A 72089-nucleotide genomic window follows, 5' to 3' on the forward strand; every position below is an offset into this window, starting at 1 on the left:
GTTGTGCTCATCAGTCAAGGTAAGCCATCTGTAAAAAGAACAATTTATTGACATCATTTCTAATCACAGATGTGTTGTTTATTTTCATATAACTGCTCATAGGAACTGTAGAACACTGTGATTCATATGTGACAGCTGAACATTCAGCGCCCAATTATTCCACGCCAAGAGAAGGTTCTTTTTTCCTAGAACTACCTACAGTATAGTCTTCATATGTGAATTACCTAAATTATGGTGAATTTGTTACTTAGGAGTATACATGCATGATTATTTCACAGAGCATTTTTTGTCTGTGTTAGCAGAAACAATGTTTGATTTCAGTGTTTAATTACTGTTCTGATGTTCTCTTTCTCATTTTAGGTTTCACAACCAAACTTGTCCCTACTACACCGGACACAAACAGCACATCAGACAATAAAGGGATTCTAGAAAATATGAAACAATTCTTCAATCCTCAAAGTATGCTTTATTTTAATTGAGTTATAGTATAGCAAAGATAAACTATTGGGTTATTTATTCTTTAAAATTGCATTGGATATTATTTCATTTATTTTAATAGATTACCTTGTAACAGATTCATGTCCAGGAACAACTTGTTGTTGTTAACAATGAGGTAGATCTCACTAGATAGGTCACCTCTGTAACGAAAGAAAATGTTTTGTTCTTGCGTTTTGGTCGTATTTTTGACCATCATTAATGGTCCTACTTTCTCAGAGCTCCATATAGAGAAGGCGCTAGGATTACCCTATGTAATTCATATTTTGTCACATCAAACTATGCATTATGCAGGACACTTTCTACAGGAAATATTACAACAGGTTCTTTATCTTTCTATACGGTTAAGTCAATGTGATGCTATGTTTGCTTTACATCTGTAGATAATAACATTTATTGAACAATATCAATGTAACTATACAATGTTTATTCTCCTTTCATAAGCCTGCAGATTGAAAGGGCAGAATGTCATCCTTTGCGCCAACGGACACCTGCTAGATAAAGAGACGTGTTTGAGCGTTGGCTGTTGTCCATCACCTGGGGCATGTTACAAAACTGTTAGAGATGGTACGTATTTTAGAACATGCATACATGCAATCGTTTTCAGTGTTCATATGTAATAGAGACCACTACAGTTGATGATAGGAAAGATTGTTTCTGGCAATATATGCCTCTCCATATATTGTATTTTATCTAAATTGTATTGGTTGCATTGTAAGTACCAAAGAACATTAGGGCTTGCCCCTTGATTATAGTTTAGTTGTAGAAACGAATGGTTAGTACAGGGATCAGATCATAACATCCCGTTCCAATAGTGAGGTTCCGCAGTGCATATTGACACTGCTGCCATCTGATCTGTGATGATCGAGACAGAATGAAAACACACAGTAGAAAGATAGCACTGTAAGTCATTATATATATATATTTGTAGCAATTGTCTTTGGATGTAGCCTGTATAAACTTACTCCTAATATAAGTAAAGTTTCATAATGAATTTTATTGAGAGTAGAAACAAACTTAACTGTCTCTACAAATGGCTTTATAGCTAGATGGACAGTGATGCTGGAGAGAAATGGGTGATCAATCAATATCATCCACTCATTCAGATGTATTAAATGCGTACAAACTTTAGTGTGTCATTTACCTCGGTTACCAAAACCTGCTCATAGAAGGATACTTTCCATGTTATATGATTGTAGCACACCAGCCTTTACATAGAATAACATTCTTTCAAAATACATCATTTGTTTTTTTACAGATGTCCAATTATCACTTCGTATAACAGCTATAGTGATGGCAGCCCTTTTCTTGCTCTGCTGTGTACCACTTTTTGCTTGTTGCTGCCTTAGATGCTGGTAAGGCAAAGTTTCACTTTGTTTTATATATGGGTGTGTATGTATAAAGTTACCTGAGAAAACCTCTCATTTTGGTATGGTTGTGGGCACCACAAAAATGTACAGCTTAAACAATAATAGAAGACGCGAGCCAATGTCAAAGTCATAAGTTGTAAAATGAAATTAACATAATATAGACATAGCATAAACATGGGTAGAGTTGAGTGAGACTAATGGATTATTAATGTTGCAGCCAGTGTCTTCCTTGCTTGAGAAGACAACCAAAAGAGTTGGCAGAAATTAAAAAGAAGCAAAAAGAACACGAAGAAACCCTAGACGAACTGGGTGAACTGTTAGAGGTGGATCTAGAAAGAGGAGAACTAGATGGTAAGATCTGTTGGCTTTTAACTACTGATAATAGCCATGCAATGTGGCTAACCACATTCAAACAAATACATATTGTTTGTTGGCAATCAATGTTTATTTTCAAATATTAATTCAACACTTTCTTCTTCATAGAACTCCTGAAGGAGGTTACAGCTGAGCTGGCGAGTGAAAAGAAAAAGAAGAGAAGAATGAAACACCGATAAGAAGTTGCTACTGCCGTGTTCCATCCACAGTAGCATAACCGATGCGTACTCCCCAGGGCCAGCACATGGTGAGTCCTGCATCTAGCCATCTGGCTAATGCTCCATAGTATGCCATACCTCAGATGTCCAACTCCAGCACTGGCGGGGGACCCCCTGTTAAACACAGTTCCATAAACACTCACCGAAAGCTCTACCACTTAGAACAAGATTTCTTGTTTGAATGTAGAAAATATGTTTTATTATTGTGAACAAAAGAATCAAACATTTATTTCACCTTTAACATTTCTTTATTTTTTTGTTTCAGCTTTACATCCAGCATGTTCAACCTCATGCAGCAAGTTCCTCTAACACCAAGGCATTGTGACTAAATGAATATTGTACTATAGTTGTTTATAACAGTGACCATTATGGTCAAAATAAAACAAACTTCACCAAACGTTGGTATCGGTTGTTTGCCTCTTAAGACACTTCCATACTAACGATAGAGTATGGATTAGACATTTGTTGAAAACAAGATCTATAAGGGAAGCGATTCCATTTAATGAGTTAAGAGCAATAACATCAGGACAGAAAATAATATCTAGAATCACTAAGATTTGGAAACAAAAAAGTTATATTACAAAGCTTACCGTATTTGCTCGATTATAAGACGACCCTGATTATAAGACGACCCCCCAAAATCTGAATATTAACTTAGGAAAAAAAGAAAAAGCCTGAATATAAGACGACCCTAAAGGAAAAAAGTTTTACCAGTAAATGTTAATTCATGTAAACTATTTTTTTTAATAAAAGCTATGATTGAGAAAAATATTTTTTTTTTGTTTTTATTTCTTGTATTTTCCAACCTGTCCCCCAGTTACGCACATCTGCCCCCAGGCTTGCCACACCAATATGGCACTGTGGCCCATGATATGCCTTTTAACCCTCTATATGCCACTGTGCCCCATGGTATGCCTTTTGACCCCCTATGTGCCACTCTGCCTCCAGAAATGCCTTATACCCCTATATCCCATTCTGGCATTTAGGGGGTTAAAATGCATATTATGGGGCAGAGTGGCATATAGGGAGGTATAAGGCATTCCAGGAGGCAGAGTGGCATTAAGGGAGTTAAAAGGCATTATATAGAGCACTCTGCCTCCAGAAATGCCTTATACCCCTATATGCCACTCTGGCATTTAGGGGGTTAAAAGGCATATTATGGGGCAGAGTGGCATATAGGGAGGTATAAGGCATTTCAGGAGGCAGAGTGCACTATTAAATGCCCCCTTAACGCCACTCTGCCTCCTGAAATGCCTTATACCTCCCTATATGCCACTCTGCCCCATAATATGCCTTTTAACCCCCTAAGTGCCAGAGTGGCATATAGGGGTGTAAGGCATTCCAGAAATGCCCTACACACACACACACACACACACACACACACACACACACACACACTTACTTACCGGTGCTTCCAATTTCCTGCTGTATTGCCGGGGCAGCGGGTTGACGTCTCATTCCGCGGCAGCCGGAAGGAGGTGGAGTTGGCAGCGGGGGTTTGTATGCGTCCGTCGCAAATACCTTCCCCGGCTGTCAGAGATCAGGAACTCTGGAACTCTGACCTCTGACAGTCGGGGAAGGTATTTGCGACGGACGCATACAAACCCCCGCTGCCAACTTCACCTCCGGAAGCACCGGTAAGTGTGTAGGGAGGGGAGGGGGGGGGGCGACGACAGGAGGATCCAGGTCCCCTGCAGCGGTGCGGGGGATCTGGATCTTAGTCTCCTAATCAGACTTCTATTTGAGGTCTGATTAGAAGACGACCCCGATTATAAGACGAGGGGTATTTTTCAGAGCATTTGCTCTGAAAAAAACCTCGTCTTATAATCGAGCAAATACGGTAATTTGATTCTTAAATGGGAAAATGAGATGCGTATATATTTTCCATATCACAGATAAAGCAATTCATGGCATTACTATTTTAGAAACCTATCTAAAGGTCATACATAGATGGTACTTATATCCAACTAGGATCAATAAATTCCAAAACTTCACTAATTGCTGGAGATGTAATGATTGCCCGGGTACACTAATCCACATATGGTGAAATTGCCACAAATTAGCACCTTTAAGAACAAAATGAGATCTAATGTTAAGCTATTTGCAGAATACAACCACAATTACTACCAACCAAACATTTTTATTTTATATAGATTTTCCTAAAGGTAAAATATGCCGGAGATATTGAATAGTCCATATTCTAATGGCATTCAAATTATGCAGAGCCAGATACTGGGAAAAAGATCTATGTCCCAGTTGGAATGAAATTCCAATTTCATAATATAAAGTAAATTATCATATATATATGGATTTAATGTTGATTATTATCAAGGATGTAAAATCGGATTTAATGATTATAAAACAAGAAATATCTGAGCGTGAGATACAACAGACAGCAATATTAACATTGTCAGAGGGTATAGCTACTGCCCTAAAAATAACAGAAGAAGCTGCACGCTATAAAAGCGAATTAGTTAAATTTAAGAGACAAAAGATGGAAAAAGTCAAGGCAGATTAGCAAGAACATAGAGTCTATAAATGGTTATCGGAGAGAGAGGAAGACCATTTAGACCGCGTAGGAGAATTATAAAACCAAAAATATCCACAATTGACATTACATCGGCAGAATCGGCATCAGAAACAGAGTTAATTACTCCATATAAAAATAATTTTTTAGAGACATCGACAACAGGGACTTTGGAAGGTATACAGACCAGGAGTCAAAGAAAAGAAGACGACGTACGAGGAGAAGTCAGAGGTCATCTAAACATCAGGGGCAAGCATTGGCGACTCTTGAAACAAGACATAGGGGGGGCACTCAAGATACCACAGTCAAACTGGGGGGGCATTCATAATTTCCAAAAGTAATGTTCTATGGAATTATACTTTTGTTATTGGGCTAAAATAATACTTGATCATTCAACATGGGAAGCCTGAAGCCACAATTGAGTGCGACTAATCCTTGAAATAAATATTATAACACAAAATGATTTCCACTAAATGATTTCAGGCCCTTGAACGTTTTGTCCCCTGAAGTCCCTACAACTTCAGGAGGGCATTTTATCTCTGGATAAATATAAATTAAATAATTCCTACTGTAAATTAAGTGCCAGGATTGTTAGCAATCACACTCCTATCATGCCAAGTCAGCCAGCACATGCTGGTACAGGGTGGCTGTAAGTGATGTGCAGACCCCATACTGCTGGCAGCATCAATACACATCCAACCAGTAAATGCTGGAACCTAGGCATAATGGGACTGTGATTGCTGTTAGCAATCACACTCCTATCATGACAGGTCAGCCAGTACATGCTGGTACAGGATGGCTATAAGTGATGTGCAGACCCCATACCGCTGGCAGCATCAATACACAAGGGGGGCAGCTAGCTAGGTGTCAGCATGTACTGGCTGACTTGGCATGATAGGAGTGTGATTGCTAACAGCAATCACAGTCCCCTCATGCCTAGGTTCCAGCACTTACACATCCATGCTATCACACACATTCATTCATTCATATACTCATTCATTCACAGATTCATTCCCTCAATCACGCATACTCATTCAAACACCCTCTCCACCCCCTTACCTGCACAGCAGCTCCCCGATGCCGCTCCCAGACTTCAGCAGAGGGCGCGGCCTCCCTCTGCGTTCTCTGCTAGCTTCCGCTTCCTCTACGCAGTACAGAAGACCCTCCCACAGGTAAGTAGCAGGGCTCGAGGTGCAGCCCGCGTAAGATCGGTTGCCCTGGCTGCCGATCTTACGCGGGCCGCACCTTTTCTCTCCTCCGTATTAAAAAAAAAATAATAAAAAAAAAAGACGGGATTTAAAGTTGCATTGCGACTTTATTCCAAATTCGGCAGGGGGGCAACAGGGGTGGCAACGATTAACCTAGGGGGGTCAAGGGATGCCCTCCACGCAGGAGATAATGCCTATATATAATCTCTCTAGTCGTGTCTTGGATAAGGAGGAACAAAACCTGTTGGCTAAGGGTCTTTCATTTGTTCCGACTCGGAATATGAATACATTTGATCTTCAAGTGGATTTATACCAATATGGCCGGACTATGAGATTAAAAGAATTTTTTTATACGAATAAAGAATGTAATCAACATCAAGCTGAAACTACAGGAACAAGGTTTAAACCTAAGAGTATATTTGATCCACCTCCGATACAATCTACAATCAAAACATTCCTAAATACAGTGAAAGAGGAAGTAATTGAAAAAATACACACAACAAAATCATTCCAACAGAATTTAACAAGAAAGGAACGATCAGCACTAGATAATTTGAGAAAAGATATTACTATAGTAATTCGTCCAGCGGATAAAGGAGGAGGCATCGTAATTCAAAATTATATAGATTATGCAACAGAAATAAGATCTCAGCTATCAGATAAAACAACATATAAACTAATTCATGAGGATCCTACTAATACCATAAGATACAAATTAGAAGAAACATTGAAACAAGGACTGTATAAGAGATATATTACAATGGAAGAATATAATTTTTTGCTGACTACCCATCCGAGAATACCAGTGCTATATACACTATATATTCATAAAGAATCATAAAGATTCATAAGATTCATAAAAATGCACAGCAACCATCGGGGAGACCAATAGTTTCGGCTATTGGGGGGATTTTAGAACCCGTGGCAAAATGGTTGGACTTTCAATTTAAAGAACCAGTAGAAGCTATACCTACAATTTTGAAGGATACCAATACTTTGATTAAACATTTGGAAAAAATGGATATAGATCTGGAAGACATGATCCTAATATCTATGGACATTAGTAGCTTATATACAATAATTCCCCATGAAGAAGGAGTTGAAGCAATGAGAAATCCACTGTCGCAATCACCATATTATAAAGGACCTCCGCTGGAATTTGTTTTAGAATTATTAACATTAACCTTGCAACTGAATTATTTTAGGTTCGAATCTGATTGGTTTATGCGATTATCAGGCACATCCATGGGATGCTATGGCTCCTATGTATGCTAATGCCTATATTTTTGGGGTGGAAAAACTCTTGGTTGGACATATATAAGGACAATATCGTCAAATACTTTCGGTATATTGACGACATTCTCATTATATGGAAAGGTACAGAAGATGAAGCTAAAATATTCGTGCAATATATTAATGAACTACCTACACCAATTAAAGTCACTTCTCAGATAAATAAATCAAGGATTCAATTCTTAGATCTAGAAATGTATGTTGCAAACAATAAATTGAACTACACACTAAACACTAAACCTACGGATCGTAACACGATCTTACACGCCAAAAGTGCACACCCCAAACATTTAATTAGGTCATTACCATATTCACAATTTTTGCGTGTGTTACGAAACAATTCAGATGTTATTAATACAGAGAAACAATTAGAGTGTATGCAACATCAATTTCTGGCAAGGGGATATACACAGGATCTGCTACAAGAAGCATTGAGGATGGCTAGATTAGGCCCTAAAGAGAAGGCGACAACAGAGGATTCTAAATTATACTGTATGACTACATATAACATAAATAGTCACGAGCTCACCAATAGTATACATAGAAACTGGAATATGGTAGCTAAAGACAACACACTCCCCACTATGTTTCGGCATAGACCAGTGATCAGCTACAGACGTAATAAAAATTTAAGGGATCTACTGGTAAAAGTTGATCCGGTAGATAGCAATAGCAAGGAAAACAAACAATATAGGAATTATAGCAGTGTAAGATGCTTGGGTTGTGTCACATGCAGCCATATGATAAAGAGTAAAACGTTCTCCCATCCACACACAGGAAAGATATTTAATATTAGACATAGGATTACATGTAAAACAACACACGTAATATATAAAATACAATGCCCATGTGGATTGTCATACATTGGTAAAACAGAAAATACATTAGGAGAACGGATTAGGGCACATCGCTCAAGCATCAGAGTTGCGTATAGAGATGGAGCATCAGACAAACCAGTAGCTAAACATTTTTTAGAAAAACAACATGCCCTGTCATCTTTGCGTTTTATAGCAATAGATCATATTCCTGAATCTCGACGTGGGGGGATAGATTATATTACAGCGAGAGACGTTTTTGGATAGTCCAGTTAAAAACTATGGCGCCAGGTGGGTTAAACGAGAAACTATCATTTGTTTCATACCTTTAATATTAAACATCAGACCAAGAATAATTAGGTTGATTAACTTTGCTCTCAGAATAAGGGGTTTGAGAGATTAATTTTATGCAATTGGTATATATGTTGAAGTTTAGAAAATATGTTAGTATATAACTATTTAATATGCTTCTAATAATTCTACAATGTGTTATGTAGTGCATTATTTTAATGGGTAATGATTATTAAGTGTTCTAATCGATAGATGAACAATATCAGACAATAAGAAGATTTTACACACATTCACACTAATTCATTTATTATTTGGAATTATTAATCAATCATTCCCTCCAAAGTATGAATGAAGTATGAATGAGTGTGTCGTCCGAGTATAAAAAGTTGTATGTAAAGAGAACTAGTTTTACATTAGTAAATATGATGAATGATAAACAGCCTTTGGCCCAAAGTGTATGACAAGTAAAACACAGTCTTGTCATTAAGGGGTTAGTAGTGCCAAACACTGGCATAATATATATATATATATATGTTGTTTATACATGGTTAATGTAATAAAAGTTATATAAAGAATATGCCATAAATCAACTGGTAGATCAGTGATATGCAAAATACCAACTCAGAACATGGTACATACATTTATAGATACATGAAAAGTATATGCAGTGGACCGACCATTGTGTAAACAAAATACAGAGTAGTTACCCAGCTAAGAAAGTAGCAAAATGACATAGAGATATATATCCCCATCCATACTGAGTCAGAGTATAGGTGAGTATGGGTGAGTATAGGTGAGGTGAGTATGGGGCGTTGTGGACCAGTGGCCTGTGTGCCAGATGGCCAGTCTGAGCCTGCTTGGCATTATCTCTCCGATTACCCTAGGATTTAAACAGGCACATATAAACACTGAACATAAGAAGACTGCAAACACAGTTTATTGACTTTGGATCTTTTGAAGTCCGTTCTGATTTTGTTTTTAATCTACCATGTAAACTGTATTGGATCTGCTGATGCTACAATAAAACCCAAATAGGAGCAGCCATTGTTTACAGAAATGTCTTTGGATGCCCATCAAACCCACAAGTTGTGTTATTGTTGATGATCTTATATTTACTGTATTCTGCGCCTTTAACTAAAAACTGTGATTTGGCATCTAAATCTGAATATCTCTTTATATAATAAAGTTCCTCTGTTGAGGGTGCTTGGGGAATTAGAATGCTCGTTTAAAAGTACATCAGCGGCGTGGACGGATGTCAACAAGGTGGGAGAAATGTTTTATACAAAAAACACGTATTATATGTGATATTGAATTCCAATGGATTAAAAGTTAAGTGTCTCTAATGGCAAACATCAGACGAGCAATGCACAGACACCTGACCAAAATGGGTTTGAATGCTGTATTTTTTTTAACCCACTTCAAATATGATTTTTAACTTATTGCTTAATGTTTATTTTAATGTTCTTTATTTCTTAACTGTATGGATTGTAGTCACATATATTTTCCTAATTTTGTGTTAGCAAGAAATTGAATAGTTGGCTGTCATTGTTCAACAAAAAAATTAACAAGGCCATTAGGCCAAGCAATATGAAACTGGGATCTTGTTGTGAATTTAAATGCACTTCCATTTGGGATTTTATCAGTAAAAATCAACAACTATATTGTTCATTCCTCCATACAGCAAATCTCTGTAACATTACTGCAACTTGAATCAGTAAGAAATCACTGTTTAGAATGTAAACATTTGTTTCCACGACAACCAGGTAACAATGCTGCTCACTGTCATTCTATGATGTCACAATGGGCAGCCAGTTACTTACACCGAGACAGGGGATATTGAAACATTCACTGCTGATACTCGAGGGCAGAGGTTTGTATGGTTACTTCTCCTTTTGAACACATACAATTCATGTTAATCAGAATTTGATGGCCAAAGGCAGCAAACATCAAGGTCACAGGGTTTCTAATTTGTAACAATAAGCAATTTAAGCTGTCAAAAGGGAAAAGAAGATCTATGGAATTTTATTAAAAGGGATGAGTGCAAATAGAGGAGCAAGTAGTAATCGGGGATGAGAACAAGAATAGAATAGTAATGCACCAAGGAACAGATAATGGGGGGAAAGTGGTCCCAAGATGGCAACACTTTATCTTGACATCTAAGTCAAAGAGAGGCAAACTTATAAAGTTGCTTCATTAACAATGTCAGTTGTGCAGATCACTTTATCACTTGCTCAACTAGAAGAGCTCAGGAACAACACTTCATACTCATTAAGACGATTAAGTCCTGTAAATTACTAAACCTTAAATTCATTCTTTTTTTTTTTAACAGAAAGACTTCTTTCGTTGAATATTTGAAATATTTTATATTTCGAAAAATGAAAACTGGAATAATTCTTATATTTGTTGTGCTCATCAGTCAAGGTAAGCCATCTGTAAAAAGAACAATTTATTGACATCATTTCTAATCACAGATGTGTTGTTTATTTTCATATAACTGCTCGTAGGAACTGTAGAACACTGTGATTCATATGTAACAGCTGAACATTCAGCGCCCAATTATTCCATGCCAAGAGAAGGTTCTTTTTTCCTAGAACTACCTACAGTATAGTCTTCATATGTGAATTACCTAAATTATGGTGAATTTGTTACTTAGGAGTGTACATGCATGATTATTTCACAGAGCATTTTTTGTCTGTGTTAGCAGAAACAATGTTTGATTTCAGTGTTTAATTACTGTTCTGATGTTCTCTTTCTCATTTTAGGTTTCACAACCAAACTTGTCCCTACTACACCGGACACAAACAGCACATCAGACAATAAAGGGATTCTAGAAAATATGAAACAATTCTTCAATCCTCAAAGTATGCTTTATTTTAATTGAGTTATAGTATAGAAAAGATAAACTATTGGGTTATTTATTCTTTAAAATTGCATTGGATATTATTTCATTTATTTTAATAGAATACCTTGTAACAGATTCATGTCCAGGAACAACTTGTTGTTCCTGGACATGAGGTAGATGTCACTAGATAGGTCACCTCTGTAACGAAAGAAAATGTTTTGTTCTTGCGTTTTGGTCGTATTTTTGACCATCATTAATGGTCCTACTTTCTCAGAGCTCCATATAGAGAAGGTGCTAGGATTACCCTATGTAATTCATATTTTGTCACATCAAACTATGCATTATGCAGGACACTTTCTACAGGAAATATTCTTGTAGAAAGAGGTTCTTTATCTTTCTATACGGTTAAGTCAATGTGATGCTATGTTTGCTTTACATCTGTAGATAATAACATTTATTGAACAATATCAATGTAACTATACAATGTTTATTCTCCTTTCATAAGCCTGCAGATTGAAAGGGCAGAATGTCATCCTTTGCCCCAACGGACACCTGCTAGATAAAGAGACGTGTTTGAGCGTTGGCTGTTGTCCATCACCTGGGGCATGTTACAAAACTGTTACAGATGGTACGTATTTTAGAACATGCATACATGCAATCGTTTTGAGGGTTCATATGTAATAGAGACCACTACAGTTGATGATAGGAAAGATTGTTTCTGGCAATATATGCCTCTCCATATATTGTATTATATCTAAATTGTATTGGTTGCATTGTAAGTACCAAAGAATCTTAGTGCTTGCCCCTAGATTATAGTTTAGTTGTAGAAACGAATGGTTAGTACAGGGATCAGATCATAACATCCCGTTCCAATAGTGAGGTTCCGCAGTGCATATTGACACTGCTGCCATCTGATCTGTGATGATCGAGACAGAATGAAAACACACAGTAGAAAGATAGCACTGTAAGTCATTATATATATATTTGTAGCAATTGTCTTTGGATGTAGCCTGTATAAACTTACTCCTAATATAAGTAAAGTTTCATAATGAATTTTATTGAGAATAGAAACAAACTTAACTGTCTCTACAAATAGCTTTATAGCTAGATGGACAGTGATGCTGGAGAGAAATGGGTGATCAATCAATATCATACACTCATTCAGATGTATTAAATGTGTGCAAACTTTAGTGTGTCATTTACCTCGGTTACTAAAACCTGCTCATAGAAGGTTACTTTCCATGTTATATCATTGTAGCACACGAGCCTTTACATAGAATAACATTCTTTCAAAATACATCATTTGTTTTCTCTACAGATGTCCAATTATCACTTCGTATAACAGCTATAGTGATGGCAGCCCTTTTCTTGCTCTGCTGTGTACCACTTTTTGCTTGTTGCTGCCTTAGATGCTGGTAAGGCAAAGTTTCACTTTGTTTTATATATGGGTGTGTATGTATAAAGTTATCTGAGAAAACCTCTCATTTTGGTATGGTTGTGGGCACCACAAAAATGTACAGCTTAAATAATAATAGAAGACGCGAGCCAATGTCAAAGTCATAAGTTGTAAGGTAAAATTAACATAATATAGACATAGCATAAACATGGGTAGAGTTGAGTGAGACTAATGGTTTATTAATGTTGCAGCCAGTGTCTTCCTTGCTTGAGAAGACAACCAAAAGAGTTGGCAGAAATTAAAAAGAAGCAAAAAGAACACGAAGAAACCCTAGACGAACTGGGTGAACTGTTAGAGGTGGATCTAGAAAGAGGAGAACTAGATGGTAAGATCTGTTGGCTTTTAACTACTGATAATAGCCATGCAATGTGGCTAACCACATTCAAACAAATACATATTGTTTGTTGGCAATCAATGTTTATTTTCAAATATTAATTCAACACTTTCTTCTTCATAGAACTCCTGAAGGAGGTTACAGCTGAGCTGGCGAGTGAAAAGAAAAAGAAGAGAAGAATGGAACACCGATAAGAAGTTGCTACTGCCGTGTTCCATCCACAGTAGCATAACCGATGCGTACTCCCCAGGGCCAGCACATGGTGAGTCCTGCATCTAGCCATCTGGCTAATGCTCCATAGTTGGCCATACCTCAGATATCCAACTCCAGCACTGGCCCCCTGTTAAACACAGTTCCATAAACACTCACCGAAAGCTCTACCACTTAGAACAAGTTTTCTTGTTTGAATGTAGAAAATATGTTTTATTATTGTGAACAAAAGAATCAAACATTTATTTCACCTTTAATATTTCTTTATTTTTTGTTTCAGCTTTACATCCAGCATGTACAACCTCATGCAGCAAGTTCCTCTAACACCAAGGCATTGTGACTAAATGAATATTGTATTATAGTTGTTTATAATAGTGACCATTAGGGTCAAAATAAAACAAACTTCACCAAACGTTGGTATCAGTTGTTTGCCTCTGAAGACACTTCCATACTAACGATATAGTATGGATCAGACATTTGTTGAAAACAAGATCTATAAGGGAAGCGATTCCATTTAATGAGTTAAGAGCAATAACATCAGGACAGAAAATAATATCTAGAATCACTAATGTTTGGAAACAAAAAAGGAAGATTACAAAGCTGAATTTGATTCTTAAATGGGAACATGAGATGAGTATATATTTTCCATATCACAGATAAAGCAATTCATGGCATTAATATCTTAGAAACATATCTAAAGGTCATACATAGATGGTACTTATATCCAACTAGGATCAATAAATTCCAAAACACAACTAATTGCTGGAGATGTAATGATTGCCAGGGTACACTAATCCACATATGGTGAAAATGCCACAAATTAGCACCTTTAAGAACAAAATGAGATCTAATGTTAAGCTATTTGCAGAATACAACCACAATTACTACCAACCAAACATTTTTATTTTATATAGATCTTCCTAAAGGTAAAATATGCCGGAGATATTGAATAGTCCATATTCTAATGGCATTCAAATTATGCAGAGCCAGATACTGGGAAAAAGATCTATGTCCCAGTTGGAATGAAATTCCAATTTCATAATATAAAGTTAATTATCATATATATATGGATTTAATGTTGATTATTATCAAGGATGTAAAATCGGATTTAATGATTATAAAACAAGAAATATCTGAGCGTGAGATACAACAGACAGCAATATTAACATCGTCAGCGGGTATAGCTACTGCCCTAAAAATAACAGAAGAAGCTGCACGCTATAAAAGCGAATTAGTTAAATTTAAGAGACAAAAGATGGAAAAAGTCAAGGCAGATTATCAAGAACATAGAGTCTATAAATGGTTATCGGGAGAGAGAGGAAGACCATTTACACCGCGTAGGAGAATTATAAAACCAAAAATATCCACAATTAACATTACGGCAGAATCGGCATCAGAAACAGAGTTAATTACTCCATATAAAAATAATTTTTTAGAGACATCGACAACAGGGACTTTGGAAGGTATACAGACCAGGAGTCAAAGAAAAGAAGACGACGTACGAGGAGAAGTCAGAGGTCATCTAAATATAAGGGGCAAGGGATGCCCCCCACGCAGGAGATAATGCCTATATATAATCTCTCTAGTCGTGTCTTGGATAAGGAGGAACAAAACCTGTTGGCTAAGGGTCTTTCATTTGTTCCGACTCAGAATATGAATACATTTGATCTTCAAGTGGAATTATACCAATTTGGCCGGACCATGGAGATTAAAATAATTTTTTTATACGAATAAAGAATGTAATTAACATCAAGCTGAAACTACAGGAACAAGGTTCAAACCTAAGAGTATATTTGATCCACCTCCGATACAATCTACAATCAAAACGTTCCTAAATACAGTGAAAGAGGAAGTAATTGAAAAAATACACACAACAAAATCATTCCAACAGAATTTAACAAGAAAGGAACGATCAGGACTAGATAATTTGAGAAAAGATATTACTATAGTAATTCGTCCAGCGGATAAAGGAGGAGGCATCGTAATTCAAAATTATATAGATTATGCTACAGAAATAAGATCTCAGATATCAGATAAAACAACATATAAACTAATTCATGAGGATCCTACTAATCCCATAAGATACAAATTAGAAGAAACATTGAAACAAGGACTGTGTAAGAGATACATTACAATGGAAGAATATAATTTTTTGCTGACTACCCATCCGAGAATACCAGTGCTATATACACTACCTAAGATTCATAAAAATGCACAGCAACCATCGGGGAGACCAATAGTTTCGGCTATTGGGGGGATTTTAGAACCCGTGGCGAAATGGTTGGACTTTCAATTTAAAGAACCAGTAGAAGCTATACCTACAATTTTGAAGGATACCAATACTTTGGTTAAACATTTGGAAAAAATGGATATAGATCTGGAAGACATGGTCCTAATACCTATGGACATTAGTAGCTTATATACAATAATTCTCCATGAAGAAGGAGTTGAAGCAATGAGAAATCTACTGTCGCAATCACCATATTATAAAGGACCTACGCTGGAATTTGTTTTAGAATTATTAACATTAACCTTGCAACTGAATTATTTTAGGTTTGAATCTGATTGGTTTATGCAATTATCAGGCACATCCATGGGATGCTATGGCTCCTATGTATGCTAATGTCTATGTTTTTGGGGTGGAAAAACTCTGTTGGTTGGACATATATAAGGAGAATATCGTCAAATACTTTCGGTATATTGATGACATTCTCATTATATGGAAAGGTACAGAAGATGAAGCTAAAATATTCGTGCAGTATATTAATGAACTACCTAGACCAATTAAAGTCACTTCTCAGATAAATAAATCAAGGATTCAATTCTTAGATCTAGAAATTTATGTTGCAAACAATAAATTGATCTACACACTATACACTAAACCTACGGATCGTAACACGATTTTACACGCCAAAAGTGCACACCCCAAACATTTAATTAGGTCATTACCATATTCACAATTTCTGCATGTGTTACGAAACAATTCAAATGTTATTAATACAGAGAAACATAAATTTCTGGCAAGGGGATATACACAGGATCTGCTACAAGAAGCATTGAGGATGGCTAGATTAGGCCCTAAAGAGAAGGTGACAACAGAGGATTCTAAATTATACTGTATGACTACATATAACATAAATAGTCACAAGCTCACCAATAGTATACATAGAAACTGGAATATGGTTGCTAAAGACAACACACTCCCCACTATGTTTCGGCATAGACCAGTGATCAGCTACAGACGTAATAAAAATTTAAGGGATCTACTGGTAAAAGTTGATCCGGTAGATAGCAATAGCAAGGAAAACAAACAATATAGGAATTATAGCAGTGTAAGATGCTTGGGTTGTGTCACATGCAGCCATATGATACCGAGTAAAACGTTCTCCCATCCACACACAGGAAAGATATTTAATATTAGACATAGGATTACATGTAAAACAACACACGTAATATATAAAATACAACGCCCATGTGGATTGTCATACATTGGTAAAACAGAAAATACATTAGGAGAACGGATTAGGGCACATCGCTCAAGCATCAGAGTTGCGTATAGAGATGGAGCATCAGACAAACCAGTAGCTACACATTTTTTAGAAAAACAACATGCCCTGTCATCTTTGCGTTTTATAGCAATAGATCATATTCCTGAATCTCGACGTGGAGGATAGAGGAAAAATTATATTGCAGCGTGAGACGTTTTTGGATAGTCCAATTAAAAACTATGGTGCCAGGTGGGTTAAACAAGAAACTATCATTTGTTTCATACCTATAATATTAAACATCAGACCAAGAATAATTAGGTTGATTAACTTTGCTCTCAGATTAAGGGGTTTGAGAGATTAATTTTATGCAATTGGTATATATGTTGAAGTTTAGAAAATATGTTAGTATATAACTATTTAATATGCTTCTAATAATTCTACAATGTGTTATGTAGTGCATTATTTTAGTGGGTAATGATTATTAAGTGTTCTAATCAATAGATGAACAACATCAGACACTAAGAAGATTTTACACACATTAACACTAATTCATTTATTATTTAGAATTATTAATCAATCATTCCCTCCAAAGTATGAATGAAGTATGAATGAGTGTGTCGTCCGAGTATAAAATTTTGTATGTAAAGAGAACTAGTTTTACATTAGTAAATATGATGAATGATAAACAGCCTTTGGCCCAAAGTATATGACAAGTAAAATACAGTCTTGTCATTAAGGGGTTAATATTGAAGGCATTTTTTTCACCCCTACACATGATGAGATACGGTTGCCACCTTGGTATTTTAAAGCTTGCATAATGTGTTCCAGCTTAGCTGAGCCTGGTGGATATAGAGTTCTAAGTGTTAGTAGTGCCAAACACTGGCATAATGTATATATATATGTTGTTTATACATGGTTAATGCAATAAAAGTTATATAAAGAATATGCCATAAATCAACTGGTAGATCAGTGATATACAAAATACCAACTCAGAACACGGTACATACATTTATAGATACATGAAAAGTATATGCAGTGGACCGACCATTGTGTAAACAAAATACAGAGTAGTTACCCAGCTAAGAAAGTAGCAAAATGACATAGAGATATATATCCCCATCCATACTGAGTCAGAGTATAGGTGAGTATGGGGCGTTGTGGACCAGTGGCCTGTGTGCCAGATGGCCAGTCTGAGCCTGCTTGGCATTATCTCTCCGATTACCCTAGGATTTAAACAGGCACATATAAACACTGAACATATGAACACTGCAAACACAGTTTATTGACTTTGGATCTTTTGAAGTCCGTTCTGATTTTGTTTTTAATCTACCATGTAAACAGTATTGGATCTGCTGATGCTACAATAAAACCCAAATAGGAGCAGCCATTGTTTACAGAAATGTCTTTGGATACCCATCAAACCCACAAGTTGTGTTATTGTTGATGATCTTATATTTTCTGTATTCTGCACGTTTAACTAAAAACTGTGATTTGGCATTTAAATCTGAATATCTCTTGATATAATAAAGTTCCTCTGTTGAGGGTGCTTGGGGAATTAGAATGCTCCTTTAAAAGTACATCAGCGGCGTGGACGGATGTCAACAAGGTGGGAGAAATGTTTTATACAAAAAACACGTATTATATGTAATATTGAATTCCAATGGATTAAAAGTTAAGTGTCTCTAATGGGAAACATCAGAGGAGCAATGCACAGACACCTGACCAAAATGGGTTTGAATGCTGTATTTTTTTTTAACCCACTTCAAATATGATTTTTAACTTATTGCTTAATGTTTATTTTAATGTTCTTTATTTCTTAACTGTATGGATTGTAGTCACATATATTTTCCTAATTTTGTGTTAGCAAGAAATTGAATAGTTGGCTGTCATTGTTCAACAAAAATATTAACAAGGCCATTAGGCCAAGCAATATGAAACTGGGATCTTGTTGTGAATTTAAATGCACTTCCATTTGGGATTTTATCTGTAAAAATCAACAACTATATTGTTCATTCCTCCATACAGCAAATCTCTGTAACATTACTGCAACTTGAATCAGTAAGAAATCACTGTTTAGAATGTAAACATTTGTTTCCACGACAACCAGGTAACAATGCTGCTCACTGTCATTCTATGATGTCACAATGGGCAGCCAGTTACTTACACCGAGACAGGGGATATTGGAACATTCACTGCTGATACTCGAGGGCAGAGGTTTGTATGATTACTTCTCCTTTTGAACACATACAACTTATGTTAATCAGAGTTTGATGGCCAAAGGCAGCAAACATCAAGGTCACAGGGTTTCTAATTTGTAACAATAAGCAATTTAAGCTGTCAAAAGGGAAAAGAAGATCTATGGAATTTTATTAAAAGGGATGAGTGCAAATAGAGGAGCAAGTAATAATCGGGGATGAGAACAAGAATAGAATAGTAATGCACCAAGGAACAGATAATGGGGGAAAGTGGTCCCAAGATGGCAACACTTTATCTTGACATCTAAGTCAAAGAGAGGCAAACTTATAAAGTTGCTTCATTAACAATGTCAGTTGTGCAGATCACTTTATCACTTGCTCAACTAGAAGAGCTCAGGAACAACACTTCATACTCATTAAGACGATTAAGTCCTGTAAATTACTAAACCTTAAATTCATTCTTTTTTTTTTTAACAGAAAGACTTCTTTCGTTGAATATTTGAAATATTTTATATTTCGAAAAATGAAAACTGGAATAATTCTTATATTTGTTGTGCTCATCAGTCAAGGTAAGCCATCTGTAAGAACAATTTATTGACATCATTTCTAATCACAGATGTGTTGTTTATTTTCATATAACTGCTCGTAGGAACTGTAGAACACTGTGATTCATGCGTAACAGCTGACCATTCAGCACCCAATTATTCCACGCCAAGAGAAGGTTCTTTTTTCCTAGAACTACCTACAGTATAGTCTTCATTATGGTGAATTTGTTACTTAGGAGTATACATGCATGATTATTTCACGGAGCATTTTTTGTCTGTGTTAGCTGAAACAATGTTTGGTTTCAGTGTTGAATTACTGTTCTGATGTTCTCTTTCTCATTTTAGGTTTCACAACCAAACTTGTCCCTACTACACCGGACACAAACAGCACATCAGACAATAAAGGGATTCTAGAAAATATGAAAAAATTCTTCAATCCTCAAAGTATGCTTTATTTTAATTGAGTTATAGTATAGAAAAGATAAACCATTGGGTTATTTATTCTTTAAAATTGCATTGGATATTATTTCATTTATTTTAATAGATTACCTTGTAACAGATTCATGTCCAGGAACAACTTGTTGCTGTTAACAATGAGGTAGATCTCACTAGATAGGTCACCTCTGTAACGAAAGAAAATGTTTTGTTCTTGCGTTTTGGTCGTATTTTTGACCATCATTAATGGTCCTACTTTCTCAGAGCTCCATATAGAGAAGGCGCTAGGATTACCCTATGTAATTCATATTTTGTCACATCCAATTATGCATTATGCAGGACACTTTCTACAGGAAATATTACAACAGGTTCTTTATCTTTCTATACGGTTAAGTCAATGTGATGCTATGTTTGCTTTACATCTGTAGATAATAACATTTATTGAACAATAGCAATGTAACTATACAATGTTTATTCTCCTTTCATAAGCCTGCAGATTGAAAGGGCAGAATGTCATCCTTTGCCCCAACGGACACCTGCTAGATAAAGAGACGTGTTTGAGCGTTGGCTGTTGTCCATCACCTGGGGCATGTTACAAAACTGTTACAGATGGTACGTATTTTAGAACATGCATACATGCAATCGTTTTGAGGGTTCATATGTAATAGAGACCACTACAGTTGATGATAGGAAAGATTGTTTTCTGGCAATATATGCCTCTCCATATATTGTATTATATCTAAATTGTATTGGTTGCATTATAAGTACCAAAGAACATTAGGGCTTGCCCCTAGATTATAGTTTAGTTGTAGAAACGAATGGTTAGTACAGGGATCAGATCATAACATCCCGTTCCAATAGTGAGGTTCCGCAGTGCATATTGACACTGCTGCCATCTGATCTGTGATGATCGAGACAGAATGACAACACACAGTAGAAAGATAGCACTGTAAGTCATTATATATATATTTGTAGCAATTGTCTTTGGATGTAGCCTGTATAACCTTACTCCTAATATAAGTAAAGTTTCATAATGAATTTTATTGAGAGTAGAAACAAACTTAACTGTCTCTACAAATAGCTTTATAGCTAGATGGACAGTGATGCTGGAGAGAAATGGGTGATCAATCAATATCATACACTCATTCAGATGTATTAAATGTGTGCAAACTTTAGTGTGTCATTTACCTCGGTTACTAAAACCTGCTCATAGAAGGTTACTTTCCATGTTATATCGTTGTAGCACACGAGCCTTTACATAGAATAACATTCTTTCAAAATACATCATTTGTTTTTTTACAGATGTCCAATTATCACTTCGTATAACAGCTATAGTGATGGCAGCCCTTTTCTTGCTCTGCTGTGTACCACTTTTTGCTTGTTGCTGCCTTAGATGCTGGTAAGGCAAAGTTTCACTTTGTTTTATATATGGGTGTGTATGTATAAAGTTACCTGAGAAAACCTCTCATTTTGGTATGGTTGTGGGCACCACAAAAATGTACAGCTTAAATAATAATAGAAGACGCGAGCCAATGTCAAAGTCATAAGTTGTAAGGTAAAATTAACATAATATAGACAAAGCATAAACATGGGTAGAGTTGAGTGAGACTAATGGTTTATTAATGTTGCAGCCAGTGTCTTCCTTGCTTGAGAAGACAACCAAAAGAGTTGGCAGAAATTAAAAAGAAGCAAAAAGAACACGAAGAAACCCTAGACGAACTGGGTGAACTGTTAGAGGTGGATCTCGAAAGAGGAGAACTAGATGGTAAGATCTGTTGGCTTTTAACTACTGATAATAGCCATGCAATGTGGCTAACCACATTCAAACAAATACATATTGTTTGTTGGCAATCAATGTTTATTTTCAAATATTAATTCAACACTTTCTTCTTCATAGAACTCCTGAAGGAGGTTACAGCTGAGCTGGCGAGTGAAAAGAAAAAGAAGAGAAGAATGAAACACCGATAAGAAGTTGCTACTGCCGTGTTCCATCCACAGTAGCATAACCGATGCGTACTCCCCAGGGCCAGCACATGGTGAGTCCTGCATCTAGCCATCTGGCTAATGCTCTATAGTTGGCCATACCTCAGATATCCAACTCCAGCACTGGCCCCCTGTTAAACACAGTTCCATAAACACTCACCGAAAGCTCTACCACTTAGAACAAGTTTTCTTGTTTGAATGTAGAAAATATGTTTTATTATTGTGAACAAAAGAATCAAACATTTATTTCACCTTTAATATTTCTTTATTTTTTGTTTCAGCTTTACATCCAGCATGTTCAACCTCACGCAGCAAGTTCCTCTAACACCAAGGCATTGTGACTAAATGAATATTGTATTATAGTTGTTTATAACAGTGACCATTAGGGTCAAAATAAAACAAACTTCACCAAACGTTGGTATCGGTTGTTTGCCTCTTAAGACACTTCCATACTAACGATATAGTATGGATTAGACATTTGTTGAAAACAAGATCTATAAGGGAAGCGATTCCATTTAATGAGTTAAGAGCAATAACACCAGGACAGAAAATAATATCTAGAATCACTAAGGTTTGGAAACAAAAAAGGAAGATTACAAAGCTGAATTTGATTCTTAAATGGGAACATGAGATGAGTATATATTTTCCATATGACAGATAAAGCAATTCATGGCATTACTATCTTAGAAACATATCTAAAGGTCATACATAGATGGTACTTATATCCAACTAGGATCAATAAATTCCAAAACACAACAAATTGCTGGAGATGTAATGATTGCCCGGGTACACTAACCCACATATGGTGAAATTACCACAAATTAGCACCTTTAAGAACAAAATGAGATCTAATGTTAAGCAACATGCAGAATACAACCACAATTACTACCACCCAAACATTTTTATTTCATATAGATCTTCCTAAAGGTAAAATATGCCGGAGATATTGAATAGTCCATAATGTAATGGCATTCAAATTATGCAGAGCCAGATACTGGGAAAAAGATCTATGTCCCAGTTGGAATGAAATTCCAATTTCATAATATAAAGTAAATTATCATATATATATGGATTTAATGTTGATTATTATCAAGGATGTAAAATGGGATTTAATGATTATAAAACAACAAATATCTGAGCGTGAGATACAACAGACAACAATATTAACATCGTCAGAGGGCAGGGGTGTAACTAGAAACCTCAGGGCCCCGGTGCGAGAATCTTTTAAGGGCCCCCAACCCATCTATCCCTTTCTCACGATCTACCTTCTCCCTCCCTACCCCCCCTTCTCACGATCTACCCTCTCCCTCCCTACCCACCCTTCTCACAATCTAACCACTCCCTCCCTACCCCCCTTCTCACGATCTATCCACTCCCTCCCTATCCCCCCTTCTCACGGTCTACCAGCTCCCTCCCTACCCCCCCTTCTCACAATCTACCCACTCCCTCCCTACCCCCCTTCTCACGATCTACCCACTCCCTACCCCCTTCTCACGATCTACCCACTCCCTCCCTACCCCCCTTCTCACGATCTACCCACTCCCTCCCTACCCCCCTTCTCACGATCTACCCACTCCCTCCCTACCCCCCTTCTCACGATCTACCCACTCCCTCCCTACCCCCTTCTCACGATCTACCCAACTCCCTCCCTACCTCCCCTTCTCACGATCTACCCACTCCCTCCCTACCCCCCTTCTCACGATCTACCCACTCCCTACCCCCCTTCACATGATCTACCCACTCCCTCCCTACCCCCCCTTTGTAGGTCACTTACTGCCGCCGTCGCTGCTGCTGCCGCAGCCGCCTGCCTCAGCACTGTCCAGAGTGCTGTGTTGGGAGCGTGAGGTGTTTGTCTCGGGTGAGGTGTTCTGTTCTGTCAGTCAGGGGGGCCCAAGAGTTGCCGAGCGGTCGTTTTCAGCAACCGCTCGGCACCCCTTGGGCCCCCCTGACTGGCAGAACTCCAGGGCGCGGTCGCAGCAAAAATAACAGAAGAAGCTGCATGCTATAAAAGTGAATTAGTTAAATTTAAGAGACAAAAGATGGAAAAAGTCAAGGCAGATTATCAAGAACATAGAGTCTATAAATGGTTATCGGGAGAGAGAGGAAGACCATTTAGACCGCGTAGGAGAATTATAAAACCAAAAATATCCACAATTGATATTACATCGGCAGAATCGGCATCAGAAACAGAGTTAATTACTCCATATAAAAATAATTTTTTAGAGACATCGACAACAGGGACTTTGGAAGGTATACAGACCAGGAGTCAAAGAAAAGAAGACGTACGAGGAGAAGTCAGAGGTCATCTAAACATCAGGGGCAAGGGATGCCCCCCACGCAGGAGATAATGCCTATATATAATCTCTCTAGTCGTGTCTTAGATAAGGAGGAACAAAACCTGTTGGCTAAGGGTCTTTCATTTGTTCCGACTTGGAATATGAATACATTTGATCTTCAAGTGGAATTATACCAATTTGGCCGGGCTATGAGATTAAAAGAATTTTTTTATACGAATAAAGAATGTAATCAACATCAAGCTGAAACTACAGGAACAAGGTTTAAACCTAAGAGTATATTTGATCCACCTCCGATATAATCTACAATCAAAACGTTCCTAAATACAGTGAAAGAGGAAGTAATTGAAAAAATACACACAACAAAATCATTCCAACAGAATTTAACAAGAAAGGAACGATCAGCACTAGATAATTTGAGAAAAGATATTACTATAGTAATTCGTCCTGCGGATAAAGGAGGAGGCATCGTAATTCAAAATTATATAGATTATGCTACAGAAATAAGATCTCAGCTATCAGATAAAACAACATATAAACTAATTCATGAGGATCCTACTAATACCATAAGATACAAATTAGAAGAAACATTGAAACAAGGACTGTATAAGAGATACATTACAATGGAAGAATATAATTTTTTGCTGACTACCCATCCGAGAATACCAGTGCTATATACACTACCTAAGATTCATAAAAATGCACAGCAACCATCGGGGAGACCAATAGTTTCGGCTATTGGGGGGATTTTAGAACCCGTGGCGAAATGGTTGGACTTTCAATTTAAAGAACCAGTAGAAGCTATACCTACAATTTTGAAGGATACCAATACTTTGATTAAACATTTGGAAAAAATGGATATAGATCTGGAAGACATGATCCTAATATCTATGGACATTAGTAGCTTATATACAATAATTCTCCATGAAGAAGGAGTTGAAGCAATGCGAAATCTACTGTCGCAATCACCATATTATAAAGTACCTACGCTGGAATTTGTTTTAGAATTATTAACATTAACCTTGCAACTTAATTATTTTAGGTTCGAATCTGGTTTATGCGATTATCAGGCACATCCATGGGATGCTATGGCTCCTATGTATGCTAATGCCTATGTTTTTGGGGTTGAAAAACTCTATTGGTTGGACATATATAAGGAGAATATCGTCAAATACTTTCGGTATATTGATGACATTCTCATTATATGGAAAGGTACAGAAGATGAAGCTAAAATATTCGTGCAGTATATTAATGAACTACCTACACCAATTAAAGTCACTTCTCAGATAAATAAATCAAGGATTCAATTCTTAGATCTAGAAATGTATGTTGCAAACAATAAATTGATCTACACACTATACACTAAACCTACGGATCGTAACACGATCTTACACGCCAAAAGTGCACACCCCAAACATTTAATTAGGTCATTACCATATTCACAATTTTTGCGTGTGTTACGAAACAATTCAGATGTTATTAATACAGAGAAACAATTAGAGTGTATGCAACATAAATTTCTGGCAAGGGGATATACACAGGATCTGCTACAAGAAGCATTGAGGATGGCTAGATTAGGCCCTAAAGAGAAGGCGACAACAGAGGATTCTAAATTATACTGTATGACTACATATAACATAAATAGTCACGAGCTCACCAATAGTATACATAGAAAGTGGAATATGGTAGCTAAAGACAACACACTCCCCACTATGTTTCGGCATAGACCAGTGATCAGCTACAGACGTAATAAAAATTTAAGGGATCTACTGGTAAAAGTTGATCCGGTAGATAGCAATAGCAAGGAAAACAAACAATATAGGAATTATGGCAGTGTAAGATGCTTGGGTTGTGTCACATGCAGCCATATGATAAAGAGTAAAACGTTCTCCCATCCACACACAGGGAAGATATTTAATATTAGACATAGGATTACATGTAAAACAACACACGTAATATATAAAATACAATGCCCATGTGGATTGTCATACATTGGTAAAACAGAAAATACATTAGGAGAACGGATTAGGGCACATCGCTCAAGCATCAGAGTTGCGTATAGAGATGGAGCATCAGACAAACCAGTAGCTAAACATTTTTTAGAAAAACAACATGCCCTGTCATCTTTGCGTTTTATAGCAATAGATCATATTCCTGAATCTCGACGTGGGGGGATAGATTATATTACAGCGAGAGACGTTTTTGGATCGTCCAGTTAAAAACTATGGCGCCAGGTGGGTTAAACGAGAAACTATCATTTGTTTCATACCTTTAATATTAAACATCAGACCAAGAATAATTAGGTTGATTAACTTTGCTCTCAGATTAAGGGGTTTGAGAGATTAATTTTATGCAATTGGTATATATGTTGAAGTTTAGAAAATATGTTAGTATATAACTATTTAATATGCTTCTAATAATTCTACAATGTGTTATGTAGTGCATTATTTTAGTGGGTAATGATTATTAAGTGTTCTAATCAATAGATGAACAACATCAGACAATAAGAAGATTTTACACACATTAACACTAATTCATTTATTATTTAGAATTATTAATCAATCATTCCCTCCAAAGTATGAATGAAGTATGAATGAGTGTGTCGTCCGAGTATAAAATGTTGTATGTAAAGAGAACTAGTTTTACATTAGTAAATATGATGAATGATAAACAGCCTTTGGCCCAAAGTGTATGACAAGTAAAACACAGTCTTGTCATTAAGGGGTTAATATTGAAGGCATTTTTTTCACCCCTACACATGATGAGATACGGTTGCCACCTTGGTATTTTAAAGCTTGCATAATGTGTTCCAGCTTAGCTGAGCCTGGTGGATATAGAGTTCTAAGTGTCAGTAGTGCCAAACACTGGCATGTTGTATATATATATATATATATATATATATGTTGTTTATACATGGTTAATGCAATAACAGTTATATAAAGAATATGTCATAAATCAACTGGTAGATCAGTGATATACAAAATACCAACTCAGAACACGGTACATACATTTATAGATACATGAAAAGTATATGCAGTGGACCGACCATTGTGTAAACAAAATACAGAGTAGTTACCCAGCTAAGAAAGTAGCAAAATGACATAGAGATATATATCCCCATCCATACTGAGTCAGAGTATGGGTGAGTATGGGGCGTTGTGGACCAGTGGCCTGTGTGCCAGATGGCCAGTCTGAGCCTGCTTGGCATTATCTCTCCGATTACCCTAGGATTTAAACAGGCACATATAGACACTGAACATATGAAGACTGCAAACACAGTTTATCGACTACAATAAAACCCAAATAGGAGCAGCCATTGTTTACAGAAATGTCTTTGGATGCCCATCAAACCCACAAGTTACATTGGTGATGTCATCATTGTGTTATTGATGATGATCTTGTATTTCCTGTATTCTGCGCGTTTAACTAAAAACTGTGATTTGGCATTTAAATCTGAATATCTCTTGATATAATAAAGTTCCTCTGTTGAGGGTGCTTGGGGAATTAGAATGCCCGTTTAAAAGTACATCAGCGGCGTGGACGGATGTCAACAAGGTGGGAGAAATGTTTTATACAAAAAACACGTATTATATGTAATATTGAATTCCAATGGATTAAAAGTTAAGTGTCTCCAATGGCAAACATCAGAGGAGCAATGCACAGACACCTGACCAAAATGGGTTTGAATGCTGTATTGTTTTAACCCACTTCAAATATGATTTTTAACTTATTGCTTAATGTTTATTTTAATGTTCTTTATTTCTTAACTGAATGGATTGTAGTCACATATATTTTCCTAATTTTGTGTTAGCAAGAAATTGAATAGTTGGCTGTCATTGTTCAACAAAAATATTAACAAGGCCATTAGGCCAAGCAATATGAAACTGGGATCTTGTTGTGAATTTAAATGCACTTCCATTTGGGATTTTATCAGTAAAAATCACAAACTATATTGTTCATTCCTCCATACAGCAAATCTCTGTAACATTACTGCAACTTGAAAATAAGAAATCGCTGTTTAGAATGTAAACATTTGTTTCCACGACAACCAGGTAACAATGCTGCTCACTGTCATTCTATGATGTCACAATGGGCAGCCAGTTACTTACACAGAGACAGGGGATATTGGAACATTCACTGCTGATACTCGAGGGCAGAGGTTTGTATGGTTACTTCTCCTTTTGAACACATACAATTTATGTTAATCAGAGTTTGATGGCCAAAGGCAGCAAACATCAAGGTCACAGGGTTTCTAATTTGTAACAATAAGCAATTTAAGCTGTCAAAAGGGAAAAGAAGATCTATGGGATTTTATTAAAAGGGATGAGTGCAAATAGAGGAGCAAGTAGTAATTGGGGATGAGAATAGAATAGTAATGCACCAAGGACCAGATAATGGGGGGAAAGTGGTCACGCGTCTATTAGCAGTCCGTGTACACACCTCTGGGGAGACTCAGCTGGTACAATTTATGTAAGATTGTTGCCTTTCAAGTACCAAGATGGCAACACTTTATCTTGACATCTAAGTCAAGGAGAGGCAAACTTATAAAGTTGCTTCATTAACAATGTCAGTTGTGCAGATCACTTTATCACTTGCTCAACTAGAAGAGCTCAGGAACAACACTTCATACTCATTAAGACGATTAGGTCCTGTAAATTACTAAACCTTAAATTCATTCTTTTTTTTTTTTAACAGAAAGACTTCTTTCGTTGAATATTTGAAATATTTTATATTTCGAAAAATGAAAACTGGAATAATTCTTATATTTGTTGTGCTCATCAGTCAAGGTAAGCCATCTGTAAAAAGAATGAAGAAAATAAGTATACAGAGTAACAATTTATTGACATCATTTCTAATCACAGATGTGTTGTATATTTTTATATAACTGTTGGTAGGAACTGTAGAACACTGTGATTCATACGTAACAGCTGAACATTCAGCACCCAATTATTCCATGCCAAGAGAAGGTTCTTTTTTCCTAGAACTACCTACAGTATAGTCTTCATTATGGTGAATTTGTTACTTAGGAGTATACATCCATGATTATTTCACGGAGCATTTTTTGTCTGTGTTAGCTGAAACAATGTTTGATTTCAGTGTTGAATTACTGTTCTGATGTTCTCTTTCTCATTTTAGGTTTCACAACCAAACTTGTCCCTACTTCACCGGACACAAACAGCACATCAGACAATAAAGGGATTCTAGAAAATATGAAACAATTCTTCAATCCTCAAAGTATGCTTTATTTTAATTGAGTTATAGTATAGCAAAGATAAACTATTGGGTTATTTATTCTTTAAAATTGCATTGGATATTATTTCATTTATTTTAATAGATTACCTTGTAACAGATTCATGTCCAGGAACAACTTGTGAGGTAGATCTCACTAGATAGGTCACCTCTCTAACAAACGTTTTGGTCGTATTTTTGACCATCATTAATGGTCCTACTTTCTCAGAGCTCCATATAGAGAAGGAGCTAGGATTACCCTATGTAATTCATATTTTGTCACATCCAACTATGCATTATGCAGGACACTTTCTACAGGAAATATTACAACAGGTTCTTTATCTTTCTATACGGTTAAGTCAATGTGATGCTATGTTTGCTTTACATCTGTAGATAATAACATTTATTGAACAATATCAATGTAACTATACAATGTTTATTCTCCTTTCATAAGCCTGCAGATTGAAAGGGCAGAATGTCATCCTTTGCCCCAACGGACACCTGCTAGATAAAGAGACGTGTTTGAGCGTTGGCTGTTGTCCATCACCTGGGGCATGTTACAAAACTGTTACAGATGGTACGTATTTTAGAACATGCATACATGCAATCGTTTTCAGTGTTCATATGTAATAGAGACCACTACAGTTGATGATAGGAAAGATTGTTTCTGGCAATATATGCCTCTCCATATATTGTATTATATCTAAATTGTATTGGTTGCATTATAAGTACCAAAGAACCTTAGGGCTTGCCCCTAGATTATAGTTTAGTTGTAGAAACGAATGGTTAGTACAGGGATCAGATCATAACATCCCGTTCCAATAGTGAGGTTCCGCAGTGCATATTGACACTGCTGCCATCTGATCTGTGATGATCGAGACAGAATGAAAACACACAGTAGAAAGATAGCACTGTTAGTCATTATATATATATTTGTAGTAATTGTCTTTGGATGTAGCCTGTATAAACTTACTCCTAAGATAAGTAAAGTTTCATAATGAATTTTATTAAGAGTAGAAACAAACTTAACTGTCTCTACAAATAGCTTTATAGCTAGATGGACAGTGATGCTGGAGAGAAATGGGTGATCAATCAATATCATACACTCATTCAGATGTATTAAATGCGTACAAACTTTAGTGTGTCATTTACCTCGGTTACCAAAACCTGCTCATAGAAGGATACTTTCCATGTTATATCATTGTAGCACACGAGCCTTTACATAGAATAACATTCTTTCAAAATACATCATTTGTTTTTTTACAGATGTCCAATTATCACTTCGTATAACAGCTATAGTGATGGCAGCCCTTTTCTTGCTCTGCTGTGTACCACTTTTTGCTTGTTGCTGCCTTAGATGCTGGTAAGGCAAAGTTTCACTTTGTTTTATATATGGGTGTGTATGTATAAAGTTATCTGAGAAAACCTCTCATTTTGGTATGGTTGTGGGCACCACAAAAATGTACAGCTTAAACAATAATAGAAGACGCGAGCCAATGTCAAAGTCATAAGTTGTAAGGTAAAATTAACATAATATAGACAAAGCATAAACATGGGTAGAGTTGAGTGAGACTAATGGTTTATTAATGTTGCAGCCAGTGTCTTCCTTGCTTGAGAAGACAACCAAAAGAGTTGGCAGAAATTAAAAAGAAGCAAAAAGAACACGAAGAAACCCTAGACGAACTGGGTGAACTGTTAGAGGTGGATCTAGAAAGAGGAGAACTAGATGGTAAGATCTGTTGGCTTTTAACTACTGATAATAGCCATGCAATGTGGCTAACCACATTCAAACAAATACATATTGTTTGTTGGCAATCAATGTTTATTTTCAAATATTAATTCAACACTTTCTTCTTCATAGAACTCCTGAAGGAGGTTACAGCTGAGCTGGCGGATGAAAGGAAAAAGAAGAGAAGAATGAAACACCGATAAGAAGTTGCTACTGCCGTGTTCCATCCACAGTAGCATAACCGATGCGTACTCCCCAGGGCCAGCACATGGTGAGTCCTGCATCTAGCCATCTGGCTAATGCTCCATAGTTGGCCATACCTCAGATGTCCAATTCCAGCACTGGCGGGGGACCCCCTGTTAAACACATAAACACTCACCGAAAGCTCTACCACTTAGAACAAGATTTCTTGTTTGAATGTAGAAAATATGTTTTATTATTGTGAACAAAAGAATCAAACATTTATTTCACCTTTAACATTTCTTTATTTTTTTGTTTCAGCTTTACATCCAGCATGTTCAACCTCATGCAGCAAGTTCCTCTAACACCAAGGCATTGTGACTAAATGAATATTGTATTATAGTTGTTTATAATAGTGACCATTAGGGTCAAAATAAAACAAACTTCACCAAACGTTGGGATCAGTTGTTTGCCTCTTAAGACACTTCCATACTAACGATATAGTATGGATTAGACATTTGTTGAAAACAAGATCTATAAGGGAAGCTTTCCATTTAATGAGTTAAGAGCAATAACATCAGGACAGAAATTAATATCTAGAATTATTATATCTAGAAACTAAGGTTTGGAAACAAAAAAAGGAAGATTACAAGGCTGAATTTGATTCTTAAATGGGAAAATGAGATGAGTATATATTTTCCATAGAAAGATCGGTAGAGTGCATTCCATATCACAGATAAAGCAATTCATGGCATTACTATCTTAGAAATGTATCTAAAGGTCATACATAGATGGTACTTATATCCAACTAGGATCAATAAATTCCAAAACTCAACTAATTGCTGGAGATGTAATGATTGCCAGGGTACACTAATCCACATATGGTGAAAATGCCACAAATTAGCACCTTTAAGAACAAAATGAGATCTAATGTTAAGCAATATGCTTAAAATACCAGTTAAATAGTTAAAATACCAGCATTTGAAATACCCTGAGTGGAGGTAGCGTGCAGACTATGTTAGACACCTTAGGGAGCATGATCACATATTTATATTAAAAAGATACAGTATATTACTGTCATTATAGGTGTAAAAGGAGTTAAAGTGATCTGACTTAACTAACAAACATTTGGCTAGTTGATTTCACATACTCACAGAAAGCACAGGAAACTTTTATTTAAATACAAATTTAGTCTCTTGAAGCCCACATCAAAAGGTAAATGTACTGTAAACAGTGTATTGCAGTGTATACTGTTTATTACACAGCTGTCATTTTATAAATTCAATATTTACTACAATTTATATCAATTAACTTATTTTTTACATTATTAATCATAGATACCTATATTTTAAAATTTAAAATATAATTAAGGATCGCCTTAAACATACTGAAGGATTATTCTAACATGATTTGATACTGTGATCTTGTTTAATTAACCTTATGCATATACTTTGATCATAACGAGGAACCTAATTTTGGACAATTGACCTTATGTGGAGAATTTACCACTGATTTCATTACCTGAAGATGGATATAAAGGAGCACAGAAAGAGACTTTCTTACGTACCTGAGGAAGTATTGCACGAAACGCGTCGTATGTGGTGACAGAGGACGTGATTGCTATTTGGGGATATCCGTTCGGCTGTGCAGCAGTGGATGAACGCGGGACGCCGTGATTTTGAGTACTGCCGCTACTCCGATTATTTTTTATATATTAAAGTATTGCATTTTTCATATCACCCTCGCCTCCGGATCTGTGACTCAAGAATTCGGGAAGATTTCCCTTGTTTCTCTTTTTTTCTGAGTTTATGAAGGTTGCATATAAAAAAATCTAACGGTGGAGAGTGAAATCTACCCGGCAAACGAATAACCCCTCCCGCTCATCCCTTTGTGCGATCTATGGGCTTGAATAAGCCCCATCAAACTTAAGGGTCCAATTTTGCCTACCAGATATATATACATTTGTCTTGATGAATTACACCTATATGTTTTGTAGTTCTTCCTTTAACAAAGTGAAATTTGTCAACATTTTATTTTTTTACAGTAAATAAGAGCCCTTCTTGTTTTGAAGAAAAAAAAACCCAATATATAACTTGTATGGGTACAGTAAATGAGAGAGAAGAAAATTACTGCTAAACATCAAGCTCCCCCAAAACGTTAAAACAGCCTAGGTCACGAAAGAAAAAAACAACTCGGTCGTTAAGGGCTTATTCCAGCACTCTCTACGTGAGAGGTGGGAATTGTCATAGGATTGTCTTTTAGCAGGGAGTACCCGCTATTCCTTTTTTACATATAAAATGAGAGGTAAAAAAATAAAGGGGGGTAAGGCATTCTTCATGGCGAATAGATACTTTTAAGAGCTGGATTTTGCCTTGCCTAACCCTAAGCCTCCCAGATGTATTGCAATGGGAGATTAATCATTGTAGTTCATGCTAAACGTTAAAAGACATGTACTTATAAATGAACACACTTAAAGTTTTCATAAAGGCGATCCCAAGACACATCTTGAACCATGTCCTTCAAAACAACAATCAACTTTTGGTTGTATTAAAAGTTTGAGCATGGCTCGCTAGTTTTGCTAATAGTATGCCCTATTTCCTATCCCAAGCCTTGCTGAGCGTTGGGGTGTATATAATTTTTCTTTTATAAGTAGTATTAAAATATATTTTCAAAAATATTCTTTTTACGCAGTTTTACATTAATCATTTGTGTTTCAGTACTGGTATCCTATTACCTTGACTCCTTTTATTATACTGTCTTAATCATGACTGGGAACTTGTTGGCCCCGGCTATCCGTGGTCATACCTGGGAACTCTCTGGGTTTGACCCGGAGATTGCTGGGTGAGAGCTCCTCCGCGTCCCACAAGGGTAGCCGGAGGCGAGAAGTTCCCAGGTATGACCATGGTCTACCCTTGCAGGAGCAGCCATGACTTCCACCAACATGGGTGCTCCCGTCTATGTTGCGGTATTGCCATTTAAAGGTGACGTGGGTGGGGTGTGTTAGGACCAAGCTCTTGCGACCCCCAATTTTCAGGTGTCGACCCGGCGCTCCCGGAGAGTTCTCGGGTATGGTCTTCATCTTAGACCAGGCACTCCAATTCTTTAAAGTCTATGGAACTTACTTAATCAGCATGGCATTAAAAACCAGCACAGTGATGTGTGAGCAGGGAGCAAAAACACCTGACAACAACTGTAGCAGCTTAATCTTGGTTGGTTTATTTGGGTATGTTTCAGCAGACTACATGCCAAAATGTAACTGACAAAACGCAGCGCGGTTTTCAGAACAAACCGCAGTGAGCATGCGCATTGGGTTGGCGTAACTAAAGCAGCGCGGTTTTCAGAATAAACCGCAGTGAGTATGCGCACTGGGTTGGCGTAACTAACGTATGCGTAGAGTGATTTTTCCTGGCACGTAATGCGCAACTTCCGGGTCTGGACGTCCTCACGCTCGATGCCTGCGTGCTTGTTTGCATCTGAGTTGCTTTGCTTTTCTCTGCTCGTTTTAGCGTAGTTTCTGCCGGGGCTTCCCCCGTCATGAGCAAAGCTGCGGATGGCAACGATGAGTTTTACGAGCAGTTGCGGCTCCATCAGTTGTACGGGACGCGGGGTCGGGAGGGGGAGCACGATCCCATCACTTACAAGGACCCCACGGATGGCACTGAGTATGAGTGGGACCAGGAAAAGAAGGCATGGTTCCCTAAGGTGAGAGGCAGTATGTGTTTCTGGCGCTTCCTGTCACGTCCAAGTCGGATGAATGTGCAACCAACTCCCATCACTCACAGTGCGGGTTCTGTGCAAATACAGCCGTGGAAATCCGGGTCAATAATTCTCGTGGAGTGGGCAGGGAATTGTATATAATGGTGTAAGACGTGCAGCGTCTCTTCTCCCACTGTTTTTATTTTAGCATTTAATAGATCCCTATTTTGTTCTGTTTTCGATCCATCAGGCCTGGCTTAATTGAATCTATCTTTTATTAGGTGTTTTGGGGTTCGGTACATATGTTCCATCATCCAAGTATAACAATGAGAAGATATGAGTATATACATATATCATAAATTCTGGCCACATTCAAATAACCTGTGGCTTCTTGTGGCCCCGGGCGTATTCTATGCAGTATCACAAATGGCACCGCCGAAGAGCATAAAATCATTTGCAACGCAGTTATTTCCCCGGCATAGACTCATAAACCAACAGGAATCATTTGCTTTGAATAAGATATCACAGCAGTGTGCTGTTTACTTAAGACATATGCAGGGTACATGCAGAAAAGAACCAGGACGTTTAAAAAATGCAAAACTAGAATTTGATTGCTGTCTTTCTTTATCTAGTCCTTTAACGTTTGAATTTGAATCGCAGTCATGGACACAAAAGTGATCAAATGATAAAGAAGCGGCAGCAATTTGTCTGATCCCCAATAAAAACCTGAGCAAGCGTTACGCACTGCCTGCACACATCTTAGGGAATTTATAGCATTTTTGGGACATCACATCTATATACAGTTATTTTGTAATTCCGTTTGTATGCTGTGCCTGTACTTTATCCAACAACTAATCCAAACAGAAATATTCCTACTCTGCATTTTTGTTTCTTCTTCCATGGACCACAATGTTTGGTTTTTTTCTCGTTGACTCAAATTATACATAGTACCTTTTTATTTCTTTCCCCCTCTTTCTTAGATAACAGAAGATCTTTTGGTGAGGTACCAGGCAAACTATGGCTTAAATCTAGAAAATGATAACGTAACTTCCACTGAATCTGCCAAACCTCCGGAATCAAAAGATCCTGAAAAACCTAAGGAAATCCCAAACGATCCTAAAAGCCATTCTGACTCGTCATCACAAAAGGCAAAGGGTGAGAAAAGAAAAGCAGACCCTGGTAAGGAAACGCTGATTTAAAGCAAGGTGCTCTGTATATAATGATTGTATCACCGCTTTTATCAAAGTAGATGGTACAGGGATTCCGTTTTCCTATCGCTGAATCGGCCAACAGGTGGTGCCACTCCTTCACTCTCCAACTAAGCATAAAGTGTGCCGGGATCAGTCATAAGTTTATGGAGACTCTACGCTCTACACGTATTATGGTTTACCTTCCAAAATTACATGACAGGAATGTTTATTGGGTTGTCGGGCTGAATCAAACATGTTGACCGTATGTTGCATATATAGATATTTAGGTTTGCACATGTGTGTGGTTAGTTGCCCATTTCGTTTTCTAGGGATGTGCTAAGGGCATGGAATAGTACATGGAGTATACTTGAGTTATTGGCGCTGCACTGGCCGTAAGGAGAGGTTGAGTTGCTAGTATGAGAGCTGCTTGCCTGCTTAAGGGGAGAGTTTACTGTCCCTCACAAGAAGGAATGCATATTTTATTACTCAGAGAATATACATTCTGAAATAGAAAACAATAAAAAAAATGCTTGAGGAAAAAGTTGCAGCTGTGCATCTCCCCTACTCCTCCGTATTATGACAGTCCATGCCTTTTGATTGCCTGCTTGATGCTATTCAGTGGAGGGGAAGCATTCCCGTTGAAATCAATGGGAGGGCTTTTGTGCGTGTGCACGTGGTTCTGAACAGAGACCCTCGCCTTCACCGTTGGCCAATCCAGTGTTAATTCTGGCCGGCTGTAAGTACACATCTCTTGCATGGAATATAAGTGGTAGAGGCGGAGGAATGGGCAAACGCATATGGGGTTTTTTTGGCAGAATCCCCCCAATGTAGTTGCAAAAGGGACACCATGGAAATTTAAAGGGACATCTCAGCTTTAATTGGTGGAAAAACCATTAAGCAACAGTATACATCTGTCTGTGTATGTTAACACTTACAGGTATTATCCATGAATCAGGATAATTCTGCATGGTGTGTAAGCTAATTCAGAAAGACTTCAATACTGAAAGTTTTTGGAAGGTGTTATTACAAAATAAATATTTCCAATAAAACATTCCAGACGTATTTGTGTAGATCAGTGTTGGAAAGGTATTATTTTGTCGTCAGAGGGCTGGGCATTGGGTATCTGCTGTAATTATTCATTTGGAAATTCTTGCTTCTTAACACAGCAATCAGGTTTACAGTCTCGGTTTTAATTTGCAAAATGCCGTACTCGCCTTGTTGGTGCCTTTGGTTTATATACTTAATGACGTGTTATTAATGGGTGTTTACACAGAAGAATAAATGTTTTTTTAATGGCTTTCCTAGCCCTACTTTGGAATTTGGATCAAATAAAGCCAGAATTTGGGGAAAAGAAAAAAAAATGTCCTTATCTGATAACCTCAGGGTCTTATAATGCTTACCTCACCCTTCTTGCTTATTTTCGCCCCCTATAATTTGGTCCATTGACAGACCCCATGTCACATTATGAGGCTTGCCTGGTCTGTCCCATATCTAAAATGACTAATTAATGCAATGACTGCGTTAATCAACTGGTTACCTAAGTCTGTCTTATTATATAGAAGTGTGTATAAAACCAGGACTTAATGTGTCTTAATTGTGCATTTCCTTGATTGAAAATATTGGTCCTCTTTTTAGGGTGGTTTAACGTAGACCAAGAGAGAAATACAAATGTCTACGTGACTGGTAAGTTACGATATTAGTTTACACTTAAATCCTATACATTTATGAACTGCATTTAAAAAAAATATATATTTTCTTTGTATTTTACAGGACTTCCGCTTGATATAACCAATGATGAATTTGTCCAGATCATGTCCAAGTATGGAATTATTATGCGAGATCCTGTGTCAGAAGAGTATAAAATAAAGCTGTACAAAGATGGGGAAGGAAACTTGAAGGGGGATGGCTTGTGCTGTTATCTCAAGGTTTGTATAGGATGATCTTGTATTTGCAAAATTTAAACTGTCATGTTTTCGTGATATTTTTCCATCCCTTCTAGTATATTCTGTTTACGTAGTAATATCCAGATTAATACAATTAACGACAAAAATACATGTATTTTTTTAAATGTCAGCAGAACTATATCTGTGGCTTTAAGAGTATGTTCTCATTACAACATTGTACAAATTCAGATCTGTTATTTAAAAAAAAAAAATATATATATATATATATAATATATTTCAAATCTGTATTCTGCTCTATAGCTCATCATGATCAAAAGAAAACCAGCTGTATGTTGTTGGTTATATTACGCTCAATGTAGGTTTAGTCGTACTTAAATCCCTTTTTACAAAATGGAATAGAAAACCTGCAGTGGACCTCGCATCCAGACGTTAGATTCCCCTTGCATTGAGAATACACAGTTGACATGTTCAACAAAAGTGTTTACTGCACTGTCTAGTAAGCATATAAACCTTAGCGGATCTGTGATATTATTTTTCCTGAACATTTAATCACATAAAACGGATAAAAACTGTCTGTAGTATCTCCACTGAATTGATAGACCCCATTCTTTGCTAATGTCTTTGTAGAGGGAATCTGTGGATCTTGCATTGAAACTTCTTGATGATTACGAGATAAGGGGATACAAACTTCATGTTGAAAGTGCGAAATTTCAACTCAAGGGGCAGTATGATGCCTCCAAAAAGAAGAAAAAATCCAAAGACTACAGGAAAAAGCTATCTCAACAGCAAAAGTAAGTAACATTGGTCTATCTTATGAAAGGTAAGATAAAAAAAAATGTTGGTTGGATTAATGTCGCTGTTTAGTATAGAAATTCTAGCATAACCCCCAAGGATTGTTAAGGACATGGCTCATGGCAGACAATTTTAAAGTTACAATGCAGGAAACTAACACTTTTTGTATAATTTAAAATACTTCTAAATAGTTCCACTGTTACAAAATGTGTTAAAATCAGGTAACCTGTTTCTTTTAAAAGTCCTGAAATAGGAATAGATACACACATGTTTACACGTGCCCTTACGTGCAAATATCCTAGCTTACACGTGCCCTTACGTGCAAATATCCTAGCTTACGCGTGCCCTCGTGCCTTCGTACAGACACTTTCAAAACACATTTTCTCCTGTTTTTTTTGTTTTTCTCCTTACCTGCATTAACCCGCTGCTTATCCTTTGGTGGGCTGCAACCTCACACTTGATCAGATGCTGAGGGTTGGCGTATGACATCATATCCTGGTGCTCAGCATTGAAGCTATATGTGCTGTTATAGACCTCCACCGCAGGGCTCCCTATGAACAGTACTCAAGCTTCTTTCATTTTTGGTGGGTTAGAAGGAGGACAATGATGTCCCCAACCAGTCCTGGTCCTCCAGCGGTGGACAGTTCATTCTGCCTCTAGGCTACTGGCAGGTTGCTTTTCTAACTCCAGTAACTAAAGATTCTCTGCTCCAAGTTCTCGGTAAGTTGTGCATAGTGACTATGCTGTCCTTCCAAGCACTTTGCACATAAAGTTCTGATATTGCAAGGGGTTACACGAATATTATGACCTCTGTAATGGTTGTTTTTCATTAGATCTATTTAGAATCCTTACCCCTTTAAGGCAGGAGACATATATATTTTTATTATTTTCTAATAGGTTTATGCACTTAATAACAATGCAGTCTTCTCTACTTTTTCTTTTCAGACTCTTGGACTGGAGACCAGAAAAGAAGGCTGGTGAATTGAGAAAACGCTTTGAGCGTGTTATTATCATTAGGAATATGTTTCACCCAAAAGATTTTGAGGTGAGGCATAACTTCTCTCTCCCTTTGGGAGATGGACGTTTAATGGTTATTATTGGTTTTGTGGGAAAAAAGTGTTATACACAAAGATATAGCTGTATTGGTCCAAGTTAAATGTATAGGAAGTCATCAGAATCAGGAATCTGCACACACTCCCCACAGGAACTCAGGTGCTTAGCTGTGCCAGGAAGGGCCAGCTCCCCAGTAAATCAAAATAGAAACGGGCTCCAGGCACTCAAGGGTTCCATCAGGCAGATTTATTGAAGGAGAAGGACAACAACGTTTTCGACCTCACAATGAGGTCTTTATCATCGTGAGGTCGAAACGTTGTTGTCCTTCTCCTTCAATAAATCTGGCTGATGGAACCCTTGAGTGCCTGGAGCCTGTTTCTATTTTCAAGTTAAATATATAGACTGTTTCTATTAGGCTAGTTTGGCAATATCTGTTTTTATACCATTTAGTGTACTATAGTTCAGAGATTAAGGAACACTGATCATTAGTTTGTTTTAAAGCCTCCTCGATTTTTGTTTAAGTCCAGTTTTTGTGATGCACTATTTGTTTTATCCTGTCTGTTGTACAATGCTGCAGAATATGATCTATATAAATCAATACATATGCATTGGATGTTGTGCAATCAGATTGTGCATTATAGCAAAGGTATATAGGTGCAGCAAACGCATAACTCAATTTGTTTGTGGTCTGCCTCCTTTAAATTGTTTGACCTATGGTTGATATCTTTCTATTGCGTGTTCTGTTATTTAGAACACGCACGTGTAGTTTGTAAAGGTTACTAATTTTAATAGTTATGGCTTAATAGGTTTGGGTGTAGAAAACAGCGGTGCGGGTTATATTTTTTATATGTAGTGCTAGGGCAATGGGATGTCAGAGCTGTTTTTTTTTATATATATATTTTTGCACTGTAATTGGTGCAGTATGGATAGAGATCCCTCTAGGCACAGTAATTTTTTTATGCCAGGGACACCACAATGACTGTTAATTATCTTTTTTTATATTTTAAAAGTTAAACAACGTTTGTCTTCTCTTCAGTTCTGGGTATAAGGAGAAACAATATTTCTCGCTCTTTCACTTCAGTCCCCCTGCACTGATCACGCAAGTCTCCATAGACTTGCATTGGGGACTGCAATGCACAACATTGGCAAGAAGGTTGAGCAATCAGATATCCCAGCAGGGTCGCAGGGGACATCCTCTTCTCTGCTGTCCCTCCGGTTGATGTTAGCAGCGATGTTTTCCACAAGAGAATGCCCGATCATGCAATCGGGTGTGCCTTGTGTAACAGCTTTCCAGTGCTCACGCTGTTAGAAACAATCGGTCAGCCTGACCCCCTGTGCAGCAGCAGGAAGATGTACCTGTGTGTCCTAAAGGGCTTTTCAAATGCCTTTTTAGCATATACAGGTACATCCATAGGATACTGAACAGTTTAAAGTACTGTGAGGCAAAGTCTAGTGCTGCCTTCCTCTTCGATGGTCTGTCCATTTTTACCTCTGTTTGGCTGCCATTCTTCTGCAAGATTTAAACAACCCCCCCCACACACACACACAAAATGTATACTTTTCACTGGAAGCACCCACTGCTTTATTTTTACTCTCATGCCAATACCATTCTGTAGACCGTACATGCTAACACCGCTTATACACATGCACACACTATCCATCAACACTCATACACACGTACTGGCTAACATATATACCGTATTGGCTCAGATATAGGCCGCCCCCGTATATAGGCCGCACCCTAAAAGTTTGGTGCTTTTTTAAAGAAAGTTTTTTTCTTTAAAAAAGCACCAAAAAACATGCTGCCACTATACATACACACACAAACTAAGTTTGGCACTACAATACAGTAGACAGGCTCTGGCACTATACATATACACGCTGCCTCTGACAGGTACTGCTTATCTTCTGCCATTGTGAATACTTCCTGTGGGGTTGCATTGCGTTGCACCTGCAGGAAATGGTAGCCCACAATGGTTTTTGTCCAGTCCTGATTTAAAGGGACCTTTCAAATATTATATGCATTAAAGTGCATATGTTGACTAGAGTCTCTAACACTTATACCAAATATAAACTGTAACTGTTGGAGTGTTACATAAGTAACGTAACAACTTATCCTAAATTTACTGTTCATATTTATATTAATTGGGGCGCCATTAAAAGAAAACAAAAAAAACAGCATGGTTTGTCGACAGTTAAATGGAATTTCTGGATGTGCAAGTACCAGTCAAACCAGATTTCTCTCTATTTTTACGGGCTTAAAGAATGTGGGTAGGGCGGCTTGCTTAACCTCCACAGCTATGTCTGGAGCTGCTGGTAATTTCAGATCACGGAAACTGTATAACATTGACCTCCTGTAAAGGAACCTCAGACACTCAATAGTCACTTCCCATGTTATTTGTACTCCTAATTTTTGTGGGTACCACAGGTGCTGCGAATTGGCACAAAAAAACCCTAGGATTAGCTCACTTGGATTTAGGACTATTTAGACAGGAATGGGCACCATCCGTATTTTTTTTTTTTCTTTCTTTACGCTCTTTCGTTGAATAAAAATGAACGTATAATAAGCCAGAGGCTGTTACTTCTGTCTTAATTGTGTACACTGGACGTTAATACTATATGCTATTTTCCTTTTTATATATGTATAAATATATATATATAGTAGAGTAGAGGTTGTAGCCGTATTAGTCCAGTGGTGTCAATATCAAATAACAGATGGAATAAGTATCTTGTGATAATACCTTTTTTATTGGACTAACAGAATTTTAGAATGACAAGCTTTCGGGAGCTCTTCTCCCTTTCTCAAGTCTAAAGCATATCTACTTGAGAAAGGGAGAAGAGCTCCCGAAAGCTTGTCATTCTAAAATTCTGTTAGTCCAATAAAAAAGGTATTATCACAAGATACTTATTCCATCTGTTATTTACTATATATATATATATATATATATATATATATATATATATATATATATATATATATATATATATATATATATATATATATATAATATTTCTATCGTGTATGTTCGTTTGAGCAGGGCCCTCCTCACCAGTTGTTTCTTTATATCTAATTGTTATGTTATATCCTTTCCAGTCAATTCTGGATACCTGTGCTAGAGTCTTGTGCTTTGCCCACTGCTCGTCGTCGCTTACATCGTAATGGGTGCTCCCTGTACCTACAAAACTAAAATTCAACTTTGCTTCTAACAGGAGATACTGTAGCACGGATCTTATCTCATAATACTCCACTGTACTCTAACTTTTTTTATTCTTCCCATTCTCGCTTTACAATCTAGATTTTAATACCCCACAACCTACATTCCAGAAGTCTTTGCATCTGTCCCATTGACCTTTATTACCATTGAATCACCTTGGCTAGACCATCCCTCTTACATCCTGGTTCTATCACCTTGAACCTCATCTCATAAACTAAACGCACAAGAGCGGGCATCTTCAGTGTTATCAAATGACATTTTTTATTTGATATTCCTGTTTTTATATTGTATTAAAATCACCTCGCGTTTTGTGCTGATAGGAAGATCCTTTGGTACTGAATGAGATTCGAGAAGATCTACGAACGGAGTGTGAAAAGTTTGGTCAAGTGAAGAAGGTCCTTATATTCGACGTGAGTGGTATAATTCATGACTAGTTAAATGCTTCATGTTCTCATATTTCAGGGAAATGGTTTGTCGCATAAGGCTTTCTAGCACGTAACTAAACTACAAGACATGATGCTACTTTTAATAGGTTGAATCCTGGTTTTGCACTCAGATGAGCTCAAAGTGTAGATTATAAGGTTGCAATAACACGTTTACATCAAAATGATATTTACTATTCTAGCGACATCCAGATGGTGTGGCTTCTGTGTCTTTTAAAGAAGCAGAAGAAAGTGATGCTTGTATTCTTGCTCTTAACGGGAGGTGGTTTGGTGGTCGCCAGCTTGTGGTGGAATCGTGGGATGGAGTGACGGATTACCAGGTATAGTATTGCATCATAGCATGCAGACAACTTTTATTCAGGATGTGCCAGTTGTGCCAAAAAACATGACATATTATCACTACACTGATTTCAATGGCAATCGCACAATTAACTCATACCATGCAAACTTTCAAAATAATTTTTTTGAAGACTTTTTGAGTATGAACAAATCTTTGTCGTCAGTGGTTATGTACCTGTTTTATATATGACAATGATAAATAGAGTATATGAAACAAATGCTATACCGTTTTTGCTCGATTATAAGAAGACCCCAAAGTGAATATTAATTTAAGAAAAAGTCTTGAATATAAGACTACCCTATAGGAAAACCTGCCCTCCGTGCTTCAGACTCCCTGGTGTCTAGTGGTGGCAGCCGGTGGATGTCTGCACGATCCGCATAGACAACCTCTGCTGCTGCCCAGCACTTCCGCCGGGGCTTCTATGATGGAGCACTGGAAGATCATGAGCCGAGCAGCAGCGGAGGATGTCTGCACGCATCCTGCAGATGTCTACCGTCTGCCAGGGAGGGGTTCGCCACATATGACCCTGGAGGGGATCTGGATCTTAGTCTTGTAGTCAGACCTCCTATTTGGGGTCGGATTGTAAGATGACCTCGAATATAAGACTAGGGGCATTTTTCAGAGCACTTATATTTGAGCAGATGTGTTAATACCACTGGCAGTATCCAGGTGAGCTTAATAGCTTCATCCTTATTCCCAAACAAACCAACACATTTGTAAAAGCTGTTTTTCATAAGACCTTAATGATGGTACTTCCCCTCTTAACACTGAAAACTGTGTGCGTGTGCATAGTACGTATGTGTTAATCTGCCACGGTCAGTTTATCCATACAGAGGATATATGAAATAATGTAATAAAAAAAGAAAACAAATCTTAAAGGGTGTGAACAGATTCCAGGTCCATTTTTTGTCCCATGGTATTTTCAGTATCTGCAGTATTTAACGGATGTAACCACTCTTTCCGATCACAGATTGAAGAAACCTCTCGAGAAAGAGAAGAGCGGCTCAAAGGATGGGACAATTTCCTGCAAACTAATGAACAGAACACAACAGAAGGTGCCAGCCATGGTAGCTCAGTCCCCTGTGATAATGGACAGACAGTTGAGAAGCAGGATAATAAAAGCTCATCTTCAAAAAACAAGGACAATGACTCTCATGACGATGATATTGAGAAAGTGGATCATGCTGAAGGCGATTCTCAGTCTACAGATAGCAACATTGGCAGCAGTGACGATGAAGCAGATAAAGGACAGTTGTAGTTTTGTAAATTCATCTCCAGTAGCTTGCTTTGTGTATCCCCCCCCCCCCAGTGACTCCAGGGCGATGCATACCTAAATCGAGCTGTCATGAAGTCTTCATAACTAATGTTTATTAAGATGTACTGGGGGTGAAAGACAGATATCGGAATGAATGTCTTCTTGTGTGTTTTGAATATTTGCCGGCAGCCCATAAAACTGGAGAAACTTGTTTCTGCTACAGTCACTTCTTAACCAATTCGAGTGAATCCATCCCAATGCATTTGTTTTATGCCTAAAATTGAATGTTGGTATCAGGTAGATGAAAATTGCAGTGAATTTAAAGATTCCTTTTAAAACTTTATTAATTTAGAATTTAAGTGCCTCCGTGTAGTAATAAATGAAGGTGTTATCGAGGATGAGGGGTTTGGTATAAGACTTCTCATCAACGTCACCCGTTTGTCAGCACAATAAAATGACACTGTAAATATTATTTCTAACAAAAACAGGCGCTTTTAAAGCTGGATTTCAAGGTTTTGTGCATGCAATATTTCATCTATATGATACTAAACAGCCATAGTCGGCCCAAATGCTCTCATGTCAATATCTTGAGATGAATGTTTATGTTGATGAGATCTGTTTCATTTCATACAAGCATGGCTATGACAAAAAGTGTCATTCATTTTAGATTAATTTCAAGTGTAAACTTTCGTAGTTTTAAACGTTTTAGGCAGTGAAATTCCTTCCAACCTCTGCTCTGGTAAATAACACCAAATTATGTCCATCTAGTTTGCAATTATGTTTTTTTGATCATACAGTTTGGATATAGCACCAAAACATGCTAAAATGACATGGCAAATGCTTAACAATTAACGTGTGTCCTTTAGGGTGAAATACCACCAATTGTTTTCATGATTTATAATTTTTAAATAACTGTTCCATGTTTTATAGGCTGACATTCTGCTGTGAACTGGTGTTTATGAAATTGTATTTGTATTAAAATTTCAATTTGTTTGCATCCCAGGTTTTTGAAATTTTAAAAAGGTACTCAAAATTCGTAAACTTCCTTTTTACAGAAACTACACATTTGCAAACTTTAGCGATCTATAATAAGTTATTGGAGGAGCTGATTCATCATACACAGCGGGTAAGGATATGAAGTATAACTACAAATACCTGTTCAAAATGAATAGGTACTGATTATTTATATCTAGCACTGGCTGTTGGAGCTTTAATAAATCATTAAAATGGACTTTCTTTACAACTTTTCCTTTGTAACACATTTGTATTTAATAGGCTTGAGAAGGAACTGCATTAAAGGGGAAGTCCAATAGAATTTAATATATATACCGTATTGGCTCGAATATAGGCCGCACTTCTTCCCCCCCACTTTAAGTCTTTAAAGTGGGGGTGCGGCCTATATTTGGGGTCTAGCGCCCGACGCCCGGGACATGCAGTTCTGGGCGCCGGGCAGGCAGCGCAGTTAGGATACAGATCCCCCGCAGCGGTGCAGGGGACCTGCATCCTACTCTCTGATACGCTCAGACAGACTCCCGTGCCAGCACTTCCCACAGGGGGTGCCGGCACGGGAGGTTGTCGGCACGGGAGGTTGTCTAAGCACATCGTGTGGACGGTCACCGATGCAGGTAAACAGCCTCCGCTGCCGGCACATCTGCACGATGTGCTTTAACAATCTCCATTGCCGGGAATTCCCACGCGGGGAGTCCCGGCAAGGGAGATTGTTAAAGCACATCATGCAGATGTCCCGGCAGCGGAGGTTGTTTACCCGCATCGCCGCAGCCGGTGACAGTCTGCACGATGCGTTTTACCTCTGACCCCAAGACTTACCAGAGCAGACTCCCAGGTGTCTTGCGGGGGACATCTACGCAATACGCGTATACAACACCGGAAGTTGTATACGCGTATTGCGTAGATGACACCCGGGAGACTGCTCTGGTAACTCGGAGGGGGGGCAGTGGCAGCATGTTTTTTTGGTGCTTTTTTAAAGAAAAAAACTTTCTTTAAAAAAGCACCAAACTTTTAGGGTGCGGCCTATAAAAGACTTAAAGTGGGGGAAAAAAGTGCGGCCTATATCCGAGCCAATACGGTATATATATATTTTCTCTTGAGCATTATAGAGAAATGCAGGGCTGCATTTACAGAAACCTGGTTTTATCTCTTAGAAATCCAAAGAAAATACTTGGTGCCTAACATGGGCTTGTATGTAAATAACATGAGGGGCCACTTCTGTGTTTTAGCCTCAAGCATTGGAAGTTTTTGTTTAAAAAAAAAAAAAAAAAAATGTAATTTACATTAACATTTGAATGTAAGAAAATTGAAATCAATCTTAATTAAATTAGCAACATGGGTATGATTTGCTATTGGCACATCACACAGGGAAATAAATAGTGCTTATCCTGTGGATCATGAACTTGCGTATCTCTGGTGCATTACAGCCAGCTGTTGTTTTTATTGTGCTAATGTTTAGAATGCATGCAAAATGCTGTTTACAAAGATAGTAGTGAAAAAATGCAACACATCTAGTTTGAGAGATGCACAAGGTAATCACAATGTGGCCCATGTAAAGGCTACCAGGGTAGTCGCAGAAGAGGGAGTTTGTCAGGGAAGGAGATGAAAAGGAGAAGCACAAAACGTATTATTGTTAGGTAATCGCATGTCCGGGATTATGCGAGACTGAGCAGCGTCTGAGAAATAACACAACTGGTTTTGTATACCTCATACTTTATGGATGAACAGTCAGTTTCCTCTTGTGATGACTGATGTATGGGGTAGTATATATATATATATATATATATATATATATATATATATTTTAACTGCTGTAAGTGCTCCATAAATTGCTTTGTTCCAATAAAAAATTGTCTTGTTCCACCTACCATACATGTCTCCAGCCTGAAAAAAAAGTCCCTAACAGTTTCAGAGGTTACAAAGGTATGCTCCTATAAGCCACATCTCAGATCCAATGGTACTTTTGCAATCCCTGTACGTGCCTGCAGTGTTTTGCAACAGATGCTATATTGGTATTGGGTTGCGTTGGTTCGCATGTTGCCGTGCAAGCACAGGTATTTGGAGCAGGCAGGTTTATTTCTCTGTAACCTCGCTCCTACAACAAAATGCTGAGGGCAAATGTTTAAACAAGTTGAATGCATACTCAAGCAAACTGGTTTTGCCTATAGAAGCTCACACTCCAATGAATACAGTGTGGGGGCAATTCTCATTAGTTACGGACAAAGCTTCTTTTCAGGAAAACTTAATGTATCATAATTATTGTAGTTAAAATGGTGAGTCGCGCATACAAGGAGGCTCGAAAGAAGGAATTCTAGCATTTTTATAAACATCATAGATGAATGTAGGTAAGTGATGCCCAACTTTTAGTTGTGGAGACCCTTAAATCAGTGGATCTGGGCTGTATTCCACTAAATCACTGGTGCGGACACTTTTTACTTAGTTTTCCCCACACAGTCCCTGCAGAACTTTATCTTACGCAACACCACCACTTTCTGCCTGTACAGTACAACGTACATTACTGTCAAAGGTCAAGTACACAATGATGGTAAGACTTCTTTAGGGCATATTAACTGCACACTTAGCAAGAAAACCACATTTCAGGTCAGATAAGAATCATTGAGCCCATCTAGACTGCCCATTTTTCCTGAAGTAAGATCCAGGTCTTAATTTAGTCCTTGATCTTGTCTTAGATTCTGGATAGCTTTATGCCTATGCCATGCATGTTTAAATTCCCTCACTGTATTAACCACTTATGACGGGAGGCTGTTCCAATTTACCTACTCAATAAGTTCAAACTTACATCTAATCGTCTGACCCTCTAGTTTTAGATTGACCTCTTCTTAGTTTTCTGCCTTTCCATGTGTACTTTAAAGTGCGGGATTTTCATGTCCCAAGTGCATTATTTTACATTTATCAACATTATCAATTGCAGCTGCCACTCTCTACCATTCTTCTAAATTACTTGCAATGGGGCTTGTTCCCCAGTAATGTCTACCCTGTTGGAGATTTTGTATCACCTGCAAAAAGGCCTTACCATTAAGACCGTTTGTAATATTGCCAACAAAATGATTTAAAGGTACGGGTCACAATACCAATCCCTAAGGTACCCACTAGAAACAAGATCTTCCTCTGAAGATACACCAGTGACTACAACCTTCTGTCTCCTGTCACTCAACTATCGTTTTATCCATTCAACTATTTAACATTCACATTAAAACAGTGCAATTTATTTATGTCTCCTATGAGGGACCATGTCAAATGTCTTACTGAAATCTAGATAGGATAAATCAACAGCTCCCCCTATCTATGATCTATTTACCCAGACAAAGAAATAAATTAGATTAGTTTAGCAAAATCTCCCTGCAAGTTCCTAACTTGGTAGAAAGCCTCACATACAGTAATGAACACGAGTACGAAATGTTTAGCTCAATGGCAAATTTTTGATCAAACAGTGCTACTCACTCTCAAATTAAAGATGACAAATTTATATACATTTGTGGCTGACTCTTATTTAATACAGATACTTCCAGTTGGAAATAAATTAAGGGTAGACAGTTTATTTGTTCAGTTTAGAATCTTTTTTGAGGTATAAGATAGTTCAATGTCAGTTTGTCAACAGGAAAGGTTTGGTTGAAATGTATGATATTTCCCCTTTGGGTAAAGTCTAAAATAACTTTTTTTCAAGTATGCGTAACATACAACTGAAAAACAACTCAGGTTTGCCTAGCATGGTCGAAATGCCTATACATGGATTAATGCAAACCTCGAGGGTTTATTCAATGAAACCCATAGCAAGGTATGTGGCCCGCCATGACGTGTCCATTTCAAAAAGGAATACTAAAACAAGAGGCCATAGTCTAAATAGAAGGTACCTATCACTGTGGCTGATGGAGCAGTGGAATAGCCATCCAGAAGAAATGATAGGTCTTCTGCTATACTGCTAATAATTATATTGCTGTAGGGGAACTTCATCATATGAACTCCTGGTCATTCATAGCCAAACTCCCTTTCCTGAAAAATAATTCAGTGTCCTCAAGCCCTAATTATTAGACCAGACAAAGATACTCCAATCTCGCCTAATGAACCCAAATCAAATCAATGGTATCACACAGGGCTTACTACCCCTATTATGTACACATAGCCACGCCAGCCCTAATGTGCCACAATAGAAACAGCCACAGAAAATAACGTTTCCACAACTCTAACATTAATATGCAGAGATAGTTTTTTTCTAATTTTCGGTAATAAGTAGGCATTTAAGGCAAGAATATGTAGGCAAGAAGGACACTACAATAAATAATGTCCAACTACCAAATGCATTAAAGTGGCTTGGGTATCCCTTTAATTTCAGTTAGAGAGAAAACACTAATTACACTAACACGCTAATTGTCATGTCCCACCTGATGTGGAGTCAGGACACACTTGTCTGCACCACTGACACACTTGTTCTTTGGCTTTTGAACACACTAGTACATTTCATGCTTACATGTGCCTATGATGCTTAAATAAATAGTCTATGAAGAAAATGGCAGGCAACATGGATATACTTGGATAAAAACCGGGGCATCAATAACTGATGGACAACAGCCGCTATACCCCCATTCTTTGATACTGGGAGATGATGGGTAGTTCACAACTGCTGGACCATAGACTAACCTATAATATAATTTAATTTATATGAATGGAGTTCCATTTACTGAAACCCACATTTTATTTCAATAAAATGCCAACATCAATGTCATCTCTCGGAATATTTAAAATATTTGAATTGTGAAAGCTCTATTGCATACTGGAGCCAGGGTTGGGATTTCACCGCGTGGCATTAACTAATCCACCACATTCCAACACTAATTATTCTTAAATCAACTGGACACCATCCAGCATCCAGACAAGATATTTTGTCAATGACTAAGCATAAGACCAAAGCCTATTTTTAATACTCAGCTGATGCGTGCATGCAATTTAGATCTGTCGCTGTGTACTAATTAATTTGTTATGTAATGACTTGAAACTAATAGTAAGCATGGAAGAATTCCAGTAAGGAATTAAAAGTATCCATTGGCACTTCAATTATCCACAATCAATGAATGTATCACAACATTAATAGGTTACACTTATGGGCAGGTGAGGTCACTGATGCGTGGCATCATCAGTTACGTTTGGAAGATCAAATTAACCATTAGTGTTCTAAGAAACAGTGTCCACTTGTAGGATATATTGCTATTACCGTATTTGCTCGATTATAAGACGACCCCCCAAAATCTGAATATTAACTTAGGAAAAAAAGAAAAAGCCTGAATATAAGACGACCCCAAAGGAAAAAAGTTTTACCAGTAAATTTTAATTCATGTAAACTATTTTTTTTAATAAAAGCTATGATTGAGAAAAATATTTTTTTTGTTTTTATTTCTTGTATTTTCCAACCTGTCCCCCAGTTACGCACATCTGCCCCCAGGCTTGCCACTCCAATATGGCACTGTGGCCCATGATATGCCTTTTAACCCTCTATATGCCACTGTGCCCCATGGTATGCCTTTTGACCCCATTTGTGCCACTTTGCCTCCAGAAATGCCTTATACCCCTATATCCCATTCTGGCATTTAGGGGGTTAAAATGCATATTATGGGGAAGAGTGGCATATAGGGAGGTATAAGGCATTTCAGGAGGCAGAGTGCTCTATTAAATGCCCCCTTAACGCCACTCCAGAAATGCCCTATGCCCCCATTTAACACACACACACACACCCTATACCCCCATTTAACTAACACACACACACACACACACTCTCTCTCTCTCTCACCCCTCTCTCCCCTCTCACCCCTCTCAGCCCCCTCTTACCGGTGCTTCCAGCCGGGGCAGCGGGTTGACGTCGCATTCCGCTGCAGCCGGAAGGAGGTGGAGTTGGCAGCGGGGGTTTGTATGCGTCCGTCGCGTATACTTTCCCCGGCTGTCAGAGATCAGAGTTCCCCGCACCGGTGCGGGGAGCTCTGATCTCGGACAGTCGGGGAAGGTCTAGGCGACGGACGCAGACAACCCCCGCTGCTAGCCACACCTCCTTCCGGCTGCAGCGGATGTTGTCTACGCGGATCGCGTAGACGTCAACCCGCTGCCCCGGCAACACAGCAGGAAGCACCGGTAAGTGTGTGTACGATGGGGGGGGGGGAGACAGGAGGATCCAGGTCCCCTGCAGCGGTGCGGGGGATCTGGATCTTAGTTTCCAAATCAGACCTCTATTTGAGGTCTGATTAGAAGACGACCCCGATTAGAAGACGAGGGGTATTTTTCAGAGCATTTTCTCTGAAAAAAACCTCGTCTTATAACATTAGATTAATGTTAAGCTTGTGTTTTATGCATAGCAGGGGACTCTCAGGGTTTGCCCCTCTGTCTCAGGGTGTTTGCCCCAATCTCAGGGTCACACAGTCTAGAGCCGATTCCTTCCTATTCTATACTGACAGGATCATATCTAATATTCCCAATTGCTGCTTTTGCCAGTATGTTATCATTGATATCCCTGCTTTAATGCAGGTGACTCGGTTGAATGTATTTTTTAAATAAAGACAAGTCATTTTTTCCAAGAGGACTGGTATTGCAGCTATTTGGTTATTAAAGGGTATTCTCAGAATCTCAGGGTTAGTAGATTCCCTGGTATGGTATTATGTCCTGTGTGAAAGCTTTAAAGGGGAAATCCAATGGAAAATATTTTTCTCCTTGAGCATAACATACAGTGCTATACGCAGATTGTATTCCAATAAGCTTCCTTCAGCTGCACACCTGGAGGCTGCTATTGTTGTCAGTCATCTGATATTTTAATTGATTTTCCCTGCACCACACTGAGTTGATTCTTTATGGCAATGCTAATGAAGTCCGTTCCTCCATAGACTACCATTAGTCATGTATCCGGCTGAGTAATTAAGACTGAGCCATTCTGTTGTTTACCACTGGCGGTATGATAAAGAGTCAGGATGTTTGTATAGTAGATTAGGCTATATAGAATAGAGCTACTACATATAGAGATGGCTAATTTGCTGCTGTCTGAAAAAAATATATTTTAAAAATAGCAAAATATCTTGGAGGAATCATTTTTATTTTGCAGTCTATACCTCTGACACTGAAAGTTCTTGATATATTGTTTTTCATTTACAGTCAAAATACATTTATACATTTTTCTGCAGCGCAACTAATGATAAAACTGTCATTTTTATTTATGACAACACTGGGTCACGTGATTTTCCCTTTTACTGTTTGGACCATAACAAAGACAACTTTCTTGTTAGATTTCGTTTAAACAGAGGGTTGCTGTGAGTTGGTACCAAATAATCAAAACTCAGAAAAAATACTCTTAAGGGGGTAATTGTTTCAGCGAGAAGCTATATAGCCAGCAGCCGACCTACTGACGTGCCGTGTTGGCACATGTGTTAGCCGCATGCCCATGCACAGTACTTCAGATGTATTCTAACAGAGCAGTCAGGTCCAGCATAATATGCCCATGCCATGGCCACCCTATCCTGTTGAACAGGCAAATGTGCCAGTCCATGAGCAGTTGGAGGGCCAAATGACTCAGATGCCCAGTGTACTATCTACGTAGAAGATATGTAGCAGGCAAAGTGGGCTTAGGCTCTGCACTAGTATTTGGGGAGGATGAGCTGACAAGTGGTCTTCTCCTATTTCTTGTGTGTTGAAGAATACATGCAATACTTCCGCTTAAGACTGATAAGTAAATGCCAGGCTTTGTCTGGGGGAAAATGAAGCTTACTCGTTGGTCTGTGACCGATCGGCAGCTTCTCTGATAATAAATTAGAATTAAAAAAATCAGGTTGTTGCCTTTAGGCAGGCACCGTAGCGTAGGCAACCAATATAGTTGCTTGCTATCATGGTAAGCAACAACGCTAAATCTAGAAAGGGCCATCTATTGTGACATCAGCTGTCTAGATAATACTATTATTATAATATATTCTACGGTTTGTCAATACCCCTTCTAATGACCACAGATTTGTTTATTCTCTCTTTCACAATACGATTTATTATTTAGATCATACACCGTTTTTACAAACATCCTTATATATCTATACTCATACTTTTACTATAGCCGATGTCAAACAGCAATGGTATAGAGAACCTGGCTTTAGCCATAGATTTATTGCTGCTAGTCTGCAGTATTATGTGATTGACCTGTGATTAGGCTGCTCACACTTGCTTTATTCTGGCCGAACAGTTGCCTTATGATTATTTGTTGACTTTACAACAAAAGATTTCTTGAAGTAAACGTTGCTCACTCATTGTTAAAAGCAACTCAAACCCAATGGAACCCAGGTTTCTTGTTCCTGGTTTTCAAGTTTGGGTGCATTTTATAAATTCCTTGACACTGGAATGGAAACGCCTTTAGCACTACTAGCTCTGAGGGTGGAAGATCAGAGGCAACGCTGTCAGGCCAAGCATTTCTGTTTGCTGCTACAAGAGGAAGGCAGAGGAACAAATTGATTACCGTTTTACACCTGGGATTCTAAACTTCTCAAGCCTGGACACACACCGCAATATTTCAGCCAAGACAATGACAAGAGGTTTCATATGGCAACAAACTTCAGCTCTGTAAATCAAAAAAAAAGGTAAAACTCAAAAATTATATACTTATATATACATATATAGAGAGAGAGTGAGAGAGAGAGAGAGAGAGAGAGAGAGAGAGAGAGAGAGAGAGAAACAGGCAGAGAAAGGGAGAGAGAAATAAAGAGATCATCCAAGATAACTGGGGTTGCTCAACTGCTCATCTTCCAAGACATTTCACTTGACCACCTAAATTAAAAAAAATAATAATATATATAGTAATTTTACAATGTGTTTTTCTGTTAGATAATATGATACATATATCGCTAACTAAATAATCAAGCATGAACTTCAGTTATACCACAATAACATAGATAGATTATGTAACATTTAAAACGTTGTGTAATAAATGATATTGATCCCAAAAGGTTTTTTTTTTTATTTAATTTTTTTTTCCCTAAAGTTGCAAAAAAAAGTTTTAGCGATGCAAGATAACACTGTAAACGTTGCCAACTAAAGACAGCATCCTGCAAGCGTTTGTCTTCAAAGCCTCATGCAAGCCTCTGCCAAATGCCAGCAGTCACTGGATAATATAAAAGGGGAAAGATGAATAAAAATGGGGAAAAGGAATCACTGATTTTGGCTTTTCTCATTGTTGAACTAGTTAAAAAATATAAGAGCTCGACCCTGATGGCACATTGATCTAATTCTGTATAGTTTAAGCAAACCCTAGCACTGGCAAATTTCTTTCATCAACGTTTTTTGAATGGTGGGGACAGGGAGCATTTTGTGGTGAATGTAAAAAAAAAGTAGAATAATTTGGAAATATTGCAAAATCTGGATTATGCTGGCACACGTACCAAAATGCGTGGCAACTATTTCCCGTTACTGTAGCGCTACTACTAAAGGGGAGAGTGAAAATTAGCAATAACTTTAAAATTAAATATAACATTAACACACGTTACTGAAGGGGAAGAGGACTCTGCTCTTGGAGAGTATAATCCATCATATCTTTTTAAAATGTTTAATTTAAAATATATGAAAATACATGTTTGGTTTATGATACCATTAAATAAGAGCACTAAGATCTAGTGGAAGACATAACGGCAGCTCCTTATTTTGTGATTTTTTTTATATTTAATAACATAGCAGCAGCATAAAAAGACAGACTATAACATTTTTAAACATAATGTATTTCATATTACTTTAGTATCTACATGAGGTTATTTATACGTGCTAGGGGGGTCATTTTGTTAAATAGCATGGCTGTTCACTTTTTTTCTTTTTGTTGCAAAGATAGCTTACCATTCTCCGCTTTCCTGACCCTTTGTCCCCCAGTCTTTCTCCACAAAGGTAGTTTTTGATACAATCTGTGTCATCATAATTTATTAATGATAAATGATATTTCTTAGTTTAGTAAATTTGTCAAAATATATCCAACATAGATGCTATAAAATATGCTATGTTTCTATCTTGTGTAATAGTTTGCCCCCAAAACTGATCTATAAAAAACACCAAGAACATTTGTGTTTTCCCAAAAAACACAATTTAGCGAAAAGATGAAGCTAAGACACTTGATTATACCAAGAAGGATGCAAGTATGTTGCTTTTGCAGTAGACATTACCCAAGACAGGCTTTGTGATGCCATTGTCATTGTCACACAATTTAGAGTGGCGTCAGTGTCTTGCTTCACCATACCATACGTTTAATTGTATATATTGAGTTAATTAACTAGGTGAGTTAATTAGCAGGAGTCTTCAGCATACCATACATTTTCTGCATAATCTTTTTCTGATCATCTAACTGTGCCTAAAGACATACGTATATATATATATTTCATCCTCTTTAAACTTCTATTCTACCCCCTACACATACATATACACACACATGCACACATATACACTACTATTCAAACGTTTGGGGTCACTTAGCTATTTCTTGAAATGCAAGTATATTTTTAACAGTTTAAATAATGATCAATTAGCCTTTTTTGAATTTAAACTTGGAGTAGCGAACACAAAGTGCCATTGGAACACAGGAGTGAGGGGGGTGATAAAGGGCCTATGAAGATATTCTCTTACAAATAGCTACAATAGCTATTTATAATTTCTGACCCCAAACGTTTGAATAGTAGTGTATAAACATATTCACACATGCATATATACACCGCGTACATGACACACATATACGGTATATATATATATAAATACATGTATACACACATATATATATACATATACACATATATATGCTCCATGGGACCCATCAGAATGCTGGGGCACTGGGGTAATTGGTGCAGGGCCCCTAAGAACACTGGGGCCCCAGAGCAGTTTCTCCATGTACTCCGCCATTAATCCGGCCCGGTATATATATATATATAGATATATATATATCTTCTATATTGTGAGCTTGCACGCAGAGCCCTGATTACCTAATGTATCGGATTGTGTTGGTGTGTAATTTATAGTTTTGTCATACCCTTTGAATGTGTGTGCTGTAAGAATAGTTGGTGCTATATAAATAATAAAGATAATTATTGGGCATATTTTATCAGGGTTTTATGACTGCCAGGGCTCCTCACAGGACATTTATATTGAAATACCGACAAAGGCTTGTGACAGAAGCCAAATTACAAGTTATTATGGCAATTATACCTAACTTATAATTCAGTTACTGTTATACTTAATTACAAATGATTATGCCACTTTAGCACTGAGGTGAATACTTGGTATGGAATTTAGAGACCGGGTGGTGCTGAGGCATAGTTTTGTTGGGCAAAGCCAGACTCGTAACTGCTATTAATCCCTTCTTTACTAAGGGTATATCATTCCCTCACACCTGGAGCTGTTTTCCTGTTTCTACCATACACCTGTTCAACCATGATTCCATTTTCCATTTTCAGTGTACCCCTACTATTATATATATATATATATATATATATATATATATATATATATATATATATATATTATATATTGGGTTATTTTGTATTATTTAAGGTTACATGATATAATAGTACAAATTTGAAAAAAAAATTTATGAAAGCCCCAACAGCCAGTGGCATATTTTGGCCTAGGGCATCATCCCAACTTTCGGAAAGATGGAGGTACTCTACAATGAGGGCAGTAAAGCTCTAGAATGTATTACCGTGGAACGTGGTGACTGCAGATAATGTGGAAAGAGTTTCATTTAATTTTGGGGCATTCGTCAGCACACTGGTTAATATTAATAAGGGTATTTTCCAGTGAGAAATCTAACTGCCTATTGGAGTTATGGAGGATTGTTTTCCCACCCTCTGAGACACAGGAGGCTAGCAACATTCAGCCTGCTGGGCAAGTGGCCCAATACTAAAAGAGCCCAACAAATGTTTCAGGCCCATCCGATATACGTTATCCAGTAAGGATTGAACGTACATTCCATACTTAATATACCAGAAGCCATAGTAATTTTATGTGGAATTATAAGTAAAATGCACAAATATACTTCAGGTAATGAGGCAGAATCTTCAAATCAGTCCCGCCCAGGAAGCCATTTTCTCCCTACCCCCTTTGGCAGCCCTCTCTTACTCTGAGGCAATATTGGCATTAATTGAAGGAGAGCTGTTCTTTGCCATCATTTGGATCAACATAGAAAATGGATTTTTTATAAAGGTTAACTACATAACATTTGTGGGTAATAGTAGCAATTATATATAACATTGAGGGGCTTTAGTTCTTTTTATGTGATTAGAAATAATGTCTGTCCATTAATGGCATGACAAGGCACTTCCCCGGAATAAGCAACAAGTGACTTCATACTGCATAGCTCGCTAAATGCCCCAAAACCCTTTGTTGTTACCATTGGTGTCCTTGTAAATTTTATAATAAATACACAAAAATAAATCACTAAATGTGTTGAATGAATATATTGTCTTTCTTGTTTAAAGCCGAACGCTGTAGCTGAAACACAGTCATTAGGCAAGTGATTATTGCAGGGAAGGTCAGACGAGTTGCTATAGACAGACTCACCCACAACGGGTTTTGCGGCATTGTTAGGAAAAATGTTTTGTACTGTTAGGGGCCGGGGGGGGGGGGACCGGTAGCGTTAAACAAAACCTGAATGACTCTGATGATCCAACTCTTCTGTTTTGTTATCTTTTACAGCGTTTACAGGCACTTAACAGGAAATGTTTAGAAAAGTAATATTTTCACTGATAATATTTATTTGAAAATATACACATATGTATTTTTTTAAATATGTGGGGGGGAGGGTTGTTAATGAAACGTGGCTTGGCAAACAAACGCATCCATACTATCTCATGGTTTGTGTAACAGACACGTTTAGCCGCACTGTTTTTGAAATAATGCAAAACTCTGCTTAATACAAGAGGACATTTATTTGTATCTGTATTTATTTGTAAGATGTTGTATAATTAATGACTGTTAATATCTAAGATGACATTTTGGGAATTGCAGTTTGTTATACCTGCTTATGAGCAGGCCCCCTATGTGTATTGCCAGACCATAATCAGGTCTTTTGTAAGGGTTGTTTTGCATGTTTATAAGTGTTCATGGCTAAGCGCTGCTATCAGTATATAGAAAGTGTTGACCTAATGATTATATGGCAAAAATAATTATAGACTTGCTAACACCTGCAGTTACGCTTATGGGCATAGGGTGGTGGTGAATACTAAGCTATCATTTCAGTGTTCCTTTAGTGATGATCAGTCCTACACTCGGGATTATTAAACCCACATAACTGTATTTAAGGATTCAAATATGTAATCCATTTCCATTTAAATATTAAAAATGTGACTTTTATTTATACAATAGGGAAAGGTATCTTCCTTTTATGAGGTTCTGCATAATTATTCCTTCCAATTATGTTGTCTCTCACCTATCATTAAGTTACTCATGGTTAATGACTGGATCTGTCATGGTGTGACAAGGAGAAGAGGAAGAACATTTGTGCTGAAAATTGATTTGAAAATGTTGCTTCTGCCACAGGCTGCCATCAGTCTCAACTTACAGAGTCTCAACTAAATACCTCCAAAACAAACCGCACAAATACCTCCAAAACAAACAGCACAAGCGGAAGGTAGTTTTAATAAAATGATTTAGTTAGGCCAATAGCTGTGACAGCAGTAGTCTCTCATGGACATGCCATCAACCTTGCACATGAACTACTCCCAAGCATTGTGCTAAGAATTGTCATGCCTATTCGGGGCAGGGCCATACCGGGGATGACTAAACTTCCCCTGGCATTTTAAGGATAGTTGCTGTAAAATGATGTGTGTATTTACTCTCCTGCCAGAGGCCACGCACTGCTGGACCCAATCTGTCACGGCAGTATCGGTAAATATACAGACCTACCAGCCATTTGCCCGGTGTGCAGTCTAGGCCTGATCCGGGGACTGTCCTGGCCTGAGATTAGACAAGTATGTCATTTTTAATTAGGACATAGTCACTAAAGTATCTGCTCAGTGTACTTCTCAAGAGCAAGTATGCCCGGATTCCTTCCTGCATCCAACCCAGGAAAATTATGAACACCAAGTGAGATATTGCTTGCCAAATTCACCATGTCCCGCACCTTGGGATGCCCCGGAGCCTGAGTTATAAAGTCACTTATTGAGTCTGATTTTAAACTTTAAGCCCCTATAACAGGAGATTCTCCTTATTTATTCTTGAATCAAATAACAACAGCTTGACTCCTTTACTATGGCCACACAATCAAATATGAATTTAATTCCAACCATACTAGGGCAAAATGAGCATAATCTGCAAAAAGCAGGCAAACACGGGTCAGGCAGGTTAATTTCCTTTATGAGAGGAATTAAGAGGAATAGTTTAGAATATAGTGTCTTAGCTGTTCTCTCACACCATGACTCTGCTAGACCTTGTATATATGGTATTGTAGGCTAGTATATTAGCTGCACCAATTTTAGGAAATTGACTCTACCTTTTTAGGCAGAAAATGTGCGTCAAGATTATTACTTATGTCATTTGGCAGCCGCTGGCCATAAAGTGCCAGGGTCTCCTCGTCATCGCCAGCCTGGCCCTGCTGCCACCTGATGGAGAGGTACATTTCAGTTCCTGTACAAGGTGTCTGCTTAATAAAATGATAAAAATACTTCATTGACAATGATTTACAGTTTGAAATCAAAGTTTTAACACAATTAATTGCAAAGTACAGCTGAACAACTAATAGTCTTATATTTCACTAACAGGTAGTGATTGGTCATAAAAAATGGACGATTTGAAGAACCATGTGGAGTACAGTGCTAAAGACCAGCCTGTGAGGACAGAACTGGGATCACGCTGTGTGGTTTTTACTTATTATCAGGGGGATATTAACAGTGTCGTAGATGAACACTTTTCTAGAGCTCTAAGGAATACAAAAGACCCCCAGGACTTGAGGACAAAAAACAGAGTTGATGACTATGTTCAAAAGAACAGTAAGTTTGCCATAAATTATTTATAGTTATGAAACAAAACACTTGATTTAGTTAATGTATGGCCATATTGATAATGACAATATAGATTATAAACCTATTTTATGTGTATATCATGGGAGCCATTCTACTCTCAAGATTTGCATGATCATTCATCATCATCAAGCTATTGTTCATTACATTAACTTAGATAATTCTTAAAGCTGTGAACGCAACAATTCACCTTTAGGAATTAGTTTTCTAAATTGGGATAGTCATTTTTGAAAATGTACTAAAATGTGGATAGGTAAAACGGGTGCACGCCAATCACTTGTTCGTTTCAGAAAACAATTAATTGTTTTTTTAATATTCAATATTAAAAAAAAACACTTAGATAACCCTTTTTGACAATTTTCTGTAGAGGAAAAGGCATCACTAATGTAGAAATAATCTCAAATTCTATGACAGCAATGGACACCTCTAAAAAGAGTAGTGTACAAACGCATTGCTTATGCATATTTATTAAATTTGAACCAAAAATTCCAACTGAGTTTAAAAATTCTTGCTGTATTTATAAAGATGCTGGTAGACCATATGCTAAACATGAAATCTGCCTCTGGGGACTGTTTGCATATAGCTTCCTTTGAAATGTTTGCTATAACTGACTTGTTGTGTTCCAAGGGAACTGAGCTGGAGCTTAGCTGGACCTCCTCGCTTCCTTCCACATGTCTGTATGGCCAAAATAAATGATTTATCAGGCACAAACTGTGGGAAAGGAGTGGTTTTTAGATACCACGGAATGCCATTATTACAAAGATGTGCATGCTCTACAATGGCTCAACCACTCTGACAGTCCTCAGCATTTTGGCAGCTATATTACTGACATACAAAGAGAATGGCATGCACGACAATGACTGCAGAAATCTATGGTGCATTATTTGTTGAGATCTTGTATCATGGATACTTTTTAAAGATGTCTACATCCATTATTGGCAAATCATTAATGGTTATGTGGTTTAGTTTAAATAGATTAAATATAGTACACTGTGGGCCTATTCTTAGTGTACTTATCACAATGGAATTGTTTGCGCTAATTTTGACAAAATTATCATGGGTGATGGGCATATGTGCATGCTTGGGCACGTGTGCCTACAAGCTGTTGTTGCGTTCACATCCTTACATGCTATTGTGTCTACTACTTTGAGCTGGGTTCAGAAATAAAAGCTTGCTAGCCCAAATCTACAAAGGCAACATTTAGACACTGGGTAGAGTTTCCCAAAATGCATGGAAAGGTAGGGAAATTATTAAAAATAACAGATGATTTGAGAATAAATAATCATAATCAAAATATGTAGTTGTACCAGTGAAATGTAGTTTCTAGTGAAATCAGTGCCCCAAGGTAATAATTCTATACATCTTAAATATTTGCTCTGTTTTCTTTACAGTGAGTAGCATGCCTCCAGGTGAAATGGGCTGGATCAAGCCCTATACATCAAACCCTTCTTCTACAATGACACCTCCTGTTTTAACAACGTTAATACCTCCTTCAGATCACTACCCACCATCTGTTTTCCAAACCCATGCTGCACCTCCAGATCTATATCATTATCATCATATGAGCTCTCCCAACCAAATTAATTCAGTGTATCATCATCATCATCATCATCATCACCCCACAATACCCGAATTCCCAGTGCAGGGAACAGGGTCTGATGGAAAATATGGTTCCCTTCTTAGTCTTCTACAACATGAAAGATATCCAGTACCTGTCCAAGAACAAATGATGAAGCCTGATGCCATCACATCCACAGAAGCTGGGCCTTCTGAACAAGAAAGCATGAACCAAAGGATGAATTCACAATCAGGTAAAATTAATTTGTAAGAAAAGATGGTCACAAATATATATTTAAAAGATGCCAAGCAATAACAAGAATCAATATCAAGAATACAATCCATCGGATGTGCTTTTGTTTAGAAAACTAAATTTTCCTACATGAAAACACTCTCAGGGATTTTCCTCCAATCTCAGAGTCAGGGTAAAGGGGCAACATCTCAAGGTCATTCGGTCTAGAGCTGACTCCACATTGATCTAATGATATCTAAGACTAGTAATTTTTGCTATGTTTGTCAATGTCATGGTTGATATTCCTGTTTGCATGTTTGTTACTCAATTAAGTGTATCTTCACATAATAACAAGTCAAGGTTTCAGAGTCATTTGGTCAACACATATGAGGGGTTGCGACATAGAATCTGCATATTGGGCCATCAAAAGGTTAATTTTTAAGAGTCTCAGAGTCAGCTCCTTTACAGGTGATTTCTTTCAGAGCTCCCTCTCTGAGGTTTTGGTTGGTGTTTGGCCGTTGTGCAATGATCTTAAATTATTCTGTGTGGCATATGTGTTTTTGTTAAGGAGCTCGGTTTGGCTCAGCCCGGTTCCTCAGTAGTGGAGCAGTTTAGTGCAAGCCAAACCCGAGCTTGTTCAAAACTTTCTTTGGTCCTCGTGCATGTATGAGTATCCTATTTTAATTGGTTGCTCGGTTTAGCCGGAGGTTTGGACATGTCTCTACGGTGAACACATTAGTTAAGGTTGAATTCTAAAATAAATATACCTGAAAAAATTAAATCACTATCATATTGTGGTGCAACAACTCTAAATAGCTACTTTTTTTAAAACTATATATCTATTTTAACTACTTAACATTTGCTATTATCTGTTTGTAGGCCTACATCATCAAGAGAGAAGAAAAGATTTTTTCCACCCCCAAGAAAGAAGGAAAGATATATTTTATTATTAAGTGTACAGTTTTCATTACAAGCATTAAATGAGATTTTATTGGACCTTCTGTAACATACAATGTATATTATTTTTATTTTCTTGAAAGTGTATATTAAAGTTGGATGCCTATTATGGGTCTAATTCAAGACATGTTTTATAGCACAAAATGATTGATACTATAAATATAAAAACTGAAGTAGATAACAAATGAAGAATATTTTAGGGTTTCTACCAATTGTAAAAATGTTTTTCTCCTAAAAAACATGTCAATCAGATGCTATCCTCGCTATTTCTGAATAAACCGGCCAATGTGGAAAATACCCTTCCCATGCAAAACTCAGTAGGAACCTCAAATGTCTTGGTTATCAGGCACACTGGGCAGATTCCTAGCCGGCTAGCTCCAATGTTGCTGTGCGCTGATCCTATCCTTTACTATATGGCTACCTGTTGGATGTACGACTGTAGTGGTCAGCTGCATAAATGTCATTTATCAGATGCTGTCCTTGCTTAACCTTGTAAGTAATGGCTGCAATGTAAGGCTCCTGCATGAAACCGTCAGCCACCTCAATTATTAAAGAGTTCAACAGGATCCTTAAAGCCTCCATAAATACTGAAAGTTGAAAGTCTTCAATGAGAAGACTTTGACAAGGCATGGTCCTAGAACATGGTCAAGGAGGCAGGAGAGCACTGCTAATTTAAGGGCTGTCCAGGGCAATCAGGGACATGTGCTCTCCATAGATACTGTTCCTGTCCTTAACTTAGTGTCTATGTCGATGGAGGAGTCTCCTCTTAAGATTGATCAGTGACTAATCTCAAGGATGATTTCAATGTTCTTCATTTTTGGGACAGCACCCGGTCAACTGTGCCTCCTAAAGAGGTGGAGGCTGCTTAGTAGCAGCAGTTTGGATGTATGCATACGACATTCTTGTGGCATTACCAAGATTTTATCAAAACTGTTTTAACTATCATTCATCAGTTTTATCCTTAGCTTTTCAACAAAGTATGTATATTTAAGGACATTATTAAAGTAATAATAAAAATGCTAAATATGTAACATGTTAAAATTATAATTGCTTTAGAATTATTAGTTGATTGTTATGGTGCAAATGTTGGAGAGACTGACTGATCCATCAGTGCTGACCTTAGTAGATACTGAAACTCGCACAGATGGCTGTACTGGTGTAACTGATGTGAAATATTAAAAAAAAAACATAACTACTGTTTGAACACACTTGCTTAACTATACAATCATTTCCCCCTTCAGTTTATCCTGCAAAACTAATGTGACCGGCCCTGTGTAATGTAAACTTAAACCAGCAACATTTCTTGAAGGTCACCTCACCGGTTGACGCGAGCTCAGTCTATCTGGGAAGAATAACTTCTCAGGTATGACCCTTCAAAATGCATAATGAATTCATTAAGTCGAAACGTCAGATCGCCTGTTAGCTTCTCCTTTATTAAAAACCATTTACGTTTAGGAGGTACAAGCCCTCTGGTTGCATAATCTCCCTATATATATTAAGTCACTAACGTCAAAGCAGGTTAAAAAAAACATAAAATATAATAATAATAATATTAATAATAGTAAAACTAACAAGATTACTACAGAATAAAAACCATGGTCTCATGGCATACAATACATGCTAGATGGCATTGTGAGGCTAGTAGCATTTTCTTTCTCTTAAAATACCGGTAATATCAGGAAAATGTTTTTGCCAACTTGAATAACCTGATATGATTATTTAAAATAAGATATGTAAATATGTCGGGATAACTCATTAAGTTGTTGTTACAAAGCAATATCCTACATATACCCATGTTAGATTCAACATTCTTTATTTAATAGAAAACAAAAAATAAGAAAAAAATAATTTAGCCATACACTGTTGGGTTGCTCTTTAAGAAAATGATATAGTATACTTTCATTAAATAATCAGAAGTAATATAAGTCCCTCAGCCTGCTTTTACCTGGTGTAACAGGGCTGCTTGGTACAAACAGTCCCAAATTCAGGGACTATGCATGAAAAACAAAATTAATAGAAGCAGAACACCCTGGGATAAAATGATGTTCACGCCATCTGACATCATTTTGCTGCTTCCACATATGACATCATATGCTCCAATGGTACCTTGCAAAGTTGGTAAGTATATCCCTATGCCTATACAACAAGTCATCATATGCCAACCACCTGTCATGCCCTGAGTGCCCCTCTAAAGCATCATTAAATACATCTATATTCAAAGACAACGGACTGCTCATATGAGTGCTCCCGTCACTGGTTTATATATATGGAACTAAAATGTTCCATAATAAATATATTATCTTAAACCAAAACAAAATAATGCTCATTATCCACAGAGCGGTATATTCACCTTGAACGCTGCCTGAGGCTTGACCAAGGGCAACATCCCCCTCCACATCCACCATGACCATTATGGAGCCTCTGACAATGTGTCCCTTGGTTTTGTGGCATGGGGACTGTTGCCCCCTGGACCTTACACCTTAGAACACACTGTTGTGTCCACCGGAGAAACATAATTCCTAGCACTCCTGAATACACAGTATGCCTAGAAATATTTTTTTTTGTGTTTTTTTTTTACTGTAATAAATAATAAAATGACAGCTCTGCTTGGAATTATTTATCTAAATAAAACAGCATTTAAAAAAATATCATAGTATATTTCATGCACAAGCTATAACAGACTGTGGATACCAGTTTTCGAGATGAAACCTTCAATACATTTACCTATACATTAAAACTAATAAAACTCAATAACTCTAGTAAATCCTCGGTGGTATATTAGTTATCACACTGTGATAGAAATATTGATTATTCAACAGACCATATCTTTCCTCCTTTCAGGAGATGTGCTTTAGATATTTCAGTACTGTGTAAACGACAATTCCATGTGGATTAATTATAGTTTCTTCTCATACCTTTTTGTATATCCCAAATGTAATTACCAATTGATTCTACTGTTTCCGTATTGTTGCCAGCCTATTAATGTTAAACAGATTTAATTGATTTATCTCCACATTATTCATTGATTGTCTAAAACAGTCTTTCTTGGCTACATTACACATTTCACATTGTGAGATAAGAGAACTGGTCCCTTACGCACCTTTTATATCGCTCAGGGTCGGTTCTCAACCTAATAGTGACCCAGACAAGAAGCCCCTTTGTCTTTTCATTCACGGATATACCATGTATTTTTTTATACCTGCATCTAATTAAGTAATTTCCTCTCATTAACCTGCGTATGGGTGATAGGACTAATCCAGGTGTTGTCTAGTAGACTGAGCTGAGATAACACAGCTAGAACACATACATACGGCTAATAGGCAGCTGCCTAAAACATTACATCAGGCAAAAACTTAAATAAGAAAACAGTGGAATAGAACAATATAAGGTAAAAGTCCTGCTTTAAGCATATATATTATATAGAATGCATGCCTTGTCCAAATCATAGATGATGGATTGTACAGTATGAAAAATACTTAACAGCTTCATACGCTGGGGGAACAATCAGAGGCTTGATTTTCAGTGTCTTCAGTATATCACAACTGCGTATGTAATGTCTACCTGTGCCCATGTCAGGTGATCCTGAAATACTTTCCAGTCTTTGTTTTCTTTCTTCTGATCATCCGCATGTGGAGTTTCAATAGCTACATAGAATTTGTAGATTTAGATGGGCGCAATAAATTGCATTTGATGTGATAATCGAAATGCTTTGTAATAATAGTTATTATTGTGCTATTGTCAAATATTGAGACTTTTCTGAAAACATTGATTATATGCTATCATTCAGACAACCACTTCTCCTGGTTTTACATCTTTTTTTCTCATAATAATAATGCCTGTTTGACACTGGTAAAAAAAAAAAAGCAATTTCCATTCCTTTAAATTCGAGTGTCGGAAACCAAGTATAATTATTTTTTTCTAGTACATTCAAAAGGCACCATAGTAGATGCATTTTCATATATTATTGAAATGCTGTGCTTTCTTAGAACCAGAATAACTAAAATGTATAATAATAATAATTTAAAAAAATAACAAATAATAATAATAAAAAAAACAAAAACATTTGCTACATCTTTTGTGAATAGACTTGAGGGTATGATTTAAGTCAAATCTAAATATGATTAGGTTGAGCTGCAGGTTCACCAGAAGGTGAATAGGTTACCTATCACAGGTGATGGACAGGGCTCTGGGAGACCACAAAGGCTGTTCTTCCCATCAAATAGTTCAACTTGAGATACAACCTAAAGTGGACTCTTATTGGTGATCAGATCTTTTTGAAGCACAAAAACTTCCTAAATTCATAAATTGTGAAAACTGGCAACATCCAGGGGCATGGTCATCAGTGCATGCCGGTGAAAGTATGAATAATAGCACACTGCATAGGCTTGGCATGTGATAAATAACCTTTTCAGGCAGGGAATTCTTTCAGCACAGATATAAGGCAAACAGCCCACTACTTAATGGTTTATTGAAGCCTGAATTGTGTAGGACCCTGCCCCCTCCCAGCAGCTACACATCAGCAACACCCTGTGCATGTTTTATTATTACCCACCCAGCTTCATGGAGATCCCACAAGGATCCTAGAAGGGGAGCACTGCTGGTCTATATTCGGTGCACCGTAGAAGTTGTGGGTCCCTAGTTATGGCTGGCTATACTTCTTGCCGCCACGGCATCTTAAGAGAGAGAGCGAGGTGCCGCTAGAGAACAGCTGCCCCGGACATGCAGAATGACAGCTCCGTGCTTAACATCAGCCGGGGGCACTCGCCGGGCACGCTGCTCCCGGTGGCCGGACTGACCAGGACTAGCCACAGCGTGGTGGCCGTGTGCCTGGGCTGCATCCTGGTGCTGGGATCTCTGTACAACTCCCTGGTGCTGGTGATCTTCGTGAAGTTTGACTCGATCCGGACTCCCATTAACATGATATTACTAAACATCTGCGTCAGCGACCTGCTGCTCTGTGTGTTCGCTACCCCGTTCAGCTTCGCTGCCAGCGTGTCCGGAGGGTGGCTGATCGGTCCGCAGGGCTGCAAGTGGTATGGCTTCTGCAACGCTCTGTTCGGTAAGTGCTAAATAATAATAATTATAAAAATAATGATAATAAATTATTATTATTCATCACTGTCATTTTCAGTAATGATTCTACAATCAATAATTATAAAATAATATAATGAATAATATTATGTATATATATATATTGCCATCAGATTTTGTGCTGTTAATAATATTTACATTGAAACAGAAGATATGCTCAATGCCCTGCTCACCAGAGCTTACACTCAAAATGTTTATTGACCCTTGAAATAACAGGGAAAAGTAGTGAAATGTTATATTACTTCTGTATGTTCTGTGCAATATACTGAATGCTGTGACATAGCACTGTAATGTAATGTCCCCTAATGTGGTATTTAATATATTGCTAATGTTATATTTAAGTACAGCCTTCGATGTTTAAAGGGGCACTCCAGCCTTTATCTACTCTTTAATGTCAATGAGAGCCAAGCGTCCACCATTGAATTAACTTATTTGCATGGAAATGCATGAAGGTTCACCAGAATCCACTCTATGCATTTGCTCATTTTTCCTTCCCCCAGCCGTTTTAGGAAATGTGTTTGGTTAAGATATGGGCGTACTCGCCACGAGCCAACAATGTACCAAGGAGAGCTCCAGGTCCTCTAAAATGATCACCCGTGCGCATGAGGAGGAAGAACTCCCACCGATTTCAGGGCAAATAACGCATATTATAAAAGTACTTTAACATGCCTTCTTTGTTGGTGGGGCTTTATGGGTCATTAGACCAACTTGTTCACACATGACAAGCATAACGAAAGTAGTAACTGGGCCAAACTACCAAAGGTTTCTTTTAAAAGAAAATAGAATAGCTGTAATATGAGACTAATTACATGTTTGCATTATGTAATACCTATTGTATAATGACAGGGCCCATATGGGCTAATTATGCATTTGAATTATTGTCCTTGACAGTCCTCCCCTTAGCCTCATCCATAGTTTACAGCTTATTTCATATATCTTGATAACTAATAGTACACTTTTTATTTTACAAAAAATATTTATTTTTTTGGGTTATTGCACATCCGAAACGGGAGCTGCACCTGTGTTGTGATGCAATGATATCTAGAGGGTTGGCAAGAACAGATAAATTGCTCCACTGATTGCAACCTTGGCCACCAATCTCTGAACATACAGAGCCTGCCGGTTTAAAGGGACACTCCATCTATCATATGCACTTTATTGCTTAGTTAGCTGCCTGTTCCCTTTAAACGTTTGGGTTGTCCTCTTTCCAAAGTAGAAAGAACTTGATTTGCCTGCAGGTCTAAAAGGAGTTTTAATGTAGACCATGAATACTCATATTCTATAAGTGACTAAGGCAAAAAGAACTTCTCTGTAGACACTCTTGAGAGTGAATTTCAAAATCTCATGTGATATATTTTCTTTTAACTTTAGGTATTGTGTCTCTTGTTTCTTTGTCTACGCTCTCATATGAGCGTTACATCACGGTGCTTAAATGTTCAAAAGCTGATGTGTCAAACTACAAAAATGCCTGGATATGTATTGTTGGATCCTGGAGTTACTCTCTGTTTTGGACTTTACCCCCTCTCTTCGGATGGAGTCGCTACGGTCTCGAAAGTTCCGGTACTACATGTTCGGTTGTCTGGCACTCCAAGTCTGCAAACAATGTATCCTATATAGTTTGCCTCTTCCTTTTCTGTCTTGTGTTACCTCTGCTCATCATGGTATTTTGCTATGGACACATAATTAGAGTCATTCGAGGGGTAAGTTGTATTCTAACTTGATCTATAGAGTTGACCAAAGTTTGTTCTATTAATTTGTTCTGTAATTTTTCATTACAGGTAGGATCCTATGGTATATATCAAACATAGTTGGCTTGGTAGGTTCATAGTTCATAAGGTTGAAAAAAGACCTAACTCCATCAAGTTCAACCCTTCTACCTAACCTTTCTATTCTTGATCCAAAAAAAAGGTGTGCTACTTTTTTTTTCTAGAAATACAATGGCTTACTCTCTAGTGGAAAATAAACCACAATGCGAAGCAGATTATATTCTGGTAAATTAAACAAAATCTTATTTTCCATTTACAGCAAGTGATGTCATACATACCTCCCAAATGTCCCTTTTTAGGAGGGACAATAACTCTTTTGGCTCTAAATCCTCCCATCCCTCTTTACTCACCTGATGTCCCTCTGACAGTCCCAAAAGTTGCAATATGTGTATAGAAACAGCAGAAAACTTAGTTTTCATAAATCTTAACCTTTAAGCCTTGTTCAAGATAATTGTTACTATTTGGATAGATAGGTGGGTAGACAGATTATTTTTGCAAGTGTTAGCATGCTCTTCTTAGTGCATAGACCCCATACATGTAAAAATTCCCTTAATGTGTAAGGAAAGACACTTATCTACTACCCTCTCAGTGAAGTAAAACTTTCTTACATTACAGCTAAACCTCTGACCGAACAGACAGTCACAAAAGTCAGATTGGTTTCGGTGAGGTGATACTTCTAAAAATACGTCTTATGGTTAGCAGACGTTTAGAAAAACATAAAATAGGCGCATCACATTCCATGCTCTTCTAAATAACTACCTATGGATGATATTTCAATGTAATGCATGTTATTTTCACATTCCAGTGAAAACTACTACATTTTGTCCTTAACCTTTATGCAACAACCCTCTGGCATGCAAAGTGTTGGTATATAAAATGTTTATTGTATTAAAGATAAATAGAACATTGTGAACGTATAGAAATAACCTTGTTATCCTTTTTATCCATACTGCATCTCAAAAGGTAAGTCACCTCCACAAGAATTATATGTGCTTGTTTAGGACCTGCTTGTCATGGGAAGGTTGTCATGTATGTGTGTGTAAGCTGCTGTTAAGTGAGAAGGGACCTTGAAA

General features: G+C 37.5%; 3 protein-coding genes and 4 long non-coding RNA genes across 7 annotated transcripts in view; all 7 read left to right on the forward strand.

Annotated features, from left to right (window-relative positions):
* Window positions 1-1779: 1779 nt before the first annotated feature.
* LOC128502937 (uncharacterized) lies at window positions 1780-2380 on the forward strand. The gene is made up of 3 exons (XR_008355185.1): window positions 1780-1850; window positions 2083-2216; window positions 2349-2380. It is a non-coding gene; the product is annotated as an uncharacterized LOC128502937 (long non-coding RNA).
* Window positions 2381-12778: 10398 nt separating this feature from the next.
* Window positions 12779-13379, forward strand: LOC128502939 (uncharacterized). Its single transcript, XR_008355187.1, has 3 exons — window positions 12779-12849; window positions 13082-13215; window positions 13348-13379. It is a non-coding gene; the product is annotated as an uncharacterized LOC128502939 (long non-coding RNA).
* A 17516-nt stretch (window positions 13380-30895) lies between these two features.
* LOC128502938 (uncharacterized) lies at window positions 30896-31496 on the forward strand. The gene is made up of 3 exons (XR_008355186.1): window positions 30896-30966; window positions 31199-31332; window positions 31465-31496. It is a non-coding gene; the product is annotated as an uncharacterized LOC128502938 (long non-coding RNA).
* Window positions 31497-31506: 10 nt separating this feature from the next.
* On the forward strand, window positions 31507-31965 carry LOC128502936 (uncharacterized). The gene is made up of 2 exons (XR_008355184.1): window positions 31507-31603; window positions 31834-31965. It is a non-coding gene; the product is annotated as an uncharacterized LOC128502936 (long non-coding RNA).
* Window positions 31966-34936: 2971 nt separating this feature from the next.
* HTATSF1 (HIV-1 Tat specific factor 1) lies at window positions 34937-46397 on the forward strand. The gene is made up of 9 exons (XM_053472902.1): window positions 34937-35214; window positions 36189-36387; window positions 38034-38081; window positions 38169-38323; window positions 38930-39093; window positions 40040-40139; window positions 43683-43772; window positions 43988-44125; window positions 45116-46397. The coding sequence occupies exons 1-9, from the start codon at window positions 35047-35049 to the stop codon at window positions 45401-45403; spliced, it is 1350 nt and encodes a 449-aa protein (XP_053328877.1). The 5' UTR covers window positions 34937-35046; the 3' UTR covers window positions 45404-46397.
* An 8421-nt stretch (window positions 46398-54818) lies between these two features.
* Window positions 54819-64268, forward strand: VGLL1 (vestigial like family member 1). Its single transcript, XM_053472906.1, has 4 exons — window positions 54819-55011; window positions 61156-61383; window positions 62805-63224; window positions 64082-64268. The coding sequence occupies exons 2-4, from the start codon at window positions 61176-61178 to the stop codon at window positions 64153-64155; spliced, it is 702 nt and encodes a 233-aa protein (XP_053328881.1). The 5' UTR covers window positions 54819-55011; window positions 61156-61175; the 3' UTR covers window positions 64156-64268.
* A 4494-nt stretch (window positions 64269-68762) lies between these two features.
* The window catches only part of LOC128502931 (opsin-3-like), a 7687-nt gene continuing 4360 nt past the window's right edge, over window positions 68763-72089 (forward strand). Inside the window, exons 1-2 of the mRNA XM_053472903.1 lie at window positions 68763-69218; window positions 70622-70950. Of these exons, the coding sequence (XP_053328878.1) occupies window positions 68879-69218; window positions 70622-70950 (669 nt within the window). The 5' untranslated portion in view covers window positions 68763-68878. The remainder of the gene's footprint in view (window positions 69219-70621; window positions 70951-72089) is intronic.

Source organism: Spea bombifrons, chromosome 8, assembly GCF_027358695.1.
Source record: "Spea bombifrons isolate aSpeBom1 chromosome 8, aSpeBom1.2.pri, whole genome shotgun sequence".
Lineage (NCBI taxonomy): Eukaryota > Metazoa > Chordata > Amphibia > Anura > Pelobatidae > Spea > Spea bombifrons.

What these genes read in the sequence shown, in the direction of transcription:
- HTATSF1 (XM_053472902.1), top strand. Translation starts at nt 35,047, where the DNA reads ATGAGCAAAGCTGCGGATGGCAACGATGAGTTTTACGAGCAGTTGCGG. An exon ending in AGAAGGTCCTTATATTCGAC is followed by an intron (nt 43,773 to 43,987) that starts GTGAGTGGTATA and finishes TTACTATTCTAG; the next exon opens with CGACATCCAGATGGTGTGGC. An exon ending in ATGGAGTGACGGATTACCAG is followed by an intron (nt 44,126 to 45,115) that starts GTATAGTATTGC and finishes TTCCGATCACAG; the next exon opens with ATTGAAGAAACCTCTCGAGA.
- VGLL1 (XM_053472906.1), top strand. Translation starts at nt 61,176, where the DNA reads ATGGACGATTTGAAGAACCATGTGGAGTACAGTGCTAAAGACCAGCCT. An exon ending in TGACTATGTTCAAAAGAACA is followed by an intron (nt 61,384 to 62,804) that starts GTAAGTTTGCCA and finishes TTTTCTTTACAG; the next exon opens with TGAGTAGCATGCCTCCAGGT. An exon ending in AAGGATGAATTCACAATCAG is followed by an intron (nt 63,225 to 64,081) that starts GTAAAATTAATT and finishes ATCTGTTTGTAG; the next exon opens with GCCTACATCATCAAGAGAGA.